General features: G+C 29.0%; 1 protein-coding gene across 1 annotated transcript; it reads left to right on the forward strand.

Annotated features, from left to right (window-relative positions):
- Positions 1–14,003: 14,003 nt before the first annotated feature.
- LOC147815882 (uncharacterized) lies at positions 14,004–53,205 on the forward strand. The gene is made up of 3 exons (XM_087156645.1): positions 14,004–15,135; positions 15,353–16,296; positions 52,894–53,205. Exons 1-3 carry the CDS (start codon positions 14,004–14,006, stop codon positions 53,203–53,205), a joined length of 2,388 nt encoding a protein of 795 aa, XP_087012771.1.
- Positions 53,206–72,089: the final 18,884 nt, after the last annotated feature.

A 72,089-nucleotide genomic window follows, 5' to 3' on the forward strand; every position in this document is an offset into this window, starting at 1 on the left:
ACTGAAATAAATTTATTGTTTTAATTTTAGTGCAGCAAATTTAACTTGCCTTTACTTTGCGGAACTAAATTTTATCTGCTCATGGTTAACTGAAACAAATTTAGTCTGCTTCAGCTGAACTGAAATGAGTTTAAGTTAACTGCAACAAACCTTCTATTTCTTAAATGAAACAAATTTTACCTGCATTTATTTAAATTAAATAAAATTAACCTGCTTGCACATAACTGAAATAAACTTATTCCGCGTATAATGACTATTTGATTATTTCTAGTCAATCTATGAATTTTGTGTAAATATTTTTGTTTTTAATTTCATCAGTATAATCAGTATTAATATTTCGCTTTTATAAATAATATCTATAAAGTAAATTTAAAGAAAAAGAAAAAAAAACCTATTCATTATACAAACGAAAATTAAATGCTTTTAACTAAACGTTTTTAACGTTATTACATATTTTAAATGTTTTTTAATCTATGATTGAGCTCTGGTTCGAGATAATCATATTTTTACTAACTTAACTTCTTGTAGAAAAAAAAAGATAAGCTTTAAAATGATCTTTATTATAATATTCAAAATATTTTATCTGCAGAGATTAATATTTTTTTAAAGTAATAATTTAATATTTTTTTCAGCTGTCGTTCTTTTGCGCAAATATTTCGAGCATAAAACACTCCTAAGTCACCAAGATATTTTAAAAATGAATCTAGTAACGAAAAATAACGTGAAAATGTTCGAAGCGAATAACTTTCATTTTATTCTTCCTTTCGATGTAAAACCAACATTTCTTGAGGTAGGTAAACCGAATAAAAGTATAAAAATGCAATATTTTATGAGATTTACTTTCAAGAGGTGGTGATGTTTTTTAACGAGCACACACACTTCATGATTTTTCTTGCAATAACGTGTCTACCTTCAAAATAAACATTATCGTTGATTTTTATGCTTTTCACTCCCTTAGAAACACACTTGGAAAAATGGAAAAAAAAAAAACTCATAAAAATTTGGTTGCTTAAAAAATATAAAATTAAGCACTCTCTCCTTCGAAGGGAAAATAAATTTTCTCAGATTTGTCCTGGAATAACGAGTTTGTATCTGCTTTCAAATTTTTTACTTCTGGATTTTAAATTTTTCTTCTTTTTTTGTGAAGCATCTGTGGCGTAACGAATATTAAACATCAATTCACTGGTATATAAGACATGCTAACTTGATTCAATCATGATGTACCTTTTGATAGATGACGGTTGGCATGGTCGATAATTCCGCCCCCACATTGGTGACCCGGACGTGGGGGAGTATTGTGGCGTAACTATCACTACGAATATTAAACATCAATTCACTGGTATATAAGACATGCTATACGCCCCCACACATCCTTCATTTTGTTTAATATTTTAGCCTATACACTTCGGCTGAAAATAAAATGTTTATTCATATTATTTACAATTAATTTTTAAACCATTTTGTACATTTCAATCAGAGAGATGAGAGAATAAAAATTAACATATTATTTGGTTTAATTACAACTTTTTGTTAAAGTGTCCCACATTTTCTAGAAATCTGTTCAGATAGGAATTTCAGTTTAATTAAAAAAAAATATTTCACACAGTTATGGATTATCTTATGAATTGGTATGGATTGTCATATAATTATCTAATTAGGTGTCATTTTAAAATAAAAATAATTTTAATGGAAATAAACGACTAAAAATGACACACAGTAAAATAATTACATCTTCCAATTCTTGATTTTTCTTAATTTTACATTCAATGACATCCCACGAAGAACTGAAAGTAATCAAAATAGTTAAGTATTGAATAATTGTCTATTTGGAAATTAAGATGTATAAAAGTTTAAGACCATAATTGTAGGTTTTTTTTATTAATAAAAACTAAGTAATGTATTTAAAGAAGCTGAACAGTGAATCGTAAATAATAAGGAATGGTTTATTATTATTTTGTATTTTGAAGTCCGTATAATTACTATATTGGACCACTTTAGTAAGAACCTTCTTTTATTAATTAAAGCATCATTAAGAATTTTTATAGATTTTATTTGGTTAATCTATGCAATAATAATAATTCACACACATTTCCTTTCCTTTCACGCTAATTCAGTTTGAAAAAGTGACTGACTGGCACCAGATAAAAGATTTTATGATCTTTTATAAATATATCTGATAGTAATGTTTAGATTAATCATTCTAATGACATAAAGAAGCTGAACTGTATCGTTGAACTGTACTCAAAAGTATGATCTGTTGAACCGTAAAATTAATTTTACAGTAACATAAAAGAAAAATATAGTTTTCTGCCTAAAAATAAAAAAAAACTCATCATCACATGCTGGTGTTAATTTTAAATAAAAAATTAAACTGATTGCAAGTTTTCAGAAATATTTTGGTCTGAATCTTTCTGAAACAGTTAAAAAAAGAACGGTATCAAGTTTCCGTAAGAAAGTATTGAAAATGGTATATTTTTATGAATTAATTAATTTTTATGCTTTGTGAACAAGCTTATTATTTTTTTAGTTTGAATTAATAAAATGGTTATTTTTTTAAATTGAGAATGCATTATTGTTTATGAGAGTTATAAATTAATTACAATTTTGTTTTGTTTTGCACTTGTAAATGTCAACATTTCTATACTTTATTATTTCCATGCTTCCAACATATCTAATGTCGATTTCCTCATTCCATATAGTATTCACGTCAGACTTGTGTACCATTAATAGTGATTCTACTTAAGTATATATGTCATGTAAATGGGGACATCTATTAGCTTTCTGTATATGTCCGTTTACAAGAGAACTATTTCCTATTGCGTGTTGTGAATATCACAGATTGATGTAGATGTTTCGCTTTCGAAGCTTTTATAGACATTACTTTTTGAGCATGATAATTATTACGAATGAATATAACATTTTAAAATAAACAAAATATTTGTTACAGAATATACAATTAAACTTGCTATATAAAGAGTTTTTTAAGCTTTCAAAATGTTATATTAGGGAAACAGTTAGGGACAAAAAGAATTTATGCAGTGGAATATGTAACAAGTCATAATTATTTGTCCAAGAGTTTCTGATTTTAGTTCAAAAATCTTTCAGCAGAGGGCTCTGCAAGTAGGTAACTTGAAGGAAAAAGAATTGAAAATCATATCACACAGTTTTTAAAATCAAATGAGTCAATTACTGAAGATTATATTGCGATATTTCGAAGTGTGCACCATCAACCACATCCTCAATTCTCATTTCCAAAATCAGCAAACAAAATTTGTACCTATTGAAAAATAAAAAAAATGCAAACAAAAAAACGGTATAAGGGATTTGCAGTACCATCTGGCGGAAATTTTTACAACTGAAAACCGGGAAATTGGGGAGAAAAAGAATACATGTTGTAAAATGAATTTGCTGAGAGAGTAAATTTAATTTCAACTGCTTTTCTGTTATAAATTTCTGAAAACCAACAGTCTAAGATAGGTATGTATAAAATTTACATGATATTTGAAAGTTTTAATTCCAAACTTAGCAAAATTTAAAAATTTAATGTCACTGCTGTTGATTTGTTCTTTTAGTAGAAAAAAAACAACTAAAGAAAAAACGAAAAACAAATTATGTGCTTATAATAGCCATGCATTTGTAAAAAATTTGAATTTAAATGTATAAACGATTAAGTTCTAGTTTATGATAGAAATTTCATCAGTTGATTTTCAAAGGTGACGAAGCACATTTTATGAAATACCAAGAAAGATGCTTTAAAATGAGAGAAAAAAAATCGTGTGTTATTATATATCTCATCACACATTCTTTTCCAACCTTTCGTTCTCCTACGATTTTTTCGTTTCTTTATGATTTAGGTTTAGCTTTTACTGTTTTATTTTGAAGTACATATTAGTTAGTATTAATTAGTAAGTTATATAGTATTATAACTATGCGTCAGAGAGATGACTTTTTTTCTTGATTCATTCTTGTTGTCACTAGCTTACAATCTATATGCTTATTTTGTAAATAAATAACTTCCTTATGTTACATTTCTTGTTCTGTTTAGAATGATAAGTGCAATAAACAATTTTTCTCTGCCAATAAATAAATAAATAAATAAATAAATAAATAAATAAATAAATACACAAGTAACGGTTTTTATTGGAACTTTACAATCACTTTATTTTTAGATTTTCAACTATTTTAGAAAGGCATGTTCATAAATATATCTGTCTTGGAAACCTTAGTTTATCAATTTGGTCAAGATTTGAAGACATGTTGGTACTTAAAAATTAAATGCATGAATTTTTCTTACTTTATGTTTGTTGTCAGTCATTACATCGTTCCATTGAGATTATAGTGCGTTATACAATAAGTATTATTTATACCACAAAAGCAAAACTTGGAAAAATGCATGAAGGGCTTGAAGAAGCATAATGATAAGCCACATTTAAAACATGTTTTGGCATGTTGTATGTAGGTAGAGTAGGGTACGCAAGCAATAATATTTTATAGTGTAGTGTACTGTTAGATGGTTGATATTGGAGGGCATAGAAAAGTATCTATTTGAAATCATTACTAAACAGTTTGACGGTAAAGTGATGCTAATCACTTTTTTAATGTACTAGTTGATGTACTAATGATGAATTGTGCACTTTCACGCAACTTGTCACGATATCACTATTACATATATTCATTTGTAGCATTGTACTAGCGGATTACAAACAGGATTGATAACAATGTTTGGAAATATTTTATTTTTCATATTGGTGCATATTTCTTCTACTTTATTATCGAAATTTGTTTAATTACCTCACAACAATTTGAAAACAGATCATAAACATTAATTAAGAATTAAATGTTTATAAACACAATAGTTTATAGGCTCATATTCCAAGAGAAATCGAACAAAATGAAGAAATCGTTGTCATCATGTCACTGATCGCTGTCGTCATGTCCCTGTCGTCATGTCACAATCGTTGTCGCCATGTCACTGTCGTCATGTCACAATCGTTGTCGCCATGTCACTGATTTTCATTAAATTTTTTTTTGTAGAAAAGCTCTTTTTTAAAAAGCTTTAAAAAAGTTTTTTTTCAGAATCTTTGGATCATAACTATGATTAATGGACCATTTGGAAATTTGATTTGATTTAAGAAAATGGTGTAACTATAGATGGTGGATCGTATTTTAAAAATGTCTATTTAATTTTTACTTCTAAGCCAATTTTCTGAATTTTGGTGTCATTAGAAAGAAAAAGACACTATGTAATTAATCTATTAAAATACTTTTTAATTTCGCTAATAAAAATATTATGCAAGTATTTAAGAAGTTTCCTTAAGTAATTTCTGTAAGGAAACTCTTTCGGTAAATTTCTAGAATTTTTTACTTCGAAGTAACAACTTATAAAGCCTCAATTTTTTTCACATGAAGTTAAATATAATATTTTTCACCATAAAAAAGTCAGGAATTTTTGTTTTGTCTTTCAAAAATGAGAAGTGGTTTTTAACCAAAATAATTGAAGAATTTTTTTTATTGTAGAAAATCAAAGTTTTTTGACATTAATTTTTTTCACGCAATATTAAATTAGACGTTTTTCATTAAGACCTTTACTACAAAAATGCTTCATGAAAAGTTGTGACATGATGTCAATGACCGTTGGTTGGTTTCACTTGGAATGAGCCTTTATCATATATTTCAGAAAAATCTGTTATTTTGTATGTATCACATGACACTATCTATGGGCTTGTTTGAGAAAACGTTCAACGTATTCAAATATGAAACATTTAATTTAAAACGTAAAAAAAAAATTTTGCAAACGTTTATTTTTAATTTGATTTATTTTGTATATTTTTTTATTTTATTTGCATACAAATTTGAAATTAAGTTTTTTAACCCTTCCCTCTCATTTTTTTTAACTTCTTCCCGTCAAACTCACGGGGTGAGCTTTCGTCTCCTATTTCTAGTGCGCGGGATACTTCCGGGCTAAAGCGCTCAAAAGCAATGCACTAAAAAGGTTTGAATAACAATGATTAAAGGTTAAACCTCTTGTGATCGGAATATTTTTATTTTTCACTTTATACACTAGATCGCTGTACCAGACTGTTTTTAATGTAACTGGAGATCGTCATCTTATTTGAAATTAGATGTCAGCACGATTCAAATACATCTATTTGTGGTACGTATTTCATACTCTTAGCTCGGGTACTTGTGTTCTTTGTGCATACACGTGGTTTGTGTTAATAACAATAATATATACATTATTAATAAAACAACAATAATGTGTACATTAGCATTGTGAACATCATGGAGTCAAAGTTACATGGGCATATGGAGTACATATGGTGTTTTAAATTTCAAGCTGAAACACATTTCAAAAATCAAAAATAATTACAGATATTGTACTGGAACCTTCTTTATTTTCTTGAACAAAAAATAGGCACTTTTATGACCGTTTTCTTGAAAATAATGTGAACGTTAAGGGATTAATTAAAAAGTCATGATAGTTTAAATTTGAATTTAACTTTTTATCGACTTAAGCTTAAGATCCGTCAAACTATACACTCAATTTTCTACTGTACATTTTAGTAAAGTTTACCCAAGTTTGTTAAAGACATTTATCTACATGCCAAAATATTTTTTTCAAGATTGAAATTGATGATGGAAAACTGATGGTATAGTGAAAAGAAATGTCCCCTTTAGCTAAAAACTAAACTTAGAGATGCATGTATTTTTGTATTGCATACGTCTCAATATGATGTCTGTATTTTTCCAATTGTTCTCAATAAAGTATTGCAGATTCTATAGATTAATGAAATCTAAAAGAATATTATTTATTTATATACGAAATATTGTTGAATAGTCTTAAATTTAAATATAAATTTTACTATGCAATTTTTTATATATTATTCAATATTTGTATTTTATTCAATATATTATTTTTATCTTTTTTATTCAAGAAACATGCAATAATAAGGAGCTAGACATTTAATTCTTTAAGCAAAAATAAATATTTAAACTAAGCTAATTTACTGCATCGTATTTTATAGTGAATGATTTGAAATTCTATTTAAAATCAATTAACGAATGTATAAAATGCTTGCACAAAACTCATTGAAAAAAAATACACAAGTATAAATTGACTAACAATGTTATAAAATCGCAGTGCAATGACTGTGGGCTCATTAATTTTTTTCTGTTATCTAATTACTATTACTGGGAAATGAATACGTTTGATTTATTTTTAAAGCAATTAGGTAAATAAATATTTAATTTAATTTGAATTATTGTAACTTGATAAGTTCTTGCACAGTGAACTAGATGATTTTTTTGAAAGGAAGAAAGTCAGAAAAAAATTATTTTTGATTACAAATTAGTTGTGGATGGTAAATTATTTATTTTCTGTTTCAAACGATATTAAATGAAATAAAACTTATATTTTATTGTCCCGCAGTAAACTGAGCGTAAAGACATGGCTCCCAGTAGAACACCGAAGTCAAGCATTACTGACTAAGTGGGTAGGTGACCACTTTGATCAGCCTGTGTAGGCACTGAGGTTGCGCGGTATCGGTCCTCATTAAACTGTTCTACCGTAAAGTGCTCAACTTTGCGAGCAGGTCATGGAGCTACCAAAGCAGGAGAGCCATCCCCTCTGCAGAGGATCAAAATTGTGATGGCATGCCTTCAGATCATCCTCATTAATGTTTCCCCAACAGTTACCAAAAGCCCCTTTTGCAGCTCTAGTGCGACGTTAATAAAGTACTTACCTATCATAGTTTACTTATAAGTTTTAACTTAGCAATATAAATCTTTCTTCTCTCTGTGAACTTGCAGATAAGAATTTTGTACAAGATTTTGTATGCTTTTTAATGCTAAAAACGGTATAATAAGGAAAGCTAAGATTCATTTGCCAATTATATAATGAATTTCTGTGCAGAAATTGTTTTAAACCAAGCATGAAAGTGTGACTGTTCATCTCATATTTAAATGAAGAGTACAGGGAATGGTACTGTTTTATATTCGCTTTCAGAAACATTGCTGAAATTAGGTAGGAGTTAATTTTTTATGCCGAGTAGAATTTATTAATTAATGTTTTTTACCATATAAAAATTTTCATAACCAAGTTAAAAGAGATATAAATACTTCTGCATATGAGATGCTAGCAAACTATTAGATTAAGCTAGGTTAGGTTATGTCTATTTTCATATTTTTCTTTTTCTTTCTTCATCAATGTTTTGGCAGTAGTACACTTTTATATTTAATTTTGTTGTGCTGTGCAAAAATTTGGGACTTAGGAAGTTGAAATTACGAAATCGCAAAGAAAAATGAACAGGGAATGGATGGAAAGAAATTAACATTTTGAGAATCAATAACTGTTTGGCTTGTAGGAAAAATACTTAATGCAGAAAAAAATACTACTTACAGTAGAAAAAATATTCCTCACTCTGATGATACTTTTCCACTACTCTATTTTATAGTTTTAGAAAAAAATACGACTTATAGTAGAAAAAATATTCCTTACTCTAATAATACTTTTCCACTATTCTATTTTATATTAGTAGTAGAAAAAAATACTACTTACAGTAAAAAAAATATTCCTTACTCTAATAAGACTTTTTCACTACTCTAATTTAGATTAGTAATAGAAAAAATTACTACTTACAGTAGAAAAAATATTCCTTACTCTAATAATACTTTTTCACTACTCTACTTTAGATTAGTTGTAGAAAAAATAATACTATTGCACAAAAATACTACTTACTATGTTGCCCTGGTACCTGTAGAAATGCTACTACAAATTTGAATATTTGACGTTCTAAAACGGCCATTTTCTTTCATGAAACTAACTTTTTTTCTTCAAAATTCTAATTTGCCTGAAAGTTATTGCAATTTTAAGTACGTTTATCGTGAAATTTTTTCAATTTTGCTTTATATAATGATCATATAACTATTGTTGTAGAAAAATTTATTTATCTGTCTCTACATCTTTATTTTATGAGTTAGCACTTGAGTTGATGTCGATTTCAACAAAATAATGAGAGAGATAATTTGTTGTTAGTTATAAGTCTCAAAATTTGTAATGAAATTAAAAAAAAACTATAAAAATAAAAATAGCTTCCTTTTTAAACTGTTATATTGATGTAAATTACTTCTCATTTTTATATACTTATCTGGACACTCATTCTGTATTTTTACATTTAAATTATTTTTGAGGCACAGTTTTTTTTTTATATTCAAATAATCGTATATTTGGTATGATTAACCTATTAAGAAACATATTAACAAATTAACAAAGGTTCTAGAATAAAATTAAAGTAATTGCATAAATTTTTAATAAAGCATTCTTTGTTTTGTGAACAATATCCAAAATGGTATCAAAATAAAACCAATGATGAAAACGGAGCATACATGGGGGCTGCTTAGTGGAGAGTTAGTAAAAAATAACATTATTTTCAGTATTTAAGGGGTTCATTTAATTTTATTTTAATGAGAAAGTTTAGCATCAATAATGAAGATTACACGATAAAAAATAAACACTGAAATATAATTTTCTTTATTTCTGACAAAACCGCTTCCTGGCATATGCTGAGTAAAAATTTCGTCAAAGGGATGAAATAACTATCGTCACTTCTTCGAGGAAACGAATTTCGTAAAAATTAGAGAAATATTTCATCAGTCTACTTTTTTCAAAAATAAATAAATAAATAAAGAAATAAATAAGTAAGTAAATAAATAAATAAATAAATACATAAAAATTCCTATTGGTAACAAAAACTATGTAAATAGGGGTCGCAAATTTGTATTCCCGTACTGTGATTTGTCAGATCTCGAAAGCATTTTTGTTTTTTCATCGGTTAAATATTAATTTGCTACCACCATTTTATCTGATTTTTTTGCTTTAATATTTGATAAGGGATTCGCAAATACATATATAAAGAGATGCTACTCTGAATTTACTTGATTTTAAGACACTTATTTTCATTGATTTGAACAAGTTAAAGAAATTAAAACATAAGTTATGGCTCTTTAAATTGCATTATAAATAGTAATTTCATTTACATTAAAATAACAAATGAATTATATATGATATAGTGCTAATTTAGTTATGAATGTGATAAGTTATAATAATAATAATATAAACGACGATAAAATCACAATAAAAGTTAAAACATATTAAGAAGTTGTTTTATGAACGAATTCACTTAATTTGTTTCCTATTTAATTTCAACGCACAATTTCAATAACTTATTAATGCACTGCTAGAAACTCTTCAGAATAAAATGGTTAAATAACAATTTACTTAAATACTTTTGTACCATATTCAAACAAAACAGTCAAATAACCATAAATAAAATGATAAGCAAACTGTTAACTGTGAGAAAAACTGTTTATTAACTGCGTTCACCTAATACGGTTGAACAACCAGAATTTTGTCGTACCAACTATGCTCACCTAATGAAGCCACTTAGTTCCTTGACACTGCTTACATATTATGGCCGAGAGGGCTAATCTGTCAGTCTAGTGACCTGCAGAACTGGGGTTCGAATCCCAGTGTTGACATCACCATAATGCCGCCATTCCCTTCAGCATATGCTGAGTTTCAAGCGTCTTGGATTCCTAAATTTCAACAACCTGCACTTTTCAATGCGCATTTTCAGATGAAAAGCCTAGCTCCTGTGCCTAGTTAAATTACTTTTTCATGATTTTGAAACCATACTAGTTGTAAATGGTTAAAAACCGTATAGTTTTGATTCATGATTCATGATTTTTTAAGCCTACTAGTTGTAAACAGTTTCAAAACTGTCAAGGTAAAAAATGTTTTCTACCGTAAACTTTACGGTTAATTGGATAGACAGACTGCTGCCGGTTATTTTACCATAATTTTAAAGTGGAATTTTAACAGTGTGCACAAGTTTCAATGTATGTATTTTTTTGACACCGGTTTCACGCAATTTAATATTGTTACTTCAATTTGTAGTTTTGCCTTGATTTAAATTAGCCTAATGCAATTTCAAATTATCTAAGTAAATGTTAATCAGCATGTAAAAAACATAAAAATTATTCTTAAAGCAATTTTTGTGAATCTTCAAACAGAATAAATAGGAAAACATTTTATACAGTTTTAAAATATTGTTCTTTTAGTTTATTGCTTAATACTGCAAATAAATTGGTAAATTTTAAGTGGAGCGAAACGGATATAGTTTTAGTGTATACCAATTTGATACTATTATCGATTTATTGGAAAGAAGTTATTTTGACGATAGCAGTAAACTGAAACTTTTATGATTTTCTGAGAAATAATCTTTTATTAGAAGCTACTGTTTATGGGATTTCCCACGTTTTATCACTGTTTGATCATAAATATATTTGTAGAAAGTGAATTTAAATAAATATAAATGATAAAAATTTAAATTTTTAAAAGCAATTCTCGAGTAAATTAATAAAGATCTAAAAATACTTTTGTTTTGTTGAACTGTTTGAGTCAGTTATATAATTCTTGTGAATAATTGTAGCCATAAAAAATAAATGTAAAATGAATAAAATTAAATATTCTCACTAATATTTATACCGTCAGTATCCCAGATAGTAGTGTAGGGTTAATTTTAGTGTTAGCAACAACCTTTATCACAAAACCCAACAAGGTTTATAAATGATTAGCAAAATAAACTATGCAGGCTTGAAACAATGTAAATTTTAATTATGCTTGTTTACGCGCAATGAGGTTTGCATTAAACTAGTAAAAACAAGCCTTTAATATCGAGATTGAATTTGTCTTTACAAAATAAGGCTAGAAAAACCTCCATGAGGACGAATCATCAGTCGGAAATCAAGAGTAGAAACTGTTTTCAAACCGAGGATGAATTCACCTTCTCAAGCTTCTTTTTAGGTTTCATGACTATCACTGAAGCAAGGTTTTTATTTGCTTATAACTAAGATCTAAACTTTATTAAAATTAACTTTAGATGTGTTTTTAAATTCTTCAAAAGAAACTTATCTACAAAAGTGTCCCTACAATAGAAAATAGTTTTATTAAATTATTTATTAAAAAAAATATTATCTATATATATAAAAATCTCTTGTCACAGTTTTAGTGGTTAAACTCCTCCTAAACGGCTGGATCGATTTTGATGAAATTTTATATGTATATTCAGTAGGTATGAGAATAGGTTTATAACTAATTTTTTTTCCATTTTTTGGACAGATTTAACGTATATTTTAAATATATCTTTATTTAATCATATTCCAATCCAAACTAGACATAGAAACCTGATAAATCAAAAAGTAATATTCACGCACGTTGCAACAATTCACTTTAAACTCTAATACTTATGCTCGCCCTTAAAAGAAGAGCATCAAATATATTTGCAAGTATGTGAATAAAGGCAGTGATATGGCAGTATTTCGAGTTGAAAATACCAATGTGACCGCTTTTCCAGTGAATAACAACGACGAAATAACGCTCTACCAAATTGGCCGGTACATCAGCTCCAGTGAAGCTGTTTGTCGCAACTTTGGATTCCCTATTCATGATCCTACCGTTAGTCATTTAGCCGTCCATCTTGAAAACGGTCAGCGCGTATATTTCACGAACGAGACAGCGATTGACAGAGCTATAAATCCACCAAGAACTACACTCACCGAATTTTTTTGAATTGTGTAATCGTGCGGATGCGTTTGATGCCTTTGCACAGACATTACTCTGTTCAGAAGTACCACACTATTTCACATGGGCTCAAACAAAAAGAAATGGACTTCCCGCAAGCAAGGCACACCGATGAAGGCCGTTGTCCCGGTTTATTCAAATCAAACGCCTTGGGGAGAGCATTTACAGTCAATCCAAGGCAGACTTAGTGCTTTTATCTTCGAATGTTGTTGGTTAATGTCACCGGCTCATTGTCATTTCAAGATATACGTAAAGTCGATGGACATCAGCATCCAACGTATAAAGATGCATGGCTTGCACTCGGCTTGCTGGAAGACGACAACCAGGTAGAATTTTATTTCTTTATTTCAATTAGTAGCAAAATGTATGCTTTCTATATATTCCTTGCATTTATAAACTTAATTTATTATCTTTTTGATCCACTACTATTTTTAAAAAAATTAAGCATATATATTAATATGTAATACTATTGTAGAAGTACGCATAAGCTTGATTTAAATACAGCGAATATTTCTGTCTAAAATTATAATTTAAATTCCGCTTAACTACCGCAGGGTAAAATCATCCTCAAAAGGATTAAAAGTTGGCAGGTTTGCAATAAGCAGTATCTCACTTCTCACGCAGTTTTCGGAAAAATTTCGGCCATTATTATTGTTTGTACATCGAACGCCGTTGTGACGTTTACAATTATCATTTCCGTGTAATTATTATTAATTTGCAGTGCTGTAAATATTAATAATAATTATTAATATTAAGAGTATTTCTACTGTATTATTCTGAAGGAAAAATATTGTGAAAGGTAGGTTAAGTAATAAAAGATAAATAAACACATTACTACTATGCTGTTTTTCATCATACGTTTACAAATATCATTTTACTATTTAAGTGTTATTCTCAAGTAAATTTTTATTAATTTATTAATCTGCAGAGCTGTCATTATTCATTCCTATTTTATAAATAATTGATACAATTATTGATTTTAAGAGTAATTCTGCTCTGTTATTTCAAAAGAGAAATATCATGAAAAGTATGTTAAATTAAAAAAGTGTGTGTGTACTTATGTATATGCGTTAGAAGTTATACTTTTTTGGCGTATGGAAAAAAATTTAAAATAATAAAAATGCTGTAATGATAAAATATAAATATTAAAATCAATCAAAAAGGTATTATTTAAGTAAAAATATATATTTTTAATTAATTCCATTCTATGGCTAACTTTATCCTGTCGTTTTCTGCGCGCGCAGCTCACAAAGTTTACTCTCATCCAAACGCTCCAAAAGAATTATAACTTAAATAAAATATAAATAAATACATAATACTTTTTTTCATCATTAAGTAATTTAATTTTTTTTAACAGCAAACAATGCCAAAACGACGTAGAGGGGCTTCTTTGGGCCGTAAAACATGTCAAGCTACATTCATGCAGAATGCAAGAGCCGAGAGAAACGCAGAACAAATCCAGCAAGACAATACTGATGCACGTGAGAGCATGGCACGATTGCATCAAGTAGAATCAGAAGATGCACGAGCTGACCGAAATGAAGAAAGAAGATTGGAACAAAGACGATCGCGCCGACTCACATTTAACAGACTAAGAGTAAATGAACAACAACGCCAACAGGCACATCGATCTTTTAACTCTCAGTCTTTCCTGCGCCTAGCATTCGAGTATGAGCCTAATGTTGAATATTATGCTCATTCAAAAGTCATAATTGGTGCTATGGACAAGGAATGCCTGCATTGCAATGCTCTTAAGTTCAAAAATGAGCCAGCCGGGATGTGTTGCTCATCAGGAAAGGTACAACTACATGTAATTGATACACCACCTGAACCATTAAAGGGTTTACTGTTTGGCACGAATCCAGATTCAAATGTGTTCCTGAAATCAATTCGGACATTCAATTCCTGTTTCCAAATGACATCATTCGGAGCAACAGAAATAGTTAAAAATAATACGGTATATGGTCAACAATTCAATTCAACATTTAAAGTCAAAGGTCAAATTTATCACAAAGTGGGCTCATTGCTGCCAATGCCAAACGAAGCGCATAAATTTTTGCAAATCTATTTCATGGGCGGCAAAGATGCGCGCGTAGACGCACGTTGTGAATACAATCACCTCAATTCATTTTTTGCCAAACGCATCGTTGGTGAGCTGGACGCTCTATTGAATGAGCACAATGAATTATTGAAAATATTCAAATCACACTTGCCTAAATTACAAAGTGATCATCACGCTATTGTCATCAGCCCTGATAAAACACCTGTTGGAGAGCATATTCGTAGATTCAATGCACCTGTTGTTGACGACGTTGCTGGAATCATGGTTGGCGATCGAACAACTGCACGACAAATCGTGATTCGTAGAAGAAATAATAATCTCCAGTTCATTGCTGAAACACACCGTTCATATGACGCTCTCCAATATCCGCTAATTTTTTGGAAGGGACAAGATGGATATTGCGTAAATATTAAACAACGTGATCCCGCAACAGGTACTTCATTCATTGTGGACTTGAACATTACTCATTTAACAAAGAACTTAATTAATTTCAATTTATCAAACTAAACTAATGTTAATTAATTTCAATTATATTTATTAATGATTTATAATTATTCATGAATTATTTATAATTGTATTTTTATTATTTATTTATAATTATATTTTTATTATTTATTTATAATTATATTTATTAGTATATATTATTACAGGAGCCGAAACAAACAAGAATGTTAGTGCGAAGGATTATTATGCGTATCAGTTGATGAATAGACGCGGTCAGGACAACATAATTCTACGATATCGTGAGCTTTGTCAACAATTCATGGTCGACATGTACGTGAAGATAGAGAGTGAACGACTACGATACTTGCGATATAATCAACAACAGCTGCGTGCTGAAGAATACATTCACTTGCGAGACGCTATTGTCAGCAGCGCCGATGCCGCCGAAATTGGTAACTCGGTCATTCTACCATCATCGTATATAGGCAGTCCACGTCATATGCAAGAATATATCCAGGATGCTCTGGCTTACGTGCGCGAGTACGGACGACCGTGTTTGTTTATCACGTTCACGTGTAATCCTAAATGGCCAGAGATTACATCATTGCTTTTTCCCGGCCAAAATGCAATACATCGTCATGACATTACAGCACGTGTATTCAGACAAAAGTTAAAGTCTTTAATAAGTTTCATTACGAAATTACAAGTATTTGGTCCTACACGTTGCTGGATGTATTCGGTTGAATGGCAAAAGAGAGGATTACCTCATGCGCACATTTTGATTTGGTTAATCAACAAAATACGTCCTGAAGAAATCGATAGTGTAATTTCTGCGGAAATTCCAAATCCGTCTACTGATCAATTGCTGTTTGATATTGTTACAGTTAACATGATTCATGGCACATGCGGCAATTTTAATCGTTTATCGCCGTGTATGGCAAATGGAAAATGTACCAAAGGGTTTCCTAAAAATTTCACTAACGATACGATCACAAATGTTGACGGATATCCAATATATCGTCGAAGAAATTCCGATAATGGCGGACAATCGTTTATTAAAAATATCAGCAACATCGACATTGACATTGACAATCGTTGGGTGGTGCCTTATTCACCTCTACTGAGCAAAACATTCCAAGCTCATATTAATGTAGAGTTTTGTAGTTCAGTGAAGAGCATCAAATATATTTGCAAGTATGTGAATAAAGGCAGTGATATGGCAGTATTTCGAGTTGAAAATACCAATGTGACTGCCCCTCCAGTGAATAACAACGATGAAATAACGCTGTACCAAATTGGCCGGTACATCAGCTCCAATGAAGCAGTTTGGCGTATCTTTGGTTTCCCAATTCATGAACGGGATCCAACCGTTATTCATTTAGCCGTCCATCTTGAAAACGGTCAGCGCGTATATTTCACGAACGAGACAGCGATTGACAGAGCTATAAATCCACCAAGAACTACACTCACCGAATTTTTTGAATTGTGTAAACGTGCTGATGCTTTTGGTGCTTTTGCACGGACATTACTTTACTCAGAAGTACCACACTATTTCATATGGTCTCAAACAAAAAAATGGATACCCCGCAAGCAAGGCACACCGGTTGAAGCATGTCCCGGTTTATTTAAATCAAACGCCTTGGGGAGAGTATTTACAGTCAATCCAAGGCAGACTGAGTGCTTTTATCTTCGACTGTTGTTGGTTAATGTCACCGGCTCATTGTCATTTCGCGATATACGTAAAGTCGATGGGCATCAGCATCCAACGTATAAAGATGCATGCCTTGCACTCGGCTTGCTGGAAGATGACAACCAGTGGGAATGTATGCTTGCTGAAGCAGCATTGAACTGTACTGCTAAGCAAATTCGTGTACTATTCGCTATAGTATTAACTACATGTTTCCCGGGCAGAATAGAAACTTTATGGGATAATCACAAAGATTCGATGACTGATGATATACTGTATCACCATCGCACACGTTGTAACGATCTAACGATAGCATTCAGCGATGCTATGTACAATGAAGCACTGATTGCTATTGAGGATCTTTGCATTACTATTGCCAACTTGCCTCTCAGTCATTTCGGTATGCTTTCGCCAAATCGAAGTGCATCTGATTTTTTAAACAATGACATGAATCGTGAACTTCATTACAATACAGTAGAAATGGCAGCTATTGTGACTCGCAATGTTCCACTGATGAATGAGGAACAAAGGAACATATATGACCGCATTATGCTCGCAGTTTCGGCAGGTCAAGGTGGATTTTTTTTTTGGAAGCACCAGGTGGAACTGGCAAAACATTTATTATTTCGCTAATTCTCGCTGAAATACGATCAAATAATGGCATCGCGTTGGCCGTTGCATCATCTGGCATTGCGGCAACTTTATTGGATGGAGGCAGAACAGCTCATTCAGTATTTAAGCTGCCACTAAATATTCAAAACAACCCGGACGCAGCGTGCAGCATAAAAAAGCAATCGTCTATGGCCACAGTGTTGAAACACTGTAAAATTATCATCTGGGATGAATGCACAATGGCTCACAAACATTCGCTTGAGGCGTTGAATAGGACATTGAAAGATATAAAGAACAATGACAAATTATTTGGCGGCACTCTGCTACTCCTTTCAGGTGATTTCAGGCAAACACTTCCCGTCATTCCGCGTTCAACGTACGCTGATGAGATCAATGCTTGCTTGAAATCATCTCCACTGTGGTATAATGTTGAAAAAGTTCAACTAACAGTAAATATGCGAGTCCAAATGCTTCAGGATCCATCTGCTGAAACATTCTCAAAACAATTGCTAGATATCGGTGATGGAAAAGTTACCAAGGATGAGACAGGATGCATAAAATTACCGGAGGATTTCTGCACAATCATTGATTCAAAAGATGCTCTCATTAACCTTATATTTCCCGATTTACACACGCAATACATTAATCATGAGTGGCTTGCAGAAAGGGCGATTTTAGCAGCAAAAAATGTGGACGTCAACGAATTGAATCTGAAAATACAACAGTTATTGCCAGGTAACATGGTGACATACAAATCCGTTGATGCAGTTTGCGATCCTATGGAAGCTGCATAGTTTCCAACAGAGTTTTTAAATTCATTGGATTTACCAGGCATGCCACCGCATAACTTAGTACTTAAAGTTGGATCTCCTGTTATTTTGCTTCGTAATTTGAACCCACCACAGCTGTGCAACGGCACGCGATTGGTCGTTAAAAAATTAATGAACAACGTTATCGAAGTCATTATTTTAAATGGAAAATTCCGGGGTGAAAGTGTATTACTTCCACGAATCCCTATTATACCCACAGATGTGCCAATTCAATTTAAACGCATTCAATTCCCCATTAGATTGGCATTTGCAATGACTATTAATAAATCTCAAGGCCAAACAATGTCTGTTTGTGGCTTAGATTTGAGCACACCATGTTTTTCACACGGACAATTATACGTGGCATGCTCTCGAGTGGGTAAACCATCCAGTTTATTTGTGTTAGCAAAAGACGGAATGACAAAAAATATTGTACACTCCATTGCACTAAGAGATTAATATTGTTTACTAATATTTTCAGAATTAGTTGTATATATAATTTATAAAAAAAAGTTACAATAAATTTAAAAAATTATTATTTGGTGTGTTGTTATTTTCACCTTCCGTCATCGTTCACAGCGCTCCATGCCACTGCCACTCACATACCACATACGCACACACTTACAATAAATAAGATATATTTTCATACTCTAGAAATAAATCATATGGCAAAACAACGTTTGCCGGGTCAGCTAGTTTATTAAAAAAAATTTAGATCACCATTCATAATTTTCACTTAATTTCAAACTTTTTAGCTATAATATTTCCTTTTTACGCTAGACCTCTGAGCATATCAAATGAAAACTGACTTATTTCATCTCAAGATTCGTTTTTTGATTTAAAATCTCTGTTATTCAGTTTGTAAGAGTTTAGAGGACAATTTTTAGATTAAATACACTATCCTCAGTATGCTTGAAAAAAATGTTTTTTTTTATTGTTATATTTGCATGTGGAGACTTGTGTGCTCATTACAAAACACTCTTTATAAGTTCTTCTTCAGTTTAAGAAAATAGCATAAATTAAAGAAAACATTACAAAGTTGCAGTGTAGAGGTAGCTGGTTCAAATCCCACCGTGTCCTAGGTTGTATGTGTGTGCTGCCTTTCTCTATCTTGTGTCATCTGTATATCGACTTCACAGAACTTTTTAACTCCACAAACCTGCGTATGTGTGCGTAACAATAATTAAATAGATGCATCCAGGGTTACATTGGGATTTCGAACCGTTACCTTTAAGCTTCCATTTTAGGATGTTGGGACAGCAATGATGTTGTAATTTTATTTACTCTAATGTAGTATTTATTTTGTAACAGTTAGTTACTGATTTAGTTCAGGTATTTGTACATTTACAATGGCATATTTCTTATAATTTTAAATGTTGGTAGATGTTAACTTACAGCTTACATTGGAAAAAACCCCCATTGACGAAGCACAAAATTAGCAAGTGTTTACTTCATTGTTATAATCACTGATTTCTGCTTAAAATTATCTAATTTTGCAGCATTTATTACCAAACAGCATCGTAATAAAAACCATATTTTATTGCTAATTTTAAAAAAAAGTCATAACCAAAGAGATTTGTTAAAAATTACCTTGGTTTTTAGTGTTCCCGTGCAGCCAGAAACATGATAAATTTGACCATATTCTGGTTATTTCGACCATACTTTTTTTTCTCTGTTTATAATGATAAAAAGGCAAAAACAAGGTTTACGGTAAAAGCTGAAAATTGAAACTTTCTTTGTAAAGTTATTCAATCTTTAAGGAAACAAGGTTGGCGGACAAACATTTCCATTAACTTTAAAATAGGATTAATTAGTTAATCTTTCTATGCCAACCATATGAAATAAAATTCAATGCTTCTTGTAGGTTGTTTGCTACCTGGATATGAATCTCTTATATAATGATAAAAACACTGTGGAAAACAGCACTCCTTAAGATTGAAAGGGAAATTTTTTATCAATAAGGGTATAAAAATTTTATATTATTCATTCATGTTGAAGATTTCCCAACATTTTGAGAATCTGTGTAGAGATTGTGGCAGGCAAACTATTCCCTTGTAAAAATAATCACATTGCATAATAACTATCACTGTTTTTAAAAGTCTGAGTAATATTTAAAAAATATGTGTAAAATTCCGGACATTATATAAAAGTTAATAACAATGGTTGGAGAATTAACTTGAAAATCATTTCATAGTAATGAAAAAAATCTTGAAATTTTTCGTTAAAGAAGAATATAATACAGCATCTGCATGTTTATCTCATGAATCTTAATATTTTCATAGATTCATAGTTCATTTTATAGCTACTCAATCCAGATTTTTATTTTAGATTTAAACTAAAACAATTAGTCATGGGTAATTTTCGTTTGACAATTAATATTTTTTGATTTAATAATATTTAAATAATTATATAAAATTTAATACGATTGTTTTTTAATTGTCATTAAAAAACTTGTTCACATTTCTGTAAAAAGACACAATGATCAGTTAAGACTTCTGTCATAATAATATAAGCTACAAGATTAACACGACGCATAGAGACTCCGAGAAAATACTTAAAATCTCAACTTCCAAATAGATTCAAAGGAAAATAAAAGCAAAAACAATAATAAATACAATGCGTAAATCAAAACGATGAGAAATCAGCATACTTTATAAAAATTAACAAATAAACGGTAGACTGAAATACAACGAATTACTTTAATGTCATAGTACCAATCTTTAATTACGTTAAGTTTCGTTTTTTTCCAGCTCAGAGACACAAAACTACAGAAATCGGAGAGAGATGTACAGAATACAGAAATTGGTTTCAAATTAAGCTTCATAAATCTAAAATATAGCTTTATTTTTAGTTTGCTTGTAAAATTTTCTTCTCGAAAAAATTCTTAGCAATAAAACTAACTTTTTATATAAAAAAAATTATTTGGCATATAATAGTATAAATAACTTGATAAAAATGACAAGTAGATCTATCATAACTTTTAAAATCTGAATATTTCACGAAATAAATTTTATTCTTTGAATATTATATTTGCGTGTAATAGTTAAGATTTATTTTTAAGAAATATACTTATATTTCTGAGATATATATTTATAAGAAGTATATATACTTATAGAAGTATATTTATAAAAAATATATATACTTATAATTCTGAGATTCCACTAGATAAAAGTACCTTTTTTAAGAGGAAGTGTATTTTCGTCTTATTTCGACCAATTAGAGAACGTTTCACGCCTGTCATAATTCATTAATAGAGTTAGATATTAGGAATTCTAGTCCATTCTGGTGTCTCATAGTGCATCTTTTTTTTAGTTATTTAAATTTTCGTTTTTATTTGCAAGTATTTTAGTATCGTTGCCACTGGGAAAAAAAACTCATCCTTTTTTTCCTCCAGTTCTTTATTAATCTTGATCTTTCTGGAATTTTTATGTATAGATTACGCAGAAATAATTACTTTCTATTCCCTAAATAGTTTCAAACAATAGCTGGGAAACAACTGTCTAAAGCACAATCTCAAAATTTAAGATATGTTTTGTATTTTTAGGGGGGTTCTTTAGTTTTTCGTTTTTAAAACTTGAATTTTTTATTCTATAATCCTTCTTCTTATACTTAAAGTGAACATTAAAGGAAAGGCAATTACCTTTGTCTTATAATAGCTACCTGTAAAAATAAAGCTTCACACGTCACATTCAAACCTTAATCCGATTTAAGCCCGGTAGAGGTTTTTGTTTCAAAATAACTTATACTTCTAAGAAAGTAACGGTAGCTTAAGGAAAAAAGCAATTATTTCAGAACATAAATGGTAGAACACAACCTACTTATATAAATTTTAAATATTTATGTTCTGAAAGCTTTAGAAGGTACTGAAGGTAATATTTTAAGACTATACATTAAAAAAATGATAAATACAGAATTTAAGTTTTTTTTTATTATTTAAAGTACTAATTATTTGGCTCTTTTCTTACCAAAGTAAAAATGCAATAAAGGATTTCAAGGAATTTAATTCGAGTCGTTTGATGAGTATTAAATACTTTTCGATTGAAAAAATGATTAAAACAGTTCACAAAGAAAAAAATTCTGGTGAAGTTTCCAAACTTTATGGTCATGACATTTCTGGTAAAAAAAATCTATAATTCTGATTCATAAATCCAAAATAAATGCCCCCCCCCAAATAAGCGGGTAATTATGCATACTAACATTTAATACATATTTACTTTTACGTATACATTATCAGAAAACTGATTTAATGATTGAATTGAACTATTCGACGGAATGAATTGCAAAGTGTTAAATTAAATCCTATTTCAAGCCAAATTGATTATCATGTACACTGAAGAGCCAAAAAAACTGGTATACTTGCCTAATATCGTGCAGGGTACCCGCGAGCACGCAGAAGTGCCGCAGCACGACGTGGCATGGATTCGATCAATGTGTGAAGTAGTGCTGGAGATAATTGACACCATGAATCCTGCAGGGCTGACCATAAGTGGGAGTAAGAGGGGGTGGGAATATCTTCTGAACATCACGTTGCAAGGCATCCCAAATATATTCAATAATGTTCATGTCTGGGGATTTTGGTGACCAGCGGCACTCTTTTGAATTTAGACACTTCCGCTGGCCACCAAGATCCCCAGACATGAACATTATTGAATATATTTGGGATGCCTTGCAACGTGATGTTCAGAAGATATTCCCACCCCCTCTTACTCCCACTTATGGACAACCCTGCAGGATTCATGGTGTCAATTATCACTGTATGGTGGTTTCACGGTAAAAAATTCAGGATCAAATTCCGGTACATAAAGAACCGAAACTTTGGGTGCATCATGCATAAAATCCATTTTATCGTAAAATCAATTTTTAGCGTAAAATGTTATAACGGCGCTTTTTACAATACTATTTATTTAATTAGAGTGATTCTGTGATCTTACGGTAATTATTAATGTAAAAATTACGGTATATCATATTTTTTGTTCCGTAACATGTTCCGGTAAAAGTGAATTCAGAAAATGACCAGAATCTTGAGGGCCGGTACTTTTCACATTAATTTGATTCGGAATTTTTTTTTAGAGTATACTGTTAAAATATAAAATAACTTCGTAAATATATTTCGTTATTTACTACTACTACTACTACTACTACTACTACGACTCACTGGTTTAACAGTCCCTTAAGAAAGTGAACCTGTCTTAGAATAACCTCACAGTTCTGGGCTTAAGACTTAAAGTTTCTAATTTTTAACATTTTAATATCCTACTCAAAATCTTTAAGCCATTTTTCCATGGTCTTCCATGCGGTTTAGAACAGTCACGTTTTGAGTCAAAGAACTTTATTATAACTCTAAGAGTGTTGATTCGCTAATGACCCAACATATTTTACGAGGAATGTGGTCACTTCAGTCTCGTTATCTTTATATCAGCGATTATATCAATGTCTTTATACTTTTTTTAAAATCTAAAAATTGTCGAGTAACATATTCCACTATCATTGACAGGAACAAATATTTTTCTTACTACCTCTTTCTCCCAGATTAACAATCATTCTTGATTTTTTTTCCACTTATATCCAGGATTCACTTTCATATAAAATCACAGGCTTGAGGAAAATCTGACATAATAGCATTTTGTTGTTAAGTGATATAAAAGCCAGACTTGGAGGACCAATATGCTTTATTTGTCTTACTTAACTTGCTTGTTATCTCAAATGAGATATCGTTATTTTCAGTAATTTCAGAGACCAAATAGGCATATAGTTTCCCGCGTTTGAACTGTTCCTCACCAAATGCTTTACTTTGATATTAAAATTATGTTTTTCTCCGGATGTAATAAGGTATTTTGTTTTAGTTTCATGATCCTGTTGTCTCATTTTAATTGCCATTTTTCTCATCTGCCTACACTGTAAGAAATTCTGGAGATTAAATTCTGGAAAAAAATACTGGTATTCAGGTAGCCGGTATTTTTTTAAAACATGGTACTGAACAAACAATATGGTATACCGTCATTTTTTACAATAAAATTACCGTGCAATCACTGAGTCGAATAATAAAAATTATTGTAAAAAGTACGGTATAATCATTTATGATGAGCATGGATCTTACTGATGATGCACTCAAAATTTCGGTATTTTATACTGTAATTTGATCCAGAATTTTTTGTATTGTATATCTCTTACAAAAATTCCCAACTGATCTACCAATACAACCTACAAGTATGAAATTGCATTCTTCTATTATTTCTTTGTGTCCTATTATTAATTTTGCCCGTTATTAAATGTGTCTTATTATGATTTTTGGTAACATATCAAAGTTGGAAATTGTGTAGCAAATATAAAGTTAATTAGGATTTATACATTAAACATATATATGACATTATTACTTTATGCAAATGCATTCTTTGCTTTAATTAAGATGAAGCCGTCTAATAAATTCTGCGAATCAGAAATTTTAATTAACGACTTTTCATAATTAGAATTTCGTACGAACACGTACTCCATGATATTGATTCCAAGTAATATTTTTGGTTCGTGGATTTGATTCAAAATTATTATTAATATATTTAGTTGAAATGCAGAACATAACTATTTCCAAGTTAAAAACTAATTTACATTAGAATACTCTTGGCGTCATATTAAAAATAGTCCGTACTGAAAATGACTGCGTCACAGAGAAAGTATTCTTAATTATATGCTGTGAATCAGAATTTCTAATCAAAGTCTGGTCATGGCGCTAAATGAACGAGCTCCTGTTAAATAGGTAGACACAAAACAAATAGTGCCTAATTAAAATGGCGACAATCTTCCCTCCAAGATGGCGATACAGACTATTAAGATTCTTCCAATCTCGCTAACTTGTGTTTACTTCGTTAAAGAAGTTGCCTTGAATAAATTTACTCAATCGCTGATTATCTTAAAAGGAAATGCTATAAGATTTTGATATGTTTACTCAATTAGCATATATCTTTTTTGGAAAAAAAAATTCACACAAGAGTTTATTTAATTGGTTAATTCTAAATAAATAATAATTTTAATGGGAGTAATATTGTTCTACGAAAACTTTAAAGGTAAAATTAAATGAAGGAAACGTATAACAAAAGAAAAATAGTGAATTACGAAACATAAACGAGTTAAGTTTTTGCTTTCCTTTCTACTTCTTCTTTATTTTTAATTGATGAACGAGTGATACGTAACGATTCTTTGTGACCTCATCACAGCGTTTTTTTTCAAAAAGTTTCTTTGCACCTTAGTCATACACTGTAAAATATTCCGGATCACCAAAAGTACCAGCGCTTAGGGCGCCGGTACTTTTTACAGTAAAATTCATCTTTACCGGAACATGTTAAGGAATAAAAACTTGATATATCGCAATTTTTAAAGTAAGAACTACCTTAAAATCACTGACTCACTCTAATTACATAAATATTACTGTAAAAATTACGGTATAATATTTTACGGTGAAATGTATGATGCATTCAAAGTGCCAGTACTAGAGTTTTTTTACTGTGTACGCCTTGTAACAAATCTTGAAAGATGAAGATCTACAGGTCTTCAAACCCATAGTAGTTCATGTTATGGTTTTGACGACTTTGATTACCATTATTACTCATATTAATAATTTAGTTTATTTTGTTAACTTTAGTTCAATTTTTGTCTTGCATTTATAAATAGAAAGCTACGAGTTTTTTTTTTCATTTAAAAAAAAAGTATTGAATCAAGATAAAATTGTGTAAATTCGTGTTTCGTGAAACCAATAATATAAATATATAAAATTATTCACTGATTTCTTCTTCCAAGCCCTCAACAAATGATTTAGGAATCGTCGTAGTGGTGCGCAGTACAGTGCCCAAAATAAAAATAATTGAGCATACTGAATCACTTTTATCGGATTTTACACGTACTAGAACTTGATAAATCTAATAATTTCTAATAATTCTGATAATTCCAATAACTTGATAATTCGAACTAATAATTCTAGGGCCTAATCTAACTTATGCTAATTAATTTGCGCAAGCGATATTTAACTGATTAATTTTCTTAAAGTTCACCTGAATAACTTTCTTCTCTGAATAAACTTACCTTTTTTAGACGAAATTGGAATTTTTGATTTTCAAAATGAGGAAGGCAGCCGCTATCTAGAACATATATTCCCAATTCTTAAGGCATGCGAACGACTGAAAGTTCCGACCCCCTTTTGTTAATTTTCAATTTTGCATTTTTCGCTATGTCCCGAAAACCTTTCAAGCGAAAAGAAATTTCTGTACGCACTAATAAAATTCGTTTATTCAAAGGAGATGACATGTAAAACTCAATTTTTAGCAATTATTTTTCTATTAAATTACTTAAAATTTGTAAAAGTACTTGAATTGTAAGATAAACAAATTATAACATCATTTTAAAGAATAAAATTTTAAATGAAATACAAAATTTACAATATCTGAACAAAATTGATCGAATAGTTCACGATAAATCGCATTCTTCAATATACAAACGAATACTAACGAATAACTAATAATAATTAAAATTGCATTATTTTGATGAAGAACATTAGTTTTACCTTAATTTTAAACTATTCTTTTAAAAAATATTTTTTTTTTAAAATCATAGTAAAATGGTTGTCAGTTGTCAAATTACGAGTTATAATTATATATCGTAGCAAATTTAAAAATTTGCTTTTGTATAGAATAAAATCTCTTAACTCTTTTATTTAAAGATTTAATTATAATTCCTGGTGTTTAAATGAAAAATTAACTGTGTATTGACAATTTAAGCGTTACATTTTAATTGTTTAATAGATGAAATATTTTATTAGAATTTATAATACTGATTCAGTCTTTAAAAAAATTAAACAATTCTCGATTATGCAATAATACCCATATAGCAGTGTAAAGTTGATTTTAATGTCGGTAAAAACCTTTATCACGAAGCCCAACAAGATGTATAAATGGTTAGCAAACCAACCATGGACGCTTGAAACAACGTTAAATTTAACTATGATAGTTTACGTGATATGAGGTTTTCATTAAGCGTACATCAACAAACTTTTTATATCGAGATTGAATCTGCCTTTATAAAATAAGGCTAGAAAAATCTTCTGAAATTCAGGATGAATCATCATTTGCAAATACAGAGTTGAAAGCATTTTCAAATAGAGGATAAATTCCCCTTCACAAGGTTTATTTTAGATTTTATGATCATCCCTAAAACAAGGTATATTTGCTCAGGCTTTTATATACTGTCTTTAATATTTTAAAAGTTCAGGATGGCCTGATCGTAAAGTTTTTAACACAAACAAAATATTGCATTTGAGAGCTTGGGCAAAGCTAGAATAAAAAGAAAAGAAAAGAATGGTTTACAGTAAAAGCTAAAAAAATATGTTACGTTTTTTGCATGCCTTCATTCAATTTTAAAGGAAACAAGTTTGAAATACTTATATTTCTACTAAATTTAAAAAAATGATTAATTAGTCAACCTTTCTATGCGACAAAATGAAAGTCGTAAAGTTTCTTGCTATCTGAGCACTAATTTATTATTTTTTTAAAAACAAAGTTAGCATAGTCAGGTAAAAAATAAACAAGTAAATCGCTTTTAGCAACTTTTTTCTCTCAAAATTAATGAAATAAATTTTTAGTTAAAATTGATACTCATCATATTTTTATTTTATTTCATAAGCAATAATTTGAATAAATTTTCTTGATGTCACGATAAAAGATTTTCTAATATTTAAAAGTGCCGTTATCCTTTTTAACTTTAGAATTTGTAGCAATCAATCTTTCTCTTTCGTAACAATCGAAAAAGTATAATGAAATATTGTTCTATGACTACTTACTTGGAGAATTTGTTTTAAGTCAATACTGTATTTTTTTTAACTTTTCCTAAATGAATAAACAAAGCATATTGATGGAACTGAAAATAGATTATTTTTTTTAAAAAAGTTTTTTTTTTGTCGAAAAAAATGCTTTTTCTTTCCATCAGTAATCATTCTTTGAAAGCAGTTCATATATCTTTTTAACAAATGACTTACATAGAGCAAAAGATAAATGTTATTTTAAATTGTGTAAGTAGGGTCTGCTTGTTGAAAAACGATGAATTGATTTTAACTTAGTTGATTGTATTTAATACAAAAATTCTGAATTCTTCTATTTTACGAAATGTTCGCTAGAGAATAATATATATTATATATTTATGTAGTCTAATAAATAATAATTTCAACAAACAAGTTCGATATTTCTTGTTTTTTTCTTATGTTTTTCTCTTTCTTTAGTTTTCTGAATGTGATTATCATTGTTTTGTTTTTATTGTATCTGTGAAACCTACTTTTTAACAAAAACTTTAAACATATAAATTAAAGGTAATTATTACATAACATTCTGCATAATTCTAAAAATGTAACTGGCGGCACACACGTGATCCAGGTAGAAGAAAACCTTTCAGCAAGACAGCAAACACTGCAGATTATACCACAGCACCTGCAGATTCATTTTGCCTTTTGAAAAAAAAGATTTTATTTTAGTATTATTGTCTATAGATTATAATTGTCTGTAAATCTTTCTTTTTTCAGAATAGATACCTTTTCTTCAAATTCCTTATTGTGTTTAAGAGGCACAATTGGGAATCCTTTTTCTGATTTTTAATCACTACCCCACCTTTTAAAATTACTCTAAATTTGTTTTTTTTTTAAATCAAATTTATAGCGCTAAAAAAACAAAATATGGCATTGGAAAAAGAAAAAGTGTCACTTAAAGTAGAAATTTTTTTTTTTGAAAAACCCTCATAACTGTAACTTACATTGTACTATAAGGTAATGACATTTCTGACCCCCCCCCATTTGGTTGATAAAACTAAAATATACGTTATTTAAACCATTCAAACGATATACTGCATAATGTTATACTTGTTGGGTAACGCCTTAAATCCTACTACCATGCACGTGACTTAAGATAAAAATACGACTATATAGCACTTATGTATGCTTTGAAGGTCACTTAACTGCTAAAAACTGTTATGAAATCAAATGAAATATTAAAAAAACAATATTCTTCATATACCATGAGTAAAAGTTTATTGAAAATATGCTTCTGTGATTTTCACGGTCACTTAACATTGACTTCATTCGATTACTTGATATATTTGTTTTTGAATACTGATCTAAATCAATACTATTCAAAGCCATGCACTATATTTCCTTCTTTTAATCACCAAGTTTAATTTTGTGAAAAGAATACATTTTAAGCACCAATCTTATCATTTCAATTTGACACCGAGAAAGAGTATGGTCAAAACTACCAGAATATGGTAAAATTTACAGTGTTTCTGGCTCTGGGGGAACATCATACGTAATATCATACTGGGGTAATAGTATCGGTAAAATTAACAATAAATACAGTTTCACAATATGTGAGATGAATGTTTGTAAATTTGGTAATTTTACCATGGTCGGCCTTCTGAGCCCAAGTCTGCGGGTTCGATCCCCGACCCAGACACCGGATTTTCGGGATGCAGAAAATCCTCAGCTGCCAGGTCGTATGATTATGCGGCATGTAAAAGATCCCTGGATTGCCTTATTGGCTCTTGGTATTTCCGGCGAAATTAAATTCCTAGAGCACTCTTGCATCCAAATAGATATTCGGTGCTGCCATCTAGTGTGGCAGAATCCAGACGTCCAAATTAACATAGCCAACGGTATCTCACCCATTGTGGTGGTCCTGAAAGAGTGGATACCACTTCTAGAGAATGCACTAGTTCTGCTCATCGGGAAGACTGATTGTGCAGCTCATTGGGAAAAAAAGAAGAAAAAACCTTAGAGCATGACATAAAAATCATTTTTCTGTAAAACTTACTTTTCAGTTTCCTAATATTTACTAAATGTATGGTAATAAGAACTATACTAATGCAAAAAATAACCTGAATAAAGCACATATGAAAGTACATATATGGGCTTTATTCACGACGTTTTTTGCTTCAGTCTACTCAGAATTAGAATCCTTTCCTTTGTTGAATAAGAACGATAGTTTTAGACTCAGAATTTCCGATAAACCTTTACCATACGAAAGGAACGGATTTTTTTTACCAGAAATGTCATCAACATACAATACTGCAATTGTACCAGAATTGCGAAGATATTAAAATACACTTTTAGAAGTGCTACTCCGTGAGGAAAATAAAACACGTTTTTGGAAATGCTACTCCGTTTACTCCGTGAAGAAAATAAACACTTTTTTAGAAGTGCTACTCGGTGAAGAAAATAGTAAACACTTTTATAAGTGCTACTCCGTTTACTCAGTGAAGAAAATAAAACGCTTTTTCGAAGTGCTACTTCGTGAAAAAAATAAAACACACTTTCAGAAGTGCTACACCATGTACTCCATGAAGAAAATAAAACACACTTTTAGAACTGCTACTCCATGCATTTCGTGAAGAAAATAAAACGCACTTTTAGACGTGCTACTCCGTTTACTCCATGAAGAAAATAAAACACTTTTTTAGAAGTGCTACTCCATGTACTCCATGAAGAAAAAAAAACAATATTTTTTGAAGTAAAACTCTATGTATTCCGTGAAGAAAATAAACACACTTTTAGAAATGCTACTCCATGTACTCCGTGCAGAAAATAAAACACTTTTTTAGAAGTTCTACTCCGTGAAGAAAATAATAAACACTTTTAGAAGTGCTACTCCATTTACTCAGTGAAGGAAATAAAATGCTTGTTTAGAAGTGCTACTCCATGAAGAAAATAGAACACAATTTTCAGAAGTGCTACTCAATGTATTTCGTGAAGAAAATAAAACACACTCTTAGAACTGCTACTCCGTGTACTCCGTGAAGAAAACAAAACGCACTTTTAGACGTGCTGCTCCGCTTACTCCGTGAAGAAAATAAAACACTTTTTTAGAAGTGCTACTACCAAAGATTTCGTTCTCCTTCTAAAACTTAGCTATTACTTTATAAACTTTGAAAAAAAATAATTTCCTTGCTGAAAAATAAAATTCTCCGAGAATTTGTTAAATTCAAATGCTTCAAACAATTTTTTTTCAAAATAAATTTCAAACGATTCAAGAGAATAATATATATAATTCTATTGATTTAAAGATATTTTAATGCCAACATTCCTCTTAATCTTCGAAGTAGTTTTGAAACTTAAGTTTTTTCTGTTATAGTCTGTTATTATCCTATATCAGTTAAGTTAAAAAATGCTTGTTGACATAGCTTTTTAATCTATAACAAGATCAACATTTTGTTTGAAAAGTATGTTGCAAAAATATATTCAAATTTCGAATTCAAGAAACTGCGTCAAAACTGAATTTCTTATTCATCTTTAAATTATTTAAGAAGAAAAATTTTTAAGTTTCTTTTTATTTGTTTATTCATGTTCTTTTTATTTGTTTATTCATGAAGTTTTACCAAATGAATTAAAGCTCTGTGTATTCAGTAAATTAAGTTTAATAGGGTTATTTACGCGTTAAAGATTATTTATTCCTGTTAAAGTGATTTGTTTTTGAATTTTTATTAAAAGTCACATACCTTTAATTGAAAACCAAAATATCTGTGAAATAATTGCTTTAGAGCAACAGTTTTAAAAACTTAATAACAATACAAAAGCAAAATAACTGTTGTTTCTATTGGTCCGGTTAATTCACTGGGCCACCTTTATTATATTGTACTTGTTATCGGGGGCTCCCTGTTAATTCTTTAATGACTTTATGAAGTTTGAAAATTGCCATTTTGATAGTTAGTTGATCTGCGTGCAAGCACATTTCCTGCACAAGGAAGTACTTTTTTAATGTCAAACAATCGTGGATAACATAGTACGTTAATAAGATTATTAGTTGTTACTAATAATACAGAAAACTGAGTTAAATCAATTTTATTTAGGAGAAGATGCTGTGATGCTCCTTTGTTTGACCATCTTCATTATTTTGCAGTTACTGATAGAAGGGTCTCCTATTGATTGTTTAGTATAGGTACTTGTTGAAATTTCAAAATTGTCCCCTTGACCATGAGTTGATCCACGTTCAAGCAAAGTCCTTATGCAAGAAATTACGAATTTCATATTTTTCTTATAATTCTTCATTGTAAACAAGTAATGAATACCAGTGAACGCTAATAGCGTTTTGGTGTTTACCAATAAAATTCTGAAATTTATTAAATTTACTTTATTTTAGTAATATCAATGGATGTTTACTTTGTATTTACTTAATTAGCGGCTATGCTAAATACCGACTGCTTGTTGCCTTTAATAGGCCAATCTGAATAGTTATGAATGGACTGGTGATTATACAATGAAAAACATATTTTTCAAATTTTTCGAGCTGTACACTAGATTGCTGTTGTATATGATTGATTCAAAAATTTTCAGGGGGAATTAAATCTATAGTGAGGCAATTACCAAACTTATTCCTTCTTGTTTAACACTGTACATCTTACTGTGTATTTGTGTTTTTTTCCGTAATCAGTGGTCATTTAATTTTCATTTTATAACAAGCATTGAGCAGCCAACCCAATTCTGAGTATATGATTAACAATGAGTTTACTACTTCACCGCAATTTTGATTTCAATCCATAAATTTTGAATCCAATCCAGAAGACAAATGAACTCCTAGATCAAGCGTTGGAGCAAAACAACTTTCGTAGAGGGACTCGCATTTGCGTCAGATGAAGAGGAAAACCACGAAAACCTTTCAAGTTTAACCAGGATTAAGGGGATTCCAACCCATGTTCCGTCTACCACTGAGGATATTTTTACCTCTGCACTCTAGTCGGTGCAAGCCGGGAGCAGAATTCATTTGAACCAGCCACCGCCGGGATTTGAACCTGGAATATTGGGCGGCGAATGCTCTATCCCCTTAGTCACAGTAGCTGCAGTCAGTAGTTAATTAATAACATGATCATAATTATGATAGTTTTACATTTTACTGGCTTGTATTAACGATGATGATGAAATAAAAATCTCTAACAGCCCATTCATCACTTCCTGGGTCCAAAGAAGAAAACGTATATTCTTTTAATCTAAATAATTTTAATTTTTTCCAATATTTACTTAACATTTTGTAATTATGTCTATGCCTAGTAGAAAGAAAATAATTGCAGTAACATTTGCAAAACCGAAAATTCGCCAAATTTGTCGCCAAAATCAACTGCCAAAACTAAGTATATGACTGCAAGTTTCACCCCAATGACGGCAAATTACACCTACTTACTGCTATTTCACGCAGATAGAAACAAGCTGACGTTCGATAGAAATGAAACAAAACGTAAATTTAAGCTTAAATATTTTATGTTAAGAAATGGGGATAGTTTCTGTAGAACTCAAACGCTTTTCATTGCAAAATTAATATCAATTGTATAAGAAAATAAAGGATTTAGGAATTATCGAAACTAAAGTGAGCAAAATGTTGCGTAAAATCACATTTCTAGTTGTCTTTATAATGTGAAAAGCTTTATTAAATTTTTAATAATGATGTCTTAAAGTTTATGTGTAAATTTTGGGCTTTATAAAGGGTAATTTTACTTTTCTACGATTTATGATTTCTTGGTATGATGGGAAATTCTTAGTTTTCTTTTTATCGTAACATCTGACAAATGACGGTATGACAATATATTTCTTTCATTAACTTCATTTAAGGTTTATTAGTGTATAAATTATAGTGAAATATATAAATTTCATATGAAGTATGTTACATATACTCTAATAAACTTCATTATGAAGTAAAAGTTTATAAAACATATTTGAAAATCTGATGCAAACCATTAAATATATTTTATCTTATAACTCAATCTTAAATTTATCTTACAACTCAAAAAACTTACAAAAGAAATCCAGGATTTTCATTCGAATCAAAGATAATTAAAGAATTTTCTTTAAATTCTTCTGTGCATAAAAAGAAATAATTTAATTGCAAAAGAGGTTTAAATTCCAATTTCTCATCTGAAATTAGTTATTTCTAAAGTAAGTTAAAATAATTTGTTACCCTATTTAAAAGATTTGTTAATCAAAATAAAGACTGGCACATTTAGTAATTTATAGTAACTATATCAAAAACTTAAAATTTATTAAAAACTCTGAAATTATTACTCAAATGTTTTTTAAATTCTTCGTTCTTTATGCTGTTAAATTTTTTCTTTTGTGCTTTTTTCTCTTTATGGATTTTAATCATTAATTTTTGCTACTTTTATCGTTATCTCACTAAAAATTATTCTCATAAGACTAAAATACTTAATATTCGCTCCTCTAAATAAAAAAAAGCCTAAAGAAACCTATCTGTCATAAAATAATTAAGTGCCATCTTTCATTTTAAATATAATGCTTGTTATAAAAAAGGTGGCAAATAAAATTAAACTTAAGTAAAAAACATAAAGAAATTTAATGAAATATTACGTTTTGCAAATGAAACATGTATTTTCATTTTATAATATGTGTTAGGCGAAAAAGAAGTTTTTAACGTCAATTTATGTTTTTTAAACTAATTAATCTCGAAACTTCATCATTTATTAGCAAACCAGACAGATAATTAATTCTTGTAATATTTTGTAATATTCTGAAAAAAGTAATACCAATTATACTTTTTATATATCGCTTGTAATATTCCACAAAGAGAATGTTTCCGTAAGTATGCAGTTTTTTTTTCTTTAACATAAAAGGTCCTAATTTTTTCTCTTTCAACGGGATAAAAAAAAACTGTAAAGAAGCCGTGTAATTAAAAGTTCGTCAAACATTTTCTGTGTTAATAATCTTTTGCTTATCCTCAAGCTAAGCTGAAAGCAAAAAATAGTGTTCCGTTCAAGATCTTAGAAGTGCAATTAAACTTAACTTAAGAAAATATTGTCTTTCTAATTTATTATGCAGATCTTTTTTACTAACAAAACTGAAAAACTGGTAAAAGTAAAACGCTTATTTCAGCTTTAAGCTATTTTAATCTCTTTTTTTACACCTAGTGAGTGTTAATGCTTTTCAAGTAAACCATTAAGTTTAGGGTGTTTGGGAAACAAAAGCAAAACTGGCGTAAAATGTTTTTTTTAAAAAAAATTGAGTATTCTTTGTTCCAAGTCGCTGTTTTTTCAATAGACATTTTTTATTACGCTGGCGTATATTTCGATATAATTAAAAGTTTGCTTTAAAAATTCAATCGAAATGTGTTTTATTTATATTCCTAATTCTTTAAAATATATTGTTAAATATTTCATAAAAAATTCAACCGTAAAATTGTGTTTCGTGGTGTCGTCTCTTTTAGTTAAAGTGCAGGAATACTCTCAGAAATAAAACTTTCAATTTTGACGAATTAGCAATTCTTGAGAGATATTTCGTCTATTTTGAGAATCATTTTGAACTATCTGATTTGTGACGTAACGCAAACACCAAAACAGATGACGAAAAGGTTTCTTCAATTCGAAATTCATTTGTAGTGCATTATGGGAGATTATTAACTAGAATGAAGAAACCAGAATAAAGACTATAAAATCGAAAATGAAGTGCTAAATTGAACCGACCGGTTACACAGTAGTCAAAGAGTTGGTTTCGTACTAGGAAGACCCGGGGTATAAATCCCACATCGGGTATGGGTGTAATTTATTTCTTTGTTGTGTCTGCCCTCGTTGGGTTGTGATAGCCGTATGGTGCATACACTAAAGTGATTATTATAAAAGTCAGATGCATAATGCACTGTGAGTTTCTTTTTTTTTGGAAACAAAATTGACAAATATTTCTCCAATTATGACGAAATTTTTTTACTTGCAGAAGTGACGATAATTATTTCATCACTTTGATTACCAAAGAAAAGGTTTCCTTAAAGACGAAGAAAGTTTTGTGATATTTGAGTATCCAATTTTTACAGTAAAAGCTGGCAATTAATATTTTAAATTTTCCTTAAAATATCAACTATTTGAATATTATTACCAATAATTTTTCTTGCAACAATACTTTGTTATTAAACAATCATTTGCCTTTAACAGTACACCAATTAGTTAGCAAAATAAAAAAACAATCGTTCGGAATAGCTTTATTTTATTTTTAACAAAAAGTTCATTTCATTGGACAATAGGAAAACAGTTTTGACAACTTTTATTGTTTTTTCACCAAATTACTCAGTAGCAGTATCACAATTTTAAGCCAAAAATTTGCAAAAAATATCTGAATATCATGCTTTGTTCCAAAAAAGTTTTAATTGATAAATTAACAAAAAGAAAATTATTCTAGTCATAAAACGTTAATAGCTTCAAATTCTCAAAATAAAGTGTTATATTTTGCTTCAAAGTATTATTTTTGAGTTAACCACTAAACCATTATTTTTCACTACGTACAATCTGTTTGAGAGTGAAAAGATAGTTTGTTCATAATATATAACAAATGCCTGCAATTTTCAAACTGAAATTGTAGTGAAAAGTTCACATGAGAGAGCATTTTGGATCCCACTAATCCATTTTTTTTGGGTTACAAATTTGGTAAAAAAATTAACACATTTTCACTAATATTTTGCCAAATTGAAACAATCTAGCTGAGCTATTATCTAGCTGAGAGTTTTGCTAAAATCATTGGGTTTAATCAGCACCTCCCAAAAGAGAGAAGTCCTCCTCACGGGTTACCATAAACGAGAAATTCGATCTTTTAGTTATCCGAATGTTATGACAACTTGCCTACCCTACCGCATAAGTTTAGTAGCCTGGACCTTGTGGCATCTTTCTTATGCCACTTCGTAGTTTATGTTCTTTTCGTCGGTCCACTAAACTGATCATTGTTGAGGCCATCTCTCTTTAACCTTTTACTTACGGCTGGTACAACATGTGAACCACATGTGACGGTACAATAAGGAACACCGTACACTGTTAAAATTTTCTTTCAAAAATTATGGTAAAATAACTGGCAGCTGTCTGTCCATCCGATTAACCGTAAAGTTTACGGTAAAGATTATTTTTTTCCTTTATGGTTTTGAAACCATTTTCAAAGAGTATGGTTATAAAACCATGAATACAAAACCAGACGGTTTTTTACCCATTTACAACTAGCATTTTTCAAAAACGCAAAAGAAAAAATAATTATTGAACTAGACATAGGAGCTCGGCTATTCGTAAGGTAATGGGCATTGGAGAGTACCGGACACTGGAAATTCTTCATGTGTTGAAGGGAAAGGAGGAAATATTGTGGTGCCAACACTAGGACTCGAACTCAAGTTCTGCCGGTCATGAGATTGACAGATAAGCACGCTCGGCTATGATATGTACGCAATTTCAAGGAACTAAGTAGCTTCATTAGGTGGTTGTAGTTGGTGAGATAAAATTCTGGTTGTTTAACCGTATTAAGTGAAAGAAGTTAATAAACAGTCGTTCTTAAACTTAGCAGTTTGATTACCATTTTATTTATGGTTATTTGACAGTTTTGATTAAATATGGTAAAACAACCATTCAGTAAATTGTTATTTAACCATTTTTTCCGAGAAATTTCTAACAGTTAAGGAGGAAAGGGTTAAGGAGGTGTTGTTTGAATGCAATACACAATTCAGTTGATTTAATTAGGAAACAAAACGTAAAATAAGAAATCATAAGTGAATGAATACCTTGTAACCAGGTTGATAAACAAGTGCTGTTAAGCCAGCGTCATAGACTCCTGCGATCCAAACCGCTTTAAAAATAGCTAAAAAAATGTTTTTGAAGACTAGAAAACCAGAAAATGGAGAAAAAAATTCTGATAAAACTACTGTACTGAATAGCAATAACATTTTTGGTAAAAAAAAATCTGCCAAACTGAAAACAAAACAAAACCCGATAATAAAACCAAAATATAACGTATTTAAATGATTCATTCGGTAAGATTTTTGTTTATATAATAGTGGTTTATAGAGATTCTGGTTTCTAAATTACAGTTTTAAATACCACACTTATAGCAAAAAATACAAAATTGAACTATAAATCTAACCGAATAAATCATTTTTATGCCATACTCTAAGGTATTACGAGAAAACTAATAAATTTCAATACATTTATCAAGTTTCATCATAAATTATAAAACCATATTTTTTTGTTTATATTACAAAAATTACAATCAAAGCACTTCAAGTAAAAATTACTGAAATTAATTGGTGCTCCCATAGACCCAGAAACACAGTACATTTTACCATATTCTAGTAGTTTTGACTATACATTTTTTTAGTGTACTTAGATGCATTTTAGCTAATTAAAAGGTATACAACCCATTATTCTAATAACTTGAATTTCTTAGATCACATTTATTGAATCAAAGATTTTTTCATTAATTAGAAAATATATCATTCGTTGCTTAATGAGTCTTCTTCGCTATAGCCGGCATAATGCAGGCTAATTTCAAGAAGTCTAATTAAATTCTGACTGCCATAAGAAATTGAGCTTTCATTAAAGAACATGCCTTATTGCAAAATGACGATTGCAATTGCAAATAGACGGATTTTCCAACAGGCCTATGGAACATATTCTAGATAAATAATATTTCATGAAATTTTTTTAAGACGTACTAGTCTGGTTAGGATTACAGGAAATTCTTTTTGGACTGGTGTTTTTTTTATTTGAATTTGAATCACGTTGAAACAAATTGCATTGTGTCCTTCCATTTTCCAATTTTCGTAAGACTATATATTGGAATCAAAGGAAATGTGATGGAAATGGTTGCTATTTGATGTTTTAAAGAAAAAGCAGATGAAGCAGAATTTGTCTGAAAGCTTTTGCTTTTAAAAGTCAAGCTTAAATTTAAATTTTTGCCTAGAAGAGTTGAAATGTTTTATTTACGTTACAAAATTTTCTATAATATTTCAGGGGTACAAGTATAAATTTTTTTTTTCTAAAATATTATTAACTTAATATTAAAACCTTACAGTGAAAACAAATTCTTGTAAAATTACCGTAATTTATAATAATGACATTTGTTGTAAAAAATATAAGATGGTTAATAAAACTGATTAATGAATTATACGTTATTTAAACTATTTATAAAAATTATAGCTCTTAACACCACATCACTCTCTTTCTCTCTCTCTCTTTATGGTTTATTTTATATATCCCTCCTCGCTTTGCAGATTTCGTTTTATGCTCAGTTTCGTTTTTTCTTTTGATTTTATTTTTTGATTTTTACGTGATATTTATTATTTAATGTGTTTTATTCTATTTTGTATAAAAATTTTTTTTGAGTGCTCCTCACACTATTATATTGATATATTTTGCTTTGGCTATTATATTAGAAAGCACACCTTTTTGCGGACATAATCGAGTGAGCTGATGAAGAGGTTATATCCCTTTTTTCTTTTAATTTTTATTAGTTTTTTTAGAAAATAATTTCTTCTTTTTTTTTCATTATTCTGTAATTTTTCCATGGTTTTTAATTCCCATGGTAAAATAAAAGATTTTGATTGTTCAGTTTTTAAAAAAAATGATTTTTTTTAAACGCAAATAAAAGAGAAGATTTATTGATTATCATAGAACAATTATAATTCAAAACGTGGTTAAAGAAGAAAAAGAGGTAAACAAAAGTCTAATTTGAAAGAACATTCGATTTAAAAAGACTCGAAGTTTGCTTTTTTTGAGTTTGCTTAAGGGCACTTAAATGCGAAATTTGATATTTTTTGAGTAAACAAAGATCGTATTTTGAAATTTTATTGTATTTCCTCAATGGGTTATCAAAAATGGAATATACGTGAGCAGAATAAATTAAATTATATGTGGTTTTTAAAATTTGTTGTCCAAAGGGAAATTTATTTCATGTCTATAAATATAAGGATAAGCAAAATAAAGGACTTCTGACATTATATACATATTTTATTTATGAATAATTTAATTCCATAAAAATATATGCTTCTGTGCTTTGTGTTCAAGAAAAAACATCTCGTAAGTTAATTTAGTATATATTGAGTTTATAATACTATTTAAAAAATGCACGGTTGTTTTTTTTTGTTAATATTCTGAACGTAGTTATGAAAATAGTTTTCGTGCTTTTTTTGAGACTGCAACTGATTATAATGATTTTCGTTTATTTTAAATTAATCTCTCTAAACTAATGGTCTCAGTTGTAATAGTTTTTTCAGATTAAGTAATTTTGCTGAAAAGAAGGTAGGAAAATAAGGATATTGTCCATCTATATATAAATATTAGTACAGTCTGGCTACCACGAGATGAGCTCTCACTGAGATTATGATCACTCAACGTCAATTTCTTTTTGTATATTAATTTCTTCATTTACTAAATGAATATGATGTAAATAGGTAATCTTGAGCGTTTTTAATTGCTCTTGACCATTTTATACATTTTGAATGTTTCTATCTATTATTTTATAACCAATAACTGTGCGTTTGCGAAATTAAAGAATTGGTCAATGACATAACAAAAAGTAAATGTTAAATGTTAGGTTATTAAGTCTGGTATGGTAACTTTTTCTCAAAAAAAAATGTGTTAAGATATGAAACATATATGAACAACAAGCGAGGATATGAGATATGAGCAACAACCAATACCGTACATTCAAAATAAAATTTGCTTGCTATTTACGAAAATCAGATTGATCACAGATTGATTGGAATGCAGGACACTGGATTGATTGATTGATTTGTTCATTTACGTCGCACTAGAGCTGCACAATGGGCTATTGGCGATGGTCTGGGAAACATCCCTGAGGATGATCCGAAGACATGCCATCACAATTTTGATCCTCCGCAGAGGAGATGGCACCCCCGCTTCGGTAGCCCGACGACCTGCACGTGAAGTCAAGCACTTTACGGTAGAACAGTTTAACGAGGACCCATACCGCACACCCTTGGTCCCTACGCAGACTGATCCAAGTGGTCACCCACCCGCCCACTGACCGCAGCCAGTGATGCTTGACTTCGGGGATCTTTTGGGAACCGTGTCTTAGCGATCAGTCCACTGCGGGACGCAGGACACTGGAAACTTTTCATTTGTTGACGGGAATGGAGAAAATATTGTGGTGTCAAAGATTGAACTCGAATACCCATTAATTCGGTCGTGAGATTGACAGATTAGCCCTCTCAGATATAATATGTAACTACCTACATTAGGTGGGACTAGTTGGCGTGATAAAATTCTGGTTGTTTACGTGAAAGCAGTTAATAAATGGTTTTTTCTCAAAGTTTATAGTTTGAATACCATCTTATTTCTAGTTATTTGCATGTTTTGTTTGAATAGGGTAAAATACCAATTAAAGAAATTGCTATTTAACCATTTATTCTGAGAAATGTTTTAATAGTGTAGTCTAGGGGTAGCGAATCTTTATACACCACATTCATTTTTTCAAAAAATTGTTTAATGTGGTCATAGACGTGCCGTCAAATAATTTTGATTTCTTGATTATTAGTAAAATAATAATACTAAATTCTATCAACTCAAAACTCTTTATTTACTATGAAAAAAAAAACATTTTGCAATGTCTCAATTATGCGTGTAATTCAACCTAAAGTAACATTAGTGTGACTTCTGTTGTTGCAGATTAGAAGACAAATGACTTATATTAGGTTGTAAGATGCTAGTTTAAGCAGAACTGTTAATGTTTTTTTGCTAGTTATTTATTTTTAGCTTGCTTTTTTACAGTTATCGTTTTTTTGGCATTAAATTGTTAATTTTTTTTGCTAATTGTTTATATTTTTGTTTGTTTTTTGGAATTTTAATTTATTGTTAATATGCTTCATAGTGAATTTTGTGATTGTTGGCGTGCCCAGAATATTGTGTAGCGTGCCATAAATGGCACGCATGCCATTGGTTCGCCAACCCTGGTGTAGTCATTGTTATATGCCAACCATTATCAATCAACTTGATAAAAGTATAAATTCTTGATCACTACAAAATGCACTTTTTAGACATATTCGAGTGCTAAATGTACCGTCGTTTTTGTTTAGAAAAAAAATAAAGAATTGGTCTGCTTGGACAATGTTAGGTTAATGGTTAATGGTTCTGAGTTTATGTTCAGAATTTGCTTAATCAGAACTCTTTGATAAAAATATAAAAAAATTATGTAAATAAATAGTAATATTAGAAAATTGCAATACGTAAAACAAACAGATAAAAAGATTAAAATAGTAATAAAAGTTAGTTCGGGAGTGGGGTAATAAATCAAACTGTAACTACATCAAACTCTCTATAAATATTAAAACACTCCCTAAGATTAAACAAGTAAACCTATTAATCTTAAAGTTTGTTAACAAACTACGGAAATTAGTACCATTTGTCACAAAACTATCAGAGGCAATAAAAATGAAATTAGCTAACTAACAAATAACCACATTAATCTAATTAATCTTTAAGTGAACTTTTAAAACATTGTTCATAAAAGGAATGTTCATTAGTTTCCACATACTAATAATTATAAATCTTATTTGATTGTAAGAAACTCATGAATGAGATAAGAGAAGTCTATTAGGTGATTAATCAGAACCATGTCTTTGTGTTCATCTTTTTATTTCTTAAAAAGCTTTGTCGATGGGTTTTGTCTTTAAGGTTATCGCTAATTATGTATCCGAGGGAATAAAAGAAATTTAGGGTACTTTGATCTCGATCGAAGAATTAGTTAAGTCGATTAAGTAAGTGAGAGTTTTTATATAAAATTGCTCTCAGCAGTTTTCGATGGATGATAGATTTTGTGTTAAAGGAATCTTCTAAAAACAGACTTACATTTTCCGTACTGTATCTTTTTATTTCGTTTGTAATCGTGTATCATTGTTTTAATGATACTCGAAGCAGTTCTCGATAGATAAGGATTTTCCTTAAAAGTAATCCTTCTGTTTCTTCAACTAAAAAGAGATTTATATTTTCTGAACTGTATATTGCTTCTTGTCACACGATTGCATCAATTCTCTAAGTTGTTTTCGATAACTGCGGATTTTCCAGGACAACAATCCTTATGTTTTCAAAAACTACAAATAGGCTTATATTTTTGAACTATATATTGCTTTATATTACACGATTGTATTAATTCTCTAAGTTATAAGATATATAAAGACTTTCTATTGAATTAGTCCCTATATATTCTAACATAAAACAGATATGTGTTTACTGAACGGTATATTGCTTTATGAGCCATAATTGTATCAATTGTCTAAGTTGTTCCTCTGATAGATATATAGACATGATTTCCTTAAAGGTAAACCATGTGTTAAAAGTAAACCAAGGATATTCCTTTAAAATTATTCTCACACCTTCTCAAAATAAAAGCCTATATTTATATTTACTAAAATGTGGACACAGTTTCGTATTTCATGTTGACATACTTTTATACAATTTTTTTAAGGTTTCAACAGATATAGTATTTCTAGAAATCCTAATAAATACAAATTTTTAAAAACAGGATATAATAAAAAACAGATTTGTACTTGTGTGCACAACTTTTATATTCTATGTTGCTTAGAACCTACGTTTTTACAAAAGTGTTTTTTTAAAAGTTTTAAAAAATATAGTATTTTTTTCTTTTTTTAAATCCTAGAACTTTTGAAAAATAAAAACATATTTATATTTGCTGATCTGTGTGCACACTCCTTTCTCTTCCTTATTGCTTTATGACATATGTTTATAAAGTATTTTTTTAAAAGTATTAACGGACGTAGTATTTTCAATTAATTTCAGTTCCTTTTTTTTAAAGAAACAGATGTGTACTTGCTGAACTGTACATAGTTGCTACATTGTTTATTATTTTCTGATACTAAATTAAATAAACATACAAATTTTTTAAGATGTTAATATATTTCGACAATATAACCAATTCTTAGAAAAACTTGCAGACCATTAAATCACGTAAAATCCTTTTTTTAAATATCCAGAGCTTAATTTTAAATGTTTGTGAATAAATATTAAGTTATATATTTTTTCAATCTGTCTAGCGTTCATTACTTACGTTCGGTGAAAGTTGCTATTCATCCAATTTTTTACAGCTTGACTTTGTTTGATCTTGCTTTAAATTAGAGCACTTTTTTTCACGTGGTTATGCTAACAAGTTTTGTGCGTAACATATGATAAAACGTTAATTCTTCCTCTTTTTTATCAAATTTTATCAAGCACTGAATTACATTGATTTTGCCATAAATCAAAATAAAAGCCTTTACTTTTTAAGCAAAGCAGTTAATAAATAACCCAAGAAATAATATCATGTATATTTATCTGAAGTTTTTATTATGTCTTTTAATTTTCCTTTAATTTGTATAAAAGAATAGCACATTATGTTAAAATAGTGAACGATGATATAAATGATAGCCAAAATTTATTAAATAAAATTTTGTTTAATCAGAAATTTACTTCATTCGGATAACAGAAAAATTATAAAATTTCTTTAAAATCATTTGTATCCTTATATATATACTAAAATTCTTCATGTTAAATAATCTTATTTACCAATTTCATGCAAATGGCGTGTTAATAATGTAATGTAAATATTAACTTAATTTAAACTAATCTTAATTAACATAATTTAAATATAATTTATATATATATATATATATATATATATATATATATATATATATATATATATATATATATATATATATATATATATATATATATATATATATATATATATATATATATATATATATATATATATATATATATATATACATATATACATATATACATATATATATATATATATATATATATATATATATATATATATATATATACATATATACATATATACATATATACATATATACATATATACATACATATATATATATATATATATATATATATATATATATATATATATATATATATATATATATATATATATATATATATATATATATATATATATATATATATATATATATATATTTATATCATTATTGGCATCAGTATCTGATTTTTGATTCTCTTAGCTTACTCCAAATAAAAAACAACAACTTTAGGCTGTGTGACTTACAATGAATGGTGATGCCTAAAATTGCCATAGGTATTTTTTTGTTCTTCGATCATTGTTGAAAACAGCAAAAGAATAAAGAATAAATCTTTGAAAACATTTTATATGCTTTTTTTCCTATCTGAATCAGGTTTTTTTATTACATTTGACTGCGAGAATAGCTTGTTAAAATATGTTTTTTAAGAATTCAAAGGAAATAAAAATGATTTCGTGACTGAGTCTTTTATATACTTTGGTTTTTAACCCTTCTATGTTTTTGTATAATTTGTTTTCTATTCACTATTGAACAAGTCAAGTTTGCCCTCCACCGGCCTTTTGCGAATTAAGTCTGGAAAGTGCACTTTAAGTTTAATAAGGGTGAAAATCCTTCCTTCGAAGCTTAAATGTTAATTATTTATCCCTAATGTATATACTTTTCTCACTTCATTTCTTAATAGGATTCTAAACACATACATAATAGAGGTATTTACGTAATATTCTGTACAGAAGTGTTTTAATAACATTCTTTGATAAACTTAGATTTTTTTTGAAATATTAACTTGATATAAACTTTAATAATATAAAAAAATAACTTTAACTTATAATTTCAACTAAAATATCTTAAATATATATTTTTATAAAGTTTTTTTTTGATTTTAATTTTCATGATTTTTATGTTCTAGCCTAAAAATTTTTCCAAAATAAATCAAACTGTTCGCGAGACATAACCAGTTTAAACTTCAATATATTTGCTTAAAAATATTGCTCATATTAAATATATTAATATTGTATTCAAGAGAACCATTAGCTTTGTATGATTTCTAACTTCTTGTTTTGTTCTTAATTAAAAATTAAGTGAATTAAATTTAGAATTACTTTGTAAGTATAATTGAGGTCTTTGATCTTAAAAAAATATTTCTGAAATATAAAAATTAATATTAGCGTATATTGAAGTACATGTTATTATTAAATCAGTGTCTAACTATTTATAGTAAACAAATGGATAAATAATAATATTAAATCACAAGGAAAAAATAAAAATTCGTTAAAATTACAAAAAATTATCCCTACATGATTATTTTTGTTTATAAATGTTTATAAAGATCCTAAAAAGAACCAAATAAGGAAAAATATTCTTTGAAAGTTGCTTCAGCTATTAGAAGAATAATATGAAAAAAGGGCCTGATTTATTGATGATTATTCAATAAAAAAGGCCTAATTTTTCCTCTTTATATGAACTGAACACAATTTTAGAACTGGATAAATAAATATTAAAGTTCCGAATTCTATGAAGTCATAAAAATTTTGTGTAAATTGGGATTCAGTGTACCATAAGCAAGATCTACTGAAATTTGAAGAAAGTTATCGTGCACGGAAAAAAGATTCTAGTAAAATTATCATACTGTATGGTAATGAGATTTAAAACCACGTAATTCTGATAAATAATCATCGTATCGTATATAATTAATTCTGATATTTATCGATTGTATTGATATTTATCGTTTGATTATTTATCGTAATTCTGATAAATAATCAAACATATCGTATATAAACCATTCATATGGTAATTCTTCCGTTCATATAATAGTGGTATATCAGAAATTCTGGTTTTAAAAATAATTCCTTTTACCACACAGAGACGAAAAAATACAAAATTGTAAAGTAACTTTAACCGAATAACTGTTTTTTACTCCCCTCTCTAAGGTATTATAAAATTACCGAATTTTCCCTCTATTTACCAAATTTTATTACATATTATAAAACTAAAATGTAACTTTATCATATTCATTATCAAAGCTCTTCGGTAAAAATTAACAAGCATTTAGTGTTCTCATAAATTTTGCAATGTTTTGGTAGTTTGGAACATACATTTAATGTGTATTACATTTCAATTACTTAAAAATTACTTGAAAGTTAATGAAAAATTACTAGATAGTTAATTAAAAATTACTTGAAAGTTAATTAAAAATTACTTGAAAGTTAATTAAAAATTACTAGAAAGTTAATTTAAAATTACTTGAAAGTTAATTAAAAATTACAAGAAAGTTAATCAAAAATTACTTGAAAGTTAATTAAAAATTACTAGAAAATTAATTAAAAATTACTAAAAGGTACTAGTTTTTTTTAAAAAAAATTCTACTATTAAAAGTATACATTATTTTTTGCTAAGAAAATGTCTATACTAATGCTACATTTCAACACCAATAACCGTCAAAATTGCAGACAAAATAAATATGTTTAGTTTATTAAACAGAAAAAGAATGTTTTTCTGAATGAGTGAGAAGTTTTTCACACGAGCACTTCCTTTTATTGATCACGAGTTACCATATGTTACAAAATAAATGTTCTACTAAATTATGAAAGAGAAATATGTAGAAGAGAAAATTCTTTTGCTGTTAATCGAAGGTTTAGCACTGTGATAAGAATTTTGTTGCTTTTACCCTGAAAAGTTTATTATACAAAATAACACTTATACGTATCGTTAATTACAGCTGTGTTAAAATATAAGAAAAGTTTATGAGATATATTTGCAAAATATCTGGTTGTTATAATAAATGTCTGTAATTGTTCCTGTTTTAGACTCTGTAACAGGAGCTGATTTAATCATTTCATTTTTTTTAACTCAATACAGCTGGCATATTATAAATATCTGATATAATTCTCTAAACTGAGAGCAAAGGAAATTTTATCATTGTTTCATAGAAAATGTATGAGAGAAATATTTTGAATCTTGAAGCAAGTTTAGATTGTTTACAAAAAAAAACTTTGTAATCGGATTAAATTTTATCGTTTAATTTTTTATAAATATAGCTAGAGTACTACATTAACTTTATAAACCTTATAAACTTTTGATATAATTATTCAAATTAAGAGAAAAGGAAATGATATCAAATTAAAGGTTTGAGACAAAACATAAAGTTTTGTATTGTCAAAAGAGTTTAGATTATTTGCAAAAAATACAGATTTTGTAATAGTATTGATTTAATCAGTTAATTTTTTAACAATATAGCCATAATACTGTAAACTTCTGTTATAATACTCTAAATTAAAATGATATCATTTCACTGAAATGAAGATACGATTCAAAAGTTTTGTATATTCCAACCAGTTTAGATTGTTTGCAAATAATGGAAATTTAGAAATTCGAGTTTGATTTTTAATCTTATATTTATGTTTAACTATTTCTTTGACAATTTTCTTAAAATTAAAATACAACGGTTAAAGTAAGAAAAGAAGGGAAAAATATTGTTAATAACTAACGAAATTTTTCCTAACCATAAGTAGTCAGTTCTGAATTAATTTGTAAGCATCTGCAATCTATATCTATTTGAATTATGCATATTTAACTTAGCTTCAAAAATTGTTGTATTCAATTAAGGATTGTTTTTAATGGATTTAGATCCACAGTCCTTATGAACTGGAGTTAGATTGGTTTTGGTATTTATTGACTAAGAAATTTTTCAATTTGTCATTTACAACACATCTCCACAACTAACATTAACAAAACTTTTCTGTGCAAAAATGGGAACCTTTTAATCAGAAATTTTTTTTATTGCACAGAAATTAAGTATTTTATAAAGTTGATAATTTTTAAAAATATATTATTTTATAAAAATGTATATCTAATTTGAAAATAAAAGCAATATATTTTCTGAATATGCCTTTACAGAACATTTATACAAAAATAACAATTACCAGACTCTAATTTACTGTAACTTTTTCACAAATTTATTAATTCTTTTACAACTTTTTTATTATATCAATAGTGTCTAAGAAAACTAAGCACAAAAGTCTAAACTAAAAAACTAATTATTTTATACCAAATTCTTAATCACAAAAATTAGCAAATACAAAAGAAAAAAAAACACTAGGGGAACTATATTGTGCTCTCTGATGCTCTTAATTCCCGGATGCGTATATCGATGCGTTATTTCTGATAAATTGTGTTTATTATTTGTATTATTCTTAAGCTGTTGTAAGTAATCGGATTATTTGAGTTTATTTGTCACTACTAAAGGAAAAGGTTTAAGATAAACATAAATCTGGGAATTATGCTCGGAATTGTGGAAACGTAGTTGTCTTAAAAATACAGCATTTATTAATGAAAACATATAAATTAAAAAAAAAACATATAAAAGCAACTGTTTCCAAAATAATAAGTATGGATTTTTAAGTATTTAAGTAGAATTTCTGTTATAAAAATTAGCAAATTATTTTTGTAATAAAAAATACAAAAAAAAATATCTTAATATTTATGAACATTAATAGAAAATTGGAAAAGATTTAACGAAATGTTATTTTTTTTCTCAAAAATATAATCAATCACAGCGATTTCCAAATTTGAGTAGTGCTAGGGTTCCGTAGAATTAAAGGGGTTCCGTGATTTAGGACTTTTTATAACCAGTGATGAGTTTTGAAACCTGTGATTAGATTAAAATACAACCTATAATTCACAGTTTATTTAATATTGCGGTTGCTTTTATGATATTATTTCAATTAAATTAACAATAAAATGGAAATTGCACTTTTTTTAAAGGAAAATGTATTTCTAATAATAGTATATTAAACAATTAATAAAAAAACCCCCAAACTTTTATATGATATTTCACTAGTATTTTCTATCACACTTTCCAAATTAAAATAAGAAAATTCCTTAATAAAGTAATATGTTTTTATAATAACCATTTTCAAAGTTAATATCAGATCTTTTAAGTTTTCATTTGGGAATAAACCACGATTCGGCTTATATTAATCTTTTCTAGCTTATGTATATACACCAAGTACAAATTCATAAATAAACTAGATATAGTACAAGGACTGCAAATTAAACTCTCGACACATTAAGCCTAATTTAAGATTAGTAATGATAAAACGATGAAAAAAATACATTCATCTAATTAAATATTTGAAATATTGTTTTTTATAGGTTATAACTTTCATGATTACCTTTTTAAGCTCATTTATAAAGTCGGGGTTCCGTCAAAAGGAGGCTGATTATTTAGGGTTCCGCAGCAGCTGGAAACCACTCATCAGTAATATTATTCCTTGTCTCGAGTTAAATACTTTTGAATTCAATGTAAACACAAAGCAGATTTCATTTATATTAAATGCTGATTAAAACGTGAATCCAAATATTTCCAACTCACAAACTTTCTTGTAAGTAAAATTCAATTGAAATATAAGAAAAGATATTTTTCTACAGCAAGCTGTTGCAAAGATGTTCAGAACTATTGATTGAAGTTGATTTATTGCTAGTTGTAAAAAAGAAGCCTGGCTTTCAATAATGCTTTTATTAGCAAGCCATTGTTACCGTGTCTTTGTAACACTCCTCATCTGATATTCTAAGAACTAAGAAATTGCATTTTTCTTTCTTTTTCGGGATTCAAGAATTGAGAATTATATTACAAAGTAAAGGAAAAAAAGTTTAATTTACCCAAATGATTGATCAGCTGTCTATTTCTCTGGCATATGATGCATTTGCATTGCTGATTTTTTTACCTTCTTTCTATCTACTAAACGTGCTATGGATTTTCCATGAAACTGAAACTTTGTGGAACATTGTATTCGAAGTACTGATAAAAAAATTATTTCCATATCATACTTTACCTTGTATTTTTAAATGAAAAAGTTATTTTTTGTAACTGTTTTGATCTATATTTATTAAACAAAATTACTCATAAAATGCATTTATTTTAAGCAAAAATAACATTTAAATTGAATAAATGAATTTAACTAATTTATCCTATTATTAAATTTGTATTAATGGTTTTAAATTTATAATTAAAAAAGTTATTGTCTCCATATCGCTTAAAAAGATTTGGAAACACTTGAATAAATTGTCAAAGGTGTTTTTCATTTTCATTAATTTAAAAAAAAGCGGGAATAAAATAGTAATAAGTTTGAAATGTTTTTTTAAAATTATGACCTAAGATCTTACGTAAAAAATAAAAACTTCGTAGATCACACAGTAATATATTCCAGATCAAATTACGGTAAAAAGTACCGGTACTTATAGCTGGAACATTTTACGGATAAAAAAGTCTGATGTACTATAATGTGTACAGTAATAACTACAGTAAAATCACAGAATCTTTCTAATTAAATAAATATTATTATAAAAGTCGCATTATGATATTTTGCCGTAAAAATGGTTTTTACGATAAATTGATTTTACGAATGATGCACCCACAGTGATGATATTTTATATCGTAATTTAATCCGAAATTTTTTACAGTCCGTGGTGAATTTTTTCATAGTGAAGCAAAGATATTCTAGTTGAACTGCATTTCCTATTACGAAGTATTTGATCGAATCAATTATAGTATATCAATTGTAAATTAATCTTAGCATCTATCGTGCAACGATTAGAACTATTGTAATCAATATATTTCATTTATTATAGTAATACTCTATTAAATTTACTATCTTTTAATTTAATTATAGAAGCTTAAATTTTGTAGCATATAACGTATCGATTACAGCATATCAAACATGGCATTTGGTAGATATAATTTATAGATATATTGTATCTATCTAACTTCGTAGTTCATTTTTTGTGAACTATGCCACGGGTTTTATTTTGTTAAGCAAATTAATAACACTTCTATATTTGGGTATCTAGGATTTAATGTATCTAGGCAATTAAACGTTATTTGAATTTATCTTGTTTTGCATTTGAACTCCCAATGAAAATATCTTCCATAGGAATAAATTGTATCTTTATCCTCTTGCTAAGTATTTTGTGGCAATGATAAATTATATAAAGAGGAAAAATGTAAGTAACTTAAATAATTTAAACTTTATCAATTAATTTATATTTCTAATTTTATTGTACAAAACAAGAGGATAACACAATGTTTTTGACGAAACTATGAATTAAGACAAATAATTTTACAAAAATATATTAGAAATTTAAATTATATTAAATTAAATTATATTAAATTATATTAATTTAATTAAATTATATTAAATTATATTAATTATATTAATTATATTATTATATTAATTATATTAATATAATTATATAAATTATATAATTATATTAATTATATTAACTAAATTATATTAAATTATATTAAGAAATAAATATTTATTTCATTTTTGTGGTAAGACATAAATGAAATTAAAGGAGCTTTAATTTTTAACAGGAAGCTTTTTATCTTTGTATTCCAATTCATCTTTCTTTTATAAATATATTTAAATATAGGAAAAATTAATCAATGATATAATTATGATGTTTTGTACCGTTACCCTTCATACTTTGGCAAGGCTGTGATTTATTAACTGAATTTTGGTAACGGTTACCCAGGTTCAAAAATAGACACTTGACTAATGAAGTACATGAAACTTTTAACAATAAAAAGTAAATTTTATTATAACTATAAATTAACAACAAACACAATCCCGCTCATTTCCAGATGCCTTCATGTGCACTCAAAAATACACTTTTAAATTTCATATGCCTAACTTACAATTAATTCACACTAAAAGAGACATTTACGAAATAACAATACTAACTCATTCTAAATTTACAAAAACATTTAAACTTTAAGTCCTTGTATTCCTACAGCAGATAATTAAAATTAAATATCCAAGGCTCATCTTAAAATAGGTATCTTAACATCGGATAGAAATAATTTAAAATACGGAATAAAATGCTCTTCTAAAAAGTTACTAAAAAGGTAAGAAATTAGAGTTTATAAATACAAAGGAACTTGCAGATCACCTTCTGGAACGCCCACCGGGCCTGCAGCTAGACTTGTGGACTAGGAGAACTTTTACCTTCCGACCACCATTCAGTTCTTTAGAAACACTCGATTTGCTGCCGAGGAACGCTCACTTCTTGTCAACCGTCTTGAATCTAGCGACACTCCGTCTATCATATCCCGTTTTATTCTGAGGCTTCAGATCAACTTTTTTCCAGGCAACAGCTCATCCGATCAATGTGGCTTACTTAGTCGCGGTATTCAGGGACTCTTTCCAAATATCAACCTTTCAGCATTTCCGCCTAGATCAACTCATTCCGAGATTCCAGCTAAATCTAAACTCATTCTCGATGATACCGGCTCAGAACATACTTCTGACAGCCATGATAGATCCTGTCAGCGGTGATGTTTCAACTCAACATTCCATCGGGCACGATCCGCACTCCCGTCGTACTACTTTTTCAGGCACTCCCGTCTTACTACTTTTTCAGCCACTCTTCACGCCTCTTATACTTTTCTCAGCAAGGCGGAATAATTCATACTGACCTGTTTACTCGCTCAAAAGTCATCCCGCATCCAGTGGACGACAGAACAAAAAAAAGATCCACAAGAAAAACCAGCTACAAACCCACTAATACGCCATAAAAGTGATAATCTAAAGCTCTTTAAATATCAATACAATTTATATCCACAATCTACCCCAAAAATACAATTTTAAAAGAATAAATAAAAATTTCTCATGAAATATCATAATTTTGATTGCATTTAAATTTTATCATAGTGGTGCCATCTATTGAAAAATAACCCTTCTTTAAAAAGTATTGATAAAAAAAAAACTCCAATAAATTCCTATTTACTACAATACCATCGCCTCACCAAAAAAAAATTAAAAGATACTTTTAATTTTTTGAAACATTAACAAGAACCAAGAAAACTAGATTACTGGTATCAAACAAAAATCTGTTTTTCCTTTTTCCCTAGGCTGTTCAAAAAACAATTCCTACTTAAAGTTCAAAATCTCTAAAAGCACCACGCGGCTTTAAACCTACTTTTAGATTTTTATCACTAAAATCAAATCTGTCCCTAACAATGTGCACCTTGCAAGGATACAGAAAAGAGGAATCAACTTCAAAATTGAGCTGAAGAAGCTTAAACTATACATAATTTAGAAAACATTACTAATCTGCTCTATTATTAGCAATACACTTCCAAATGGCCCATAAAGGATCAGGAAATGACCGTATAGCAACGATATCAATTTTCCACTCTCAAATTTTAAACATCTAAACACTCATAATCTACATTTTCAAAATAACATTTAAAAAAAAGTGGGACAAACCCAGTTTTTACAGATTACATATATCATTACAATTGCCAATGGAGACCTACACTTCACACTTATGTACATAAAAGGACCGTGGTCCACCTGAAAAAAAAAACAGTCTCCACCGACCTACTACATTCCGGCTTATGTAACCAAAATATACACCGCCAGATATAAACTCCTCCTCCATATTTGGAGAACATTTGACATTCCACCCCAAAACATTTTTAACCCAATTTAAAACAAGAAAAATTTAGTTAAACCCCCCTCTTGCAAAAATTAATTTCTTGCGACCCGTCCATTTACTCGTGGTCTAAAGTCATAACGAGGTTGCGGAAAAGGCACGAATTTACCTGTCTCATACAGTAGATTTCCTGGAGCAGGCGTCTCTACTCTTTCCCTATTTACCCTGCCACTGATTTGGTCACCGAACCCACTATCTCTGGATCGCAAAATTTCCAACCTTTGCTCCGCCTTTGCCACATTCTCCACATGAACAACCCTAGTATAGCCAAAATTTTTTGTATGTTGGATTTTCAAAGTGACCGGAGATATGACTTCAATCACTCTGAAAGGGCCCTCATTAAATTTAGCAAATTTCTTGCACTGGTTTTTCTTTAACACAGGATTGAACCAGTATACCTCATCACCTACTTGGAAATTATATTGCTTGATGTTTTTGTCTCTACGAGCCTTTCTATTTTCCGCAGAATTTTCTAGATTTTCCCTCGCTGATGCATAAGTACTATGCAATTTACCAAGTAAATCTTTGGCAAAGTCCTCAGCACCCGCATAAGAGAAAGGTTTATGATTCCTGAGAAATTCCAGAGGTAAAGTTAATTCCCTACCATACGTTAATAGTGCCGGAGTAAAGTTAGTTGACTCCTGAATAGCTGTTCGGTATGCTAGTAAGGCAAATGGTATTTGCGTATCCCAGTCATCATGTGTAGAATTAACTATATGACATAAAAAATTTGCGATTGTCTTATGCTTGATTTCTATAGCACCATTACTCTGGGGGCGATAAGGGATAACATTAATTTTATCTATTCCCAAAGATTTATAAATTATTTTCATACCCTCACTTATCAGGTTAGATCCTCTGTCTGTGATTAAAGTTTTTGGAGAGCCAAAACGAGATATAAAATTTAAAAGTACTATGGCAATATCCTTACTGCTGACCGAGGAAACCGGGACAGCTTCTAACCACTTTGTAAAATGGTCAACAATTGTGACCAAATACCTATTTCCATCCTGAGTTAAAGGGAGCGGTCCTACTACATCACATGCTATTTTCTCAAAAGGAGCATATGGAGGTGGCACTTTCTGCAAAGGGGCTAATCGCTTGGGTTGATGAGCCTTTCTTTGTAAACAGCTATTACACGACTTAATGAAGTTCACAATATGGGAAGACATTTTGGGCCAAAAATAAATTTTCTTTATCTTTCTTAAAGTCTTACTAATCCCAGGATGGCAAACCAAAGGAGAATTATGATACAAGTTCAAGACGTCTTTCACTAAACTTAGTGGAATAACAATTTTTTCACTCTCAGCAATTTGGCTTTTCTTACACCTTAATAATTTGTCTTTAATAAAAAAATGAAAGTTAGATGGCACTGGTTCATTTTTGCCCAAAGCCTCAACAATTTCTTTGCAAAAAGGATCTTTTTCCTGCTCTTCAATTAATTTTGTCAAGGAACAAAGTGATTCATTACAATCCACTTCATTAAATAAAATTTTGTTATCGATAGTTTCTGCTTCCTTAACATTTCTACTTAAAAAGTCTGCAATATTATTAACCTTTCCCGGAATATATTTTACCTCAAACTGGAATTGCGACAAAGAAATAGACCACCGTGCAATTCTACAAAAAGAATCTTTCAACTTCAAGGTATTAGCTATAGGGGAATGATCAGTGTAAATAAAAAATTTCCTTCCTAGCAAATAGTGTCTAAAGTAATTTGTGAAATAAACTATTGCTAAGATTTCACGTTCGGTCACCGAATACCTGGTCTCTGGTGGCTTCAGTTTTCTACTTCCAAAAGCTATAGGGTGAGGAAAACCCTCATCATCCAGTTGAGCTAACACTGATCCGATAGCATGATTACTGGCATCAGTATATAAGTGAAAAGATTTTGACATGTTGGGTAAAACTAAGACAGGTTCAGAAATCAAGAATTTTTTTAAACTCACAAACTCCGTTTCCGCCTGGTTGTCCCATTCAAATTTGCCACTTTTAGTTAAGGCTGTCAGCCGAAGTGATTTTTGACCAATATTCGGAATAAACTTTCTATAGTACCCGATACATCCTAAAAATGACTGAACATCGGTTTTGTTCTTTGGTGTTTTAAAATTTTTAATAACCTCTATATTTTTTTGGTCTGGATAAACCTTTCCATCTTGAATAACAAAACCTAAATAACTAATTCTATTAGTGAGGAATGAACATTTACTTGGTTTTAACTTTAACTTATTTTTTAATAATCTTTCAAATACCAATTTAAGTTTCGGGAAGTGATCCTCAACACTGTTGCTGGCAATAACAATATCATCAATATAAATGCCAATATTCAAAGGTTCGAGACCCGATAATACCACGTTCATTAATCTTTGGAAGGAATTGGCACTGGTTCGCAGACCAAAAGGTGTGCGTGTAAATTGATACAGTCCTTTATGGGTTGCAATAGCTAACTTATGTCTATCCTCCGGTGAAACAATTTCTTGGAAAAAACCCGAAGTCAGATCTAACGTGCTGAAAACTCTTCCTCCTGCTAAATTATCAATAGCCTCATTAATGTTGGGTATAGGGTAGGAATCAGGAACAACCTTAGCATTCAAGGCTCTGAAATCTGTGACCAGGCGATAATCTCCGGTCGATTTTTTTACCAATAGAATAGGGGAACTGTAAGCTGACACGGAGGGTTCCAGTATTCCCGCTTCCAATAGAATATTTATCTGCGAGTCCATTTCCTCACGTAAATTGTATGGTACCCTATAAGCTCTACGCTTTACCGGCACATTATCAATTAGGGGAACCCTGTGTAGTACGGTATCACAGCCCGGTAGATCTTTAACTGAGGCCGCGAATACATTCTTGTTTTCCTTTAAAAATTTTATTAACCTATCTTTAGTACTATTATCTAGATGGTCTAACTTAAAAGTTTGATCAAATTCAAGATCGGCCTCATCACACTCACCGAAATTTTCATGAGCTTCGATACTAAAATTAGGTAGATTGCTATCACTTGATGAAATTATTTTTTCCAGCTTAACTAATTTAGTATTTTTACTTAAATTTATATCATTTCCTGTGGGATTTAACACTAAAACTGGAATACTATGATTACTCTTAAATTTGTTAACTGACCTTGCCACACAGTATTCCCTGTCGTTAAAAATAGGTTCCACCAAACACAATTCAGAATTAAAATATTTCTTAATGTTTACACTTACTATCGATTCAGAAAAAGGTGCAAGGGTATATTTTTTATTTAAATAACCGTAAATATCTTCTTTCCAAGTTTGTTCAATTACGTTTATCACCTTTCCCTCTTTACAACACAACCAAGGTATTAGTTCTTCACCTATTTGAATTTTATTATCTTGATAATCAATTAAGCACCTGTGTTTGTGAAGGAAATTACTTCCCAAAAGTATAGAAAAATTCTTAGATAATCTAGAAGGTAATACATAAAAATCACATTTACACTTGTACGAGCCAACTTGAATATCAATTTGAACCTTATGCTGTAAAGCAATCCTACTGTCCGCCACAGATGAAACACACATATTGCAATTTTGACGCTTAATGTTAGAAGGTAGGAAAGATACCTCAATTAAATTAAGAGCTGCTCCTGTATCAACTAGAGATAAGACTTTTAAATTCTGAAAAGTCACACTAATAATGGGAAGGGCCCCTACAGTTTCATTAGTATAAATTTGCACAAACTTGGGCATACACGCTCTCACCTGTGCCTGTGAAGCACCCGAACTTAGTTTTCCTGTTGAATATCTCCAACTGCATTATCTGCAGGTTGATTTTGGACATTTCTACTCATTCTCTGCCTGGCATGGCAGTATCTAGCAATATGCCCAACTCTACCACAATTGTAACAGGGACCTATCCTCCTCTCATTACTTCTATTATCTCTAAACGCTACTGCCCCTCGATCATGATTTCCCATATTTCCAGCTACTCTAGTCTCTAGTTTCTCTACCTTTTCAGTTAATTTCTCTATGGTGGATGCCAGGTTTGCACAAACAGCAGCTAACCCATTTTCATTTTGTTCAACTTTAAATATCTCTGTTGGGAACTGTAAAAACGGATTATTCGTGGCCTTCACGGTTAGCCAGGCACTCTCCTCCAGAATAGCTAACTTTTTTAACTCCTCCAAGCTTTGCGGGTTTCGAGCCAAAACTCCTCTCAGAATATTAGGATGTAAATTTAACTTTAACATACTAAATAGCATATGGTTTCTTTGTGTCTCTTTTGTTTCAGTGTCACATTGACCAAAATCCAAAAATTTGCTTTTTTGCACGGCCTGTGCCAAATATCTCTCAACTGGCATATCTACGGGTTGCCTGAAGGCCATAAACTCAAAAAGAGCCGTTGAATGAGAAACTTTTTTACCATATAGATTAAGCAACTTATCTTTCAACTTTTTAAAATTGTCAATGTCTTCCCCAAATTCATTTATACAGTCTCTGGCTTCCCCAAACAACCTATCTTTGAGTGCAAAATACTTTTCTGACTCTGTCCAATTCCACTGCGACGCGGAATAAGAGAAAATACACAATGTAAGAAATGTTATTCTTTCTTTCTTTCTTTTGAAACTTGACAGTCATTTCAAAATAAAAAATAAAAGTTTTGGTTATTCATACTGACAAGAATTGGCTTTATTATCATGGTTTTATTACAGCTAACTTTCGCTTTATTTAAACGATGCATTAAACATTTGGATTAAATTACTTATCAGATATTGAAACATGTTTTAATAACTTCCTATTAGTTTATCATATATTACTGTTATGAAGGCAATGATGAAATAAGTTAAAATTATTTAAAAAAAAACTACAAGTTAAAAAAATATTTTAAATTTACATTTCCAATTGAAGAATATGTCAAGTAGTATTAAAAAATTAATATTTAAAAAATTCAAAGTTAAGCTATAAAATTACTCACCAGCTGAGCAAACGTTTATTGGTAAACCATACATTTTAATTGAAATAATAATTTTAACGCTTTTTAATTTCCTTCATAAAAAAACACATTGATATATTGAATTTTAATTCTAGGAGGGAGAAAATAAAGGAGTGTAACAGAGAAAAATATCAGGGATATTACCTACCAAAAAAGTGTCACTTAAGCAAGCTGAAATTAACTGTAGGAAAAATTTTAAAATTTACAAAATGCGATATGATTCATTGATAAAGTGAAAAATTCATTTGTTTGACTATTAAAATTTACAAAATGCGATATGATTCATTGATGAAGTGAAAAATTCATTTACAAAATGCGATATGATTCATTCATAGAGTAAAAATTTCATTTGCTTTAACTATTAAGTGTATAACTTTGACATATTTTGAGAGCTCGAAACATGGGCGGGTCTTTTCAAGACTGACTAGACGTGAGTGAGGAAAACAAAACAGATTTAAAAAAGAAAGAAAAGGAAACGCAAAGCTGCCAACAAGAAATGGAAAATGAAATAAATGTTAAAATCTTAACTAGAAGATCCACAGAAGCCGAGAGAAGCATATCAGTGCAGACTGCATTTGCTAACGCTATGGAGAGGTGTTGATGAACTCGTGCAGTTAATTAGGGAATGTACATTCTTATGAATGAAACAAGAGTCCAGAGTCAATGTGGCAATAGGGAAGTGGATTAAATTTGTGTAAAAGTGTCCAACAATGTAGGGAAAAGTATGATTTATTGAATTCTGGATGTGGTATTTATTTACGTTGTTCTTTAATAAAAGCTAATCTGGTTCGTCGTATGCAGTCAATGTTTCATATGCTATGTAAACATTTTTGAGGGCTTGTACGTGTCAATTTTTTCCATTTAATTATTTCTGAAGTAAATGGAGTTCTTACCTTATGAAGTATACCTTTCCTATTCAGTTTTTTGATATGGTTTATTTCAGATTTTTTCATTGCTCATGGAAGTAGATGACGTTGGTTTAAGTAAATTTTAATTAAGTCTTTTACTTTTTAGAATCTAAGGCATAAAATATAATACCGCAAATGTTTTTTTAAACTAAATGTTTTGCAAATATTTAGTTTCGTTCATCAAGTGTTTTTTTTTAATTTATCGAGAGGCGAATTGTTAGTATTGAACTAAAGTCAATTTCACTTTCAAGTACAGAATAGACTGTCCTAAAAACAAAGAATGAGTTAGTAGTATAATAAGAAAATGGAAAGAAATTCTGGTCATTGGTCAGATCGCTTTAAAAATACATTTACCTGGAGGTCATTATTAATTCATCCTTTTGAATAACGCCTTAGAGGAATGCAACTTATGGTGCTTTTGTTCCCAAAACAAGGAGTTTTCTCACATGATTTACAGGAAGCATGGTAGAAGTCATAAAGGATATAGAGAAAATGAACTATTCAATTCATAAATATTGAAAAAGAACTCGGCTTTGAATTACTCTCAAGTTCTAATTAAAAATGGTTTTCCTACCAAAGTTTGCCTTACCTTAAACTGCGTATTTCATTCTCAATATTTATAAAGCAATTATTTTGATAGAATAATTTTACAAATTAATACAATATACAGATATATATACTTTAATTATCGATTTACCGATACTATGAGAAGTCAGCAAAATGTGAAAACTTAATTCTTCATATTTCCTTTGAAACATATGATTAAATTTATTCTCGAAATTTGTTAATAATGGAAATAGAGATGAAATCACATTAAAAAATGTTTAAACAACTTCTTGAAAAATATTTTTTTTTTAAAATTATTTTTCTTCATATTTTTAACCCGAAATTTAAATTATTTTTTTCTGATAGCTAGTCACTTAGAATATAATGATTCACAAAATTTTGAAAGGAATAATATAAACAATTAAGAACATATTTTTTTAAAAAAAATAGGCATAGTTGATGATCAATGTTAATTTAGCGGTAAAAAAAGAATTTCTTTTTTGCTCATGTAGACAGATCGTGAATAATATATTAGAAATCTATGCTACATTTTTAGAGGAAGATATTTTCTGCTAACTTCAGTTGACAACTTATCTGCGTTCCCAAATATTCTTCTTAAATGATTTCCAAAGGTAATTAATTTTGATCCGAAATCAGATATTTTTTTCAAGGAATAGGAAAGATAAATAATGTACGAAGTTTCATGTTATTGCTAATTAGGTTAACATAATTGCCTGCCTCATAAAAAAAGCAAATAAAAAAGTATCTTAAAAAATTATACATAGATATATAGCCATACTTTTCATTATTTACATAAAAGTATTTTTGAAATAAAATTAAATTTGCAGCATAGAGAAATATTTATAATCTTATATGAATATGAATAGTAAAAATAATATTTGAGTGGATAATTAGGCATTTTATGAGGCTCATGATAAAGAAATCTCAAAAATCATGAGTAAAGCTTTTGTCAACTAAAATTATAACTTAAAGAAATTAATTTTCACATTTTTATCTCGGATAATTTGTCTTCTTGATGTAATTCACTCTCAACAAAAAAAAATAAAATAAAAAAATGCCTAAACGGCTAGTTTTTTCTTCTAAATAGAACCTATAACTAATGCCATGAAATATGATACTTAGTTTTTTCTCTGTGAGCCTTATTATGCAATTTTTTTTTCAAAATTAAAGCTTTTTTAAAGCTTAGTTTAAATTTGAAATATTTCTCCATGCTTTTTTCATAAATTTTTCCAATAATCTTAGAACACATTTAAAAATTCAGCAGAAAAAAATGTCTGGAAAAATTACCGTATTGTATGGTAATGACATTTCTGGAGAAAACATAACTCTTGTAAATGAACCAAAAATATAAGTCATTTTAACCATTCATTTGATAATTTTTCCTATCGTAATTTTATCTTTACTAGAAATTTTGGTCCACAAATTTATAGTTCTTATTTAATAAAAAATACAAAACTGAAAAGTAAATTTAACGTATTAAATGGTTTCTTATGTTAGGTTTCATGATTTCAGATTTTAAAAGATTTGCCAAATTTTATCAGGCATCTCAAGTCCATATTAATACAAGTCCTGTTAATTTTACCAGTATCATTTCCAAAGAGCATCGACAAAAAATAACGAGCTTTTTATTGATCTCATAGAGCTCAAATCTTGGTAAATTTTACCATATTCTAATATCTTTGAATGTAGTTTTCCTTCTCAGTGTGGAATACATGCATTTTAGTCCTTTTAGTTTAATTATATCTAAAACTTAAAACGTAATTTCTTATAAATTTTAAACACTTCTTCGTCTTCTTCTCATTGGCGCGATAGCCCAGGATGGGCCTTCTCAACAAGCCTATGCCAAGACATTCTTCCCTTAGCCAAGGTTCTCCAGTTCATTATCTTTAAAACTTATAGGTCCTTTTCAAGGCAGTCTAAAAGTCTTAGGTTTGGTCGTCCTCTTTTTCTTGTACCTGTTGGCCTGGCACTGAAGACTTTTTTGGTTATCCTGCTACCCTCCATTCTCACAATGTGGCCTGCCTATTTTATTGATGTAACAGATATGAGTGAGCTTTTTTTTATACAGTACCGCTCAAAAGTATCAGTACACCTAGAAACTTATAAAAAAATGGCAAAATTCAAAGTCTCATAACTTCTTTAAAAATGATCAGAAATGCTTCTGCTTTAGCTCATTTTGAAGCTTAAAATCTCTACTTTTATGTACTTTAATTGTTTTTAATTAATATATTTTGAAACTATGTACAATTACACTCTAAACAATCATAGAAAATTGTATTAATTTTTTGTGAAGTTTGACGCGATGTACGGGCACAAAGGGGTTAGATATTGTTAATTTTTATTATACCATTGAAAAATTTGGACTTTTAGCTTTCATTTAAAAAAAAAATTCCAAAAAAACATGTTTTTTGACGAAGTTATTGTCAACAAGAAAAAGGGTTTTTTTTAGAATCATTAAGAATCATTATGATCATAATCAATTATGAAATAATATTATCGAGAAATATTAAATTTTAATTTATTTTAATTAAAAAATTTTCATATCATATTATAATTACACTAAAATTCATTATAATTGCTGAAAAATCATTAAATTCTGAAAAAAAACTTTTTTTTTATTTGGCAATAACTTCGTCAAAAAACATGTTTTTTTGGATTTTTTTTTTAAAATGAAAGCTGAAAGTCCAAATTTTTTAATAGTATAATAAAATTTAACAATATCTAACCCCTTTGTACTCGTACATCGCGTCAAACTTCGCAAAAAATTAATACAATTTTCTATGATTGTTTAGAGTCTAATTGTACATAGTTGCAAAATATATTTATTAAAAACAATTTGAGTATATAAAAGTAGAGATTTTAAGCTTCAAAATGAGCTAAAGCAGAAGCATTTTTGATCATTTTTAAAGATGTTATGACACTTTGAATTTTGCCATTTTTTTATAAGTTTCTAGGTGTACTGATACTTTTGAGCGGTACTGAAACTATTTGCATGATACAGCAGTATAACAACTTTAAAACAATGCATTCTTCTGGTTATTCGTTAGTAAAAGAGTTTTTTCATGTTTCCACATTTCATATAAAATATGAAAAATTATTTTCGAATAAAAAGTACATATTAGTTTAAAATTAAATAACTCCACATTGCTGTCTTATTTTAGGCCTTTTTTAAAAAATATCTCATAAAATTATTATTAAATAATTACCTTTATATTTAACATTCTTGGACACACAATATGATGACGGTTATGGATTCTCGCATTCAATATTCTCAGTGCTTATGGAGATAATATTAAACGGAATGATCGAACTTCCCATGTTGTTTGCTACCTACCAATTTCATTATGACGTTCATCATTTATAAGTATGTCAATAACTAGTAGTTGCTCAGGAATGAAACGAGATTAGTGAAGTTTCCTAAATTTTGCTAATAAATCGCATTTATGCTACCGACTGATATCACTTTTCTATGATTAAACCTGATTATTTAAATCAGTTTGAAGGGATTTAGAAACCTTTGGGTTTAAGAGAATAACGAATTTTTATTCTATTTTCAGAACTTGTGTCATACTTTGAAGTTATATAGTTTCAAATTTTTAAAGATAAATTATCATCTCGTGTGTTCAGCTTAGTTAATCAAACACGGCTTTAATTTTTACGATTTTTCAGAAGATTGTTAAAACGCTTTTTTCTAAATTATTTATGCCAAACAAAAGGAAACAATTTAGTCAAAAATTAATGAAATGTTTTATTTTTTTTAAAAAAAACATAATTTTTTTAACTAATCAAAAAAAATTTTTTTGAGTATCAATATAAAATAATTACACAACTGTACACTTGAAAATAGTTTTTTTTCCAACTTTTTTTCTCAGTATCGGATTGTCTGATTAACTTTATCATATTCCATGATACATTAAAAAAAAGAAGATAAATTTTCATTTAAAAAACGAGGTAAATTTGTTGATTAATCTAAAGGTGAATGTTTTTTTAGTTTGAAAAAAGATTTTAGAAAAGATACTTTAGAAAGGTATTTTAGAAAGATAATTTTAAGGTATTTTCGGAACCTGAGTACTCAATGTAATAGAATATTTAAGTTATTCATGTAGAATGGTTTGAGATTATTCGTTCATCAATATTATTATTATGTTAGTAATAGGGATTCATTTTTGCTAGTAGTAAACTGGTTAATCACAAATTTGTTTGAAGTATTATGTTTTATAGAGTTTTATGCAGAGAAACATTAAAATTAACGTTTTTAAGCTTTTCAAATTTTATTTTAATCTATCCTGTTGTTGCTATATGTTCTTAAAATTGTTTTTCAAAAAAACAAAACAAAACAAAAATATTGAAAATAATTAAAGGAGATTTTATTACTCACTAAGAAATTTTAAACAAAAGTTCGCTTTATGCTATAATTAAAATAAAAGCCACTGGGTGGAAATAAGAAATATTTGAAGAATTTCTGCTTTTCACCCGTTTTTTTGCCTTTTTCTCCACCGTTTTCAAAAATTGCACTATATTCCCATGGAAAAAGTTTAAAATCACGAGTTCATTTTGTTTAAAATTTTTCGCATTATGCTGATAAAGTATTCCTTATTTAAATCACGAGCAGTTTATTATTATTCCTTATTTTTGCGACATTTTCAATATTCAGAAGAAAATAAAATTGAATTTTTTCAGAGTTATTCCAAAAACAGAAACCTCGTCATCTCCATGTTTTGTGTCTCATAAATAATAATGTCAGAGATGTAAAGGTATGGAAAGAAGATTAAAAGGGAAATTGAAAATTGTTGCTTCTTAAATTTCATTTCAGAGAAATTCCCCGAAAAGAATATGGTAAAAGCATTTACGTGATATTAAAATGCTAGAAAAGCTATTTAGTATTACTCAGCTGAAAATGAAAGCAGAAAAGAATAAAAACAAAAGCAGAGTCTTTGCTGTTTTCTTCGTAAAAGCTCTTGTTTCTTACGATGTTTTAAAATGACAAAAGTCGTGTTATTAAAATATCTCGAAGATTTCCAAACACAAACTGAAACATGTTAACGGAATAAAAAAAAATTATTAAAACACAGTATTTACGAAAAACTAAACGTGTTCTTGTGATTAAATATTAATTTTTAAGTTATACACTTGTGTATTGTATAGTCTTCGTGCGACTTAAGATAACTGCTACACTGTAAAAAATTCCGGATCAAATTACGGTAAAAAGTACTCAGAGTGCGAATACTTTTTATCGCAAAATCTATTTTTAGGGAAGCATTTCACGGAACAAAAAAATTGATTTACCATAAATTTTACGGTATAATTACTATAAAATCACGGGATCATTCTAATTAAACAAAATATTTCTGTAAAAATTACGTTGCAATATTTTACGGTGAAAATGGATTTTACGGTTGATGCACCCAAAGTACCGGTAAGTTTTACCGTAATTTGATCTGGAGTTTTTTTACAGTTTATTAACTGAGAGGTTTACAGTCACTATAAATTAAATAAGGACTCAAATGAAGTATTTTTTAAGAGGAAGCCATACCACTGCCGTAACTTTTCATTGTAAATTTTCTTTTATCTTTATAAGTAATTTGAAATTTCAAGTCAAGAAAAAAGTGAGTTCAGGTAAGCATGACCATTAAGTTTCAAAGGTTAAATTTTTTTTAAATGCATCAATATGCAAACAAATTATTGCAAGATTAAGTAGTTGAGAGGTAATCCTGTCATAAGTTGTGTATATTCTGATATTTTGAGTTTTTCTTCAATGTTTGAAACTTTATGGTTACGCAAGGTTTAAACGAAATTAATTTTATCTACGATTTGAATTTTAAAATAAGGATGTAAGACTGAATTTGCCACCGAAAAAGTTTCACACGGTATAGACAAATCAAACTGATTTGACTGTACTCACAGGTAAATCAATGTAATTTATCTGTTCTCACTGGCAAATCAAGCTGATTTTTTTATGCAGTTAGTTTTTTTACTATGAAACGTTATTTTTTTTAGCATCGTCGAACAGCTAACTCAATTTTGAGTTTACGACTACCATTGCTCAACTCTCTAGCCTTGTAATTTTGACCTCTATCCAGAAGACAAGAGAACTCATGGATCAAGTATTGGGAGAAATTTGCTCTCGTGGGGGACTTTCTGATGAAACTAACCCGCATTTGCGTTACATGGAGAGGGAATCCATGAAAATCTCCCACGGTCAACCTGATGGCAAGGGGAGTCTAACCTATGATCTGTCTACCACAGATGATATTTTACTTCGTTACTGTGGTCGGTGCGAGCCGGGTAAAGAATTTGTAACTACCAGCAAACGTTGGAATTCGAACCTGGTCACCTCATTGGGAGACGAGAGCCACGACGGCCCGTACAAAACATTATAAATGAAAATTTATTTATTTCTCTTCGTTTTTAGAAGCATAAATTATTGAAAATGTTTTTTTATTTTTTTTATTTTATTTCCAATGAGCTGCACAATCAGACTTCCCGATGAGCAGACCTAGTGCGTTCTCCAGAGGTGGTATCTACTCTTTCAGGACCACCACGATGGGTGAGATACCGTTGGGCATGTTAATTAGGAGGTCTAGTTTCTGCCACACTAGATAGCAGCACCGAGACATTATTGCAAATGTATGTTTGTAGAAAATAGTGGTAAAGAATCGCAGAAATTTCGTCAACTGTGGATAACGAATACAATTAAAAGTTGACGCTTAAGATAATAAAAAAAATAAATAAATTTTAAACTATTTCATTTTAATGTTTTAATTCAACAATTTAATTGCAACTTAAAAAAATGCTTGTGGAGTTAGATTAGAATTTTGTGGAACTTTATAACTCTAAACAACAAAACTTTTAGTTTAATCCTTAATTTTTTTTGATTTTAAATATCAAACACACAAATATCAAAGTTTTAAAATAAGGATTAAATAGTTCAAAATTCAAGCAAGTTTCTACAGCCAATATTGCTTTCCATCCGAAAAATAAATACAACTTGATGATGTACTCAAAGTAAAAAGTATAGATTTGAATAATTTGTTACTAAATAATTGGTATGAAATAAATAAAATACAAAATGATTGAAAAGATTACTGTAACAAAATAAAATGAAAAGAAAATGTCATATATACTTTTGTAAGTTAACTACTTTTTATACTAATGGAATTGATTGAGTTCAATTTTGTTTCCCGGTAAAGATGAGAATTCTGGAATTATACTAATTACTCTTATAGCTTTTACTGGCAGTTTTTTAAATTCGGTAAGCAAATAACTATTTGATAATTTTACTGTTAAAACAATTCAAGACTAATTTTATCTTTGTTTATTTCATTTATTTAAATTTATTTGCTTGCTTGTTAGTAATTATTTAGTTAAAATATTAAAAACAGCAATTTTTATTTTGATTTCTTATGGAAGCTCTAATTATTACGAAAGTGGAGAATATTGTAGGTTTTAAAATGCTTTTATTTAAAACTTCTCCTTAATTTGAAATTTAAGAGGCTAAATATTAAAATATAAAATTTGTAATGAAAATTTCAATTTAAAGCGATAAAAACTTATTTGATAAATTAATTTGATAACTTTATTGGTAACTCTATCAAGTTTTCAAAAATGGTTTCAAAAAGTGGATATTTATACACATTAGATAGTAAAGGAACATGCCTGGGACTTTTAAAAGCAATTTTTTGTCTTTAAAATGGTGTATATGTCACAGGTATATTGGAGCTGAGGTAAAACTACCAACGTCACTTTTCAAAGCACTTACAAGGCTAATTGCAACAAGCTTAGCAAATGACGTCAATATTTTACAAGAAGCTTGTTTTCCAATTAGCCGATAGTATGAATATATTTTTCGGTTCTTGGGAGTTATTTTTTGTATATTTCTTTTAGAATCTAACCATACTAACATATTTAGTTACTACATATATATTTTTTAATTTAATGTTAAAAAAATATAGATTAACTAGCCTGTATTTCTAATATCTTTCAATTTAAAGGGCGATGCAGAAAATTAGTTTATAAGAAAATAGCAGATAAAATTCTTTAAAAAAAGGCACTGATTTTTGATAACTTATTAAAATTTTTTAGTAATTTTACTGTAGCAGAATTCTAGAGAAATATTCAGATTAGAAAATACATAATGTTTGAGAATTAAAAATAAATGAAAAATGCTAAAGCAGTAATGCGAAACATTGATTCCTAATAAAGGAGATAAGTGATGAGTTATTTCTATTATTTAAGGCAAAAAATTACACCATATCCCATAAAATAATGATATTAGATGAAGAATATTTAGTAACAAATATATAGATAGTAATAATTCACCTGCCTAATTATATTGATACTTTTATATGTGTTTATTGATTTATTTATTTATTTTTTGTCAAATAAATTCTTTTGCTGATGCAACGATTCACAGTCAAGCATTAAATTAAATATAACCTCATTAGAAATTTAAACATTATAAGTTTATTAAGTTTTAAGAAAAAAAATAAAATAAAACTTTGTTTTGTTAATTTTTTCAGCACAGTTACAAATATGCCTTAGATGAGTTTTCAACATGAAGCTTCAATTAGTTTGACACGAAGATGATAGTTGAATTTCTAGTACGTTAATGGGTGATGTTCTTTTTAAATTCAGCTTGCAATAAAAGTCCTAGAAGCATATCATAAAGTATTGATTTTCTGAGTTTTATTATGTAGAATGACTGTGAATATACTATAATTATGAATATAAAATATATAATTATTTTACAATACTTTTAGTTGCGATTAAAAATATTAAAATTTAACTATCGTAACATTTTTAAAACATTGGGAGTATTATCCAAGAATTTATAACGAAAATGTACATTAAAGAATCCAAAATATAATGGATTAAATAAAAATAATTTTTAAGCACAGGATGATTCTACAAATTCAATTTATTTGTTTCTAAAATTAAGAAAAAATTCTTTTAAGAAAAAATTCTTAGGAAGACATTTATCTCAATTTGGTGTTTCATTTCTATTATTTTGTATTTAATATATTCATTTTGCTTGAAAAAAAAACAAATAAAATTTAGGAAGAATGAATTAAAAGAACATGTCTCAGATATTTATTTCATTTTACACGCAACTCATGCAATGTTTGTTTTTATATATAATTCATTTTTTATATCTTAAAACTTAGTGTTTTTTCTTGCTCTCATTTCACGGCTTTTCAGGTTTTAAATTTCTTTCTATCCAGTTTTATCTCTTTTTAAATTTTCCAGATTTGTTTTCGTAGAAAATACTTCAGAAAAAGAAATAATTTTTCCTCTTTTGCTCCATTTCTGGCAGGTGTCAAAACTTTGGACAAATCTTTACAGTAATGAAATCATATATATAAAATTTAAAAGAAAATGTTTTCTAAAGTTTTGTTTTCGGTTTCTACGAAGCAGATAAGATGACAAGTTCAAAAAACATAGCAAGTTGTCATCAAAATTTAGAACATAACATTTCTAAATCTAAATTGTTATCCGGAAATATTTTTTTATTTATATTGAAAGTTGGTTTGCTTTTGATACGTTTGTGATAAAGCTTTAACATTTTATAACAAACGTTTCACTTCGAATTTTTTTTTAAAGCAACGTTTTTACTAATCTTCTAAAAAGCGTTATCTGACAGTTTTTGGCACTGTGTCTTTGCTTTTTTCCTAAACAAGATTTATTCTTTTCTTACATTATTGAAGTTTTAAATAAAGAATGTTTTTCTTTTGGCTAAAAATTTGATTTTGTAATGTGAATGAAAGTAATTTTTTACACCTTAGATAAAAAGGTAAGTATTTTTAAAAAAATTGAAATTACAGTAGTTGTATTGAAATTTCACTTTAACAACATGGTTTTACAGAGCATTTCTTAGAACATGATTTGTATGGTGCTGCATGTTGGAACCTTCACAAAACTGAAATAGAAAAAGTGTTTAAGAATAATTTCAAAAATTTTCTGGCGCGACACTATTTCAAATAAAGACCTACTAATAAAGACCATTCACGAGGAAATTTTGAAAGGAAGATGATGGATGGAAATACCTTTCGTCTAAAACGGGATAGTTATGATAATATCACATTTACTTGAGCACCTGATAGAAAGCGTAAGGGAGGATGGCCGAGATTTATTGGGCAAAGATACCTGAACCAAGATCTGTGCAAAGTGAAGCTAAATGAATGGGAGGAGGCAGGATGACTGTCTCCGGACAAGGGTATCTCGAAAAAGAGACTTGAGCCCTTATGTACCAGTTGGCACAAAGAGGATAAGTCGGCAGGTAGCATGACTTAAATCGAAAAACTCACGATTAGGGTTATTAGTTAATGTAAAAGTTGTTGCGCAAACGTGGTATTTTTAAATACATAAATATGCCATATGAGTTTAGATTTTTAAGGTACTTTGGAATTCTTTTTAGGAGATCATTTTTTTTGTGTGCACCAAGAAAAGATTCGTTTCTATGGTTTGGTTTGTCTCAGCATATACAAAAATTTTATGTTTTAAAAAAATTAATGCAAAGGAATTAAAATTAAATAAAAAAGAAAAGAAAATGAGAAATGTCAAATTTATGATAATATTCGTAAAACAAATCAAAACATAGCCAATATGAATAATTGGCTAACTTGTTGAAAAACGATTAAATTTTAAATTAAAAGAATATTTAATCATAACTGTAAATTTATATTTTTAATACCATTGAAGTTACACTGAGAAAAAAAAAGCATGGCTTAAACTATCAGAATATGGTTCTTCTAGCTCTACGGAAACACTGAGAAGCTTGGTAATTCTTTACCGAATTGCAAAGATTTTGGTCAAATAAACAATAAAATATGGTTTTATAATATGTGATAAAATTCGAAAATTTCGCTCATATTTAGAAATTTTATCCTTATATATTAGAGAATGGCGTAAAAAATTATTCAGTTAAATTTATTTTTCAGTTTTGCATTTTTTACTAAGTGTATGGTGATGAGAACTGTATTTTTGAACATCAGAATTTCCTGTAAACCGCTACCATATGAGAGGAAAAGTTACCAAAAGAATGGTTTGAATACCGTATATTTAAGTTTTTATTATCAGAATTATGGTTATTTTTAATATGAATGTCATTACTGTACAGTACGATAATTTTGCCAGAATATTTTTCTTCGTCAGAAGTAAATCTTAGTAGTTTTCAAATTAATTTGCTTTTTCAATTTAATTGTCTATTTAAAATATCATCTCTTTTTCAATTTTCTATAACAGCAATGGCAAATTACAAATATACGAAGGTATTATAGAATTTAAAGCGTACA

This window comes from Parasteatoda tepidariorum, chromosome 2 (assembly GCF_982258835.1).
Source record: "Parasteatoda tepidariorum strain Cologne lab strain chromosome 2, Ptep-v5.0, whole genome shotgun sequence".
Taxonomy (NCBI): Eukaryota; Metazoa; Arthropoda; class Arachnida; order Araneae; family Theridiidae; genus Parasteatoda; species Parasteatoda tepidariorum.

Excerpts from the sequence above, each read along its gene's own strand:
- LOC147815882 (XM_087156645.1), top strand. The coding sequence starts at position 14,004 with ATGCCAAAACGACGTAGAGGGGCTTCTTTGGGCCGTAAAACATGTCAA. Across the intron at positions 15,136-15,352 it reads ACAACGTGATCCCGCAACAG|GAGCCGAAACAAACAAGAAT; the intron begins GTACTTCATTCA and ends ATATTATTACAG. Across the intron at positions 16,297-52,893 it reads CATTCCAAGCTCATATTAAT|TTCTTTAGAAACACTCGATT; the intron begins GTAGAGTTTTGT and ends ACCACCATTCAG.